This window comes from Enoplosus armatus, chromosome 4, assembly GCF_043641665.1.
Source record: "Enoplosus armatus isolate fEnoArm2 chromosome 4, fEnoArm2.hap1, whole genome shotgun sequence".
In the NCBI taxonomy this organism is placed as follows: domain Eukaryota; kingdom Metazoa; phylum Chordata; class Actinopteri; order Centrarchiformes; family Enoplosidae; genus Enoplosus; species Enoplosus armatus.
In genome coordinates, this window is record NC_092183.1 from 7,429,821 (window position 1) to 7,485,562 (window position 55,742).

The following is a 55,742-nucleotide window of genomic DNA, read 5'->3' on the forward strand; positions in this document are numbered from 1 at the left end:
CATTTAAAAAAAAAAAAAGGCAAATTTGGTATGAGGTATTAACATACAGTGCCTGAAGACAAAAATGAGACAGAACCACAATATAAAAAATGACAATGCTGCCTTTAGAGCTCACATGAATAAAAGCTGTTCAAATACAGAAAACAATTAATTTTATCCAAATATCCACAGGATGTTATTGAATCAATACTTGTTTTCAGCCACATGTGTACATGACGGCTGCCCCTGCGTATCCTGTGTTGCTCTCAGTCGTGAAGTAGCAGTATATCAGGATGTGGGATAAGGTTGGCAGCAGACTCTGTACAGATGACGACAACAATGGCATACATTTTTGAAGAGAAACTTCTGGAGCTTGTCGCCACTGCCACTTTTTCTCCCGTGATATTGACATTAACTTAATAGTAACCTAATAGTTACCTCTCGAGTGTTGCCATTTTTTGTTAACTATGTTTATGTTGTGCCAAATCGGAAGTTCTCAGGGAAGATATTCTGGTGTCAGCCAGGAATGATCCGGTCCTGATTCTTTTTAAGCCTTCAGGTACAGATACAGTACAAAGGCAAGTATGTGAACAATGGCGCTCGTGTTGTAGCCGCTTGTCTGCGTGAATGTGTTGTTAAGAAAAAAAGCCTTGCAGAGGACTAAAAGTATAAAAGAATGTCATCTGGCAACAGCATCCACTCCAGATTCAGTGCACATAGACATTCACTCACTCACAACAACAAAAAGCCACTCAGTAAAAAAAAAGAAAAAAAAAGGAATCTCTGTGCTTGGTTCTGCTTGTTCGTTTTGATCCTCGTCCAGCTAAAAGGTCACAGTCCAAGAAAGTCTGGTTGGTTCCATTCAAATCCATTTTATACAAATCAAAAATTGTACATAGGGGATGGAGACATCGCAGAGTGCCTGGATGGTCGGCGTTGTCGCTTAATGACCGCCGCCCTCTTAGTAGTTGACCTCGTAGACAGTCGCTTTCTTATCTCCGGAGCCCGTCACAATGTACTTATCATCTATGGAGATGTCGCAGCTCAGCACTGAGGACGACTCCTTTGACTGTAAGGGGAATAAAAGATGTGCGAAAATGTAAAAAGTGCGCTCCCCAAGAGGGATGAAGGCCGTGTGTGACAGACAGGTGTTGAACAGAAGACTTGATATGATTTATTTCTCCGTCCAGTATACAATATCTGTAAAACGTAAAGTGCAGCCACACACTTAGATCCCACTGCAACTTTGTCTTGTCTTTTCGAGACTCTGATGAAGGCTTCTTGTTTAAATATTTGTGTCCTTCATTTACAATAATTTCCCAGAACGAGAGCTGAGCGTGTGGCTACATCTTTACTTTTTAAGATTTCTGATTTTACTGTATTCAACACCTCCACACCACCTCCTGGCTATTAGACTATACTGTATTTGGCCTCTCAGCTGCCTGTCATTCATGTTTATCTTCTTGTGGTACACTTACCTGGAATATGCTGGCTCCATATGGGGTTCTCCATGCGTTGAGCAGATTGTCTTTTCCTGTGCTCACAAACCACTTCCCTGCAGAGGATGGCAAACCACATTGGGCCACATCAAGAAAAAACATTTGCCCCAAATTTTAAACATGTTGCAAATACCCAAGTGATTCAGATTTATGGTGGTTCAGTGGTAACTGTATTTATAAGCCCGATCATAGTGAATAATAATGACTCATTGTTTAAGAAAAACTCTAGGATGCAATCTAGGATACATCAAATTTAAGAAACAATGAAGATAAGGTAACTCAGTCACACACTGAGATCTTCAGGTGCAAAAACATTGTTACCAAACAATCAGGTAAAATCCTTGAACAGTGCTGCCATGAACTGAACACCAGCTCCTTATTTTAACCACTGGAGGGCGAATTGATCTAGACATAGTGGGATAAATACGTTACCACCATATAATGTTCAAATACTGACAGTATGGACAGCATTGTTGTATTTCATAGCTAAACCTTTTTTTCTGTCTTTTATAACTAAACAAATCAAACATTTTTATAATGTAGAGATATCTTTAAAACATCCATTGCCCATTAAGTGGAGACAATGTAAACATCGAAAATAATCCCTTTGTTCCTGCACACAATTCACACTGGTGCTCCATGCTAACACTAACTGGAACTATGTTTGCAGATCTTGTCCAGAGGTCTTATCATTATTGGTTTGGATTTTTATGTCTTGTAGATTTGTCCAGCTTGATTTCTGGCTGTATAATGCCTTCCTCTGAAAATCACCTTCATTTACATTATAAATCTTGTAATATCATATTGTGTTTATTGTGTTTTATGTTTGTGTTTATTTTACCAGTCTCCTACACAAACCTGCCACATTTAGTCACATTCCCATATCCTACCATGTAGCACTGTAAACTGCTGCTACGTATTGTTATTTTCTCTTGTGCATAATATCATTCGGCACAGTTACTGCTAAAGCAAGTCTGTTCAATTTATACAGAATTTGATCAACAAGCCAGTTTCTTAATTTCTTAATAGATTTGTTGATTCTTACCACAGTGAGCAAATCTGAGTGAGAGCACACAGCTTTCATGCAGGTGGAGCTGGTACTTGTCAGGTTTGGTGACATGTAGGACCTCCACGTTATTGTTCTCCATCCCCACTGCCAGCCACTCGCCCGTTGGACAGTATCCCAGTGAGAAGATCTGCAACGCAACCCAACAGTTATGGTGGTCATGTCTTTTATACTTTATATAAATATAATACATAATCATCTCTTACATTAGTCTACTCTAGAAATTATTTCTGTTTGTCTGTGGGGGTGGGCACTGATATTAACATATCTATGGATGCTGGCAAAAGTCCACAACGTGCTTTTCTACACCATCATACACATTTCAGTCCTTGACATGCTAATCTGCCGAAACAGATGGCTGTTTCAGCTTCTAAAATCGTATTAAGCAGGCAAGCAATTCTACATCATGACATGAGGTGGGTGAATGATTCAATGGGTCAATTCTCATTTTTTAAAACAAATTATAACAAATCTAAAAGTAAAGAAATACACCTGGTAAAAGCAATATTTTTTTTTTCTTTGCCAAATCACTGGTGTTAAAATTGCTGAAGCTGTGTTTTTTTTTTTTTTTTTTGGGAGGAGGTGGAGGGTTAGAACAGATATTATTGGATAGTATAAGCACTCTATTGGCCATGTCTGCCCTGCCCTCTCTGAGCTCTCTTTAATGCACACTCACCTCCCCCTGTGCACACTGAGATTGTGAAATGGGTCTTTTCAGGAAAAAATTGCAGTAATGGCCTATTATTGCTGCTCTTCTTCTCACCTGAAAAAAACTAAATTCTAGCTGCCAGTGTTATTAGTGTTAAAGGTATTTCAGCACAGGGCAGAAATCCAGAGCTCAGTCTGGCCTTTATCATGGGTTAAATGTTCTGAACTGAGCTTTTAAATTACTGCAATAAAGCAAAGTCAGAGAGTGTAATCACACAAACTGCAAATGGCTGAGACTTGTCCTGAGACGCACAATTTTCAACAATCTGTGCCTTTTTACTTGAACCACCAAATAATAATAATAATACAGCCAAGCAAAATCAAAGCGCTTTGCAACTTATACCTACATACTGCTGGTGGGACTGAGCAAATTCTACACCACTGCTATGCAAACTATAACCCATGCAGACATTTAGCATACATACAGTGGCATCAGCAGTTCATAAGGAAGCTGGTTTATATGTTGGAGCTCGGGAATCAATAGCAAATTATACATTCTAACGTGGTAGTGGTAGGCGTAGTTGCAGCACTAATATAAAGGGTGTGTTTGTGTGTGAATGTGAGTGTCTTGTGTACCTGGGAGGTGAAATCATGCTGCTGCAGCTGCCGTCCCTCTCTCAGGTCCCAGGACCGCACAGTGTTGTCCAGGCCTCCGGTCCACAATTTGGTCCCGTCATTAGAGATGTCTATACAGCTGGCTCCATCAGTGTGGCCCTGGAACTGCCTGCAGAGCACAGAACACAGAGTCAGACAAACCCCCTCTTTACAGTTTCAGTATGTAAGCTCTGTTGCCGAAGTTCGGTTGACATCACTCAATTTCTTAAATGAATGTGTCAAGATGAAGTCAAGATTTGGGGTTACACAGTGAGAGCTATTACTTGTCTTCTCAGCAGACACACACATACCAGTAAGTATATATAATAACACAGCAATATAATTGCAATTTAACAATATATTACTGATTTCAGGCAGTTCAGCCAAAAAGTGTAGGCACTACGTTATACAAGTACACAGAGGACATAACTTGGAATATAATGTGTAAGGAGAGCAAAAACAGAAGCTAAAAAAGGACCCATTCATTACCTAAACATTACGAAACAATATTCACAGTATCAACGATATACATATATTATGTTTAGATAGATTAAGTAACACATAAAGAATTACATTATACATTTCATAATACAGTGAACAAAAACAGCACACAAAAGTGATTCTCGCTTTTTGAAAAATCATCTGCCATTTCAGGGGTTTGTTTTCTTTGAGTTAAAAAGTTAATGACATGAGTACGGTAGACCAATCATCTGTGGACTACCGGACTGGACGGTGGACTGAGAAGTTTGTTAAACTCATGGTCAGATGTTATTGATAGCTATTTTCAGCTTAATTGTATGAGCTTCCAACAACTGGTTTTAAGTTGGCACAACATAATTGTAAATCGTTGGGTTTATCGTCCCGCACTAATAAAAACCCTCACAAACGCCCCTCCCCAGCTCCATACCTAACCAGAGTCTGGTTGTGAAGATCCCAGACGGCTATGTTTCCGTCGGAGCAGCAGGAAAAGCAGACCTTGGAGTCGGGGCTGATGGCCAGAGCGTAACACGCAGGAGCTGATGAAGTTAGTTCAGCCTTTATTCGTGGAGTTGGTGTAGCCAAATCCCAGATTGACAAAGTGCTCGCCTCGCCCCCGACAATGAGAGTCCGCCCATCCGGCAGTAGTCGACAGGACCGGATGTAGTTATCTCTGTTCTGATGTGACAGACGCACAGGAGTACTTTTTTACAGTCATTAAAAAAGTTTCAAAGCATAAAGTAGTTGCTGTAAGCAGTAACTACAGGTAAAACAATGAAAAACATGTTTTCACGTTGCAGCGTATGTGAGGGTCATTGTAGTGCACTCACAAGGCAGTCCAGCTGGGATACAGGGGTCTTGTTGCCCGGGTGACTGATGTCCCACACCTTGACGCAGCCCTTGCCGCCAGTGTAGACATGACGTGTCGGGTTACTGATGGTGACAGCACACACGACCTCCCCGTGGCTCAGAGTATTGATCTGTCGTGCGTGGCGCGGAATGCCAGGGCCGATCAGTGAATCCGGAGGAAAAGGCACAGGCTGCATTTGTCCATCAGCGCTCACATGAAAGGAGTAGGCTCTAGAGGAAAGAAAAAAGGGCCATGTGGAAGTGTGGGGAAAAGGTAAAAGCAAATATGACAAAGAAGAGGAAATAAATGCTGATTTGTTAAATGTGGTTCTCGTAATTGAGAGGAAACATACGGTTTTCCACCAGGAATGCCTGACAGGTTGGGAGGAAGGCCAGGGACTCGTATGTGGTGGTGAGGATCAAACCCCACCTAGAGAATAAGAGAAAGAGAGTTTAGAAACAATTGAGCCACAAACAAATTAAACAAAAACTAGAGCTGTCGCTGTATCTATGTCTCGGTTACTAGAAAAGTTGTGCAAAAGCCAATCTGGTTGCAGGCAGCATGTCTGAGTTTGAATGAATCTTTTAAAACAAGACATTTTGAAACACAAAAGTAAATTTTTTTAGATATCTAACCTATAAATGTTGTTTCAAGAGCATTTAAATGCCACTGTTTCAATGGGAGGCAGTAGGCAAATGAGTAGAAATCTTAAACATTACAAACTGTATGATTTCTTTCTATTTTTCCCTGTTTAAGTCGTCAATGGCAGTTTGTTTGTTTACCAGTCCTTGGCAGGTGAAACTTTAAGTTCATTTTGTACACTGACTATGAGTACGTTGGTATGTATACATGTACAATGTGTGTGTTTGGGTACCACTTGTGTGCGTCCATAAGCTGCCACTGCAGCCGCAGCCACTGCGCTCATCTGTGGAGAAATGTTATGCAGGCCGGTGTAGGCTGCTCCTGCTCCACTCAGCTCTCCATTTATACCCGGGTGGGGAACCATTCCAAATGGACTGGGGTACGAGCAGGGCACGGCCAACGGCGTACGGAGACCAGGAGCTACAACACAAAGCACTGTCTGATACAAGTTTTGACATTTAGAGCGCCCATTTTATCTGTGTTTTTGAGAGGACACGTTTTTGGCTTAAATTTGAATCTCAAATCCTCACACACCCCTGGTAGCGTAGAGACTGATCTTACGTAGCAACTGTGTCTGGTATTTGGCTGAACAGTAATCAAATGTCAAACATTATGATGTTCAATACTAGCTGTAAGTCAGAGGTGTATTTCTGCCTACACTGGATTATGATGACATGGTTTACTTCAGTCAAGCTTCTTACTGATTTATATCCTGATGCATACAGAGAAGGTTTATGTTCTCACCCAGCGTCTCGACTCCTGGCGGTTTACTGGGTGCAGTCCTCAGGATCGGGGTGGAGGTGCTGCTGGGTGTCGGGGCATCAGAGCGGGATGTGGGGGTGCTGGACTTGGACACAGGCGTCGTGGACTTCTCATTCTATAACACAAAAAAGCAAAATAACCTGAATCAGAGAGGGTTCAAACACTAGTTCAACATTGACTTCAGATGTTTTAGAGCTAAAAGACACACACAACCATTTCCAAATGTAATAGCAGAGTGGAAACATTTAAATTATACAGGCACCATTCATGCTTTGACTGAGGTTATGACTCATAAAAATTTATATTCTATAAAAATGTGTTGTTACATGCTTCCTGCACCTGATATAATCCAGGTCTTTCCACCTGGATTTTGCCCTTTATTTACATTTTGCTTCTGGTTTATCATCTTCTGACCAAACCTTCATTATGTTCTATACCTTACTTACAATGATACAATTTTTATGAATGCCTAAAAATAGAAAACTACCCAGAGTAATGAAAAGAAGATCAGAGGGCTATAATTACCCAAATGACTCACCAAATTAATCTCTTTGGATTTGGATGAAGGTGTGCTGCTGGAGGAGGCGATGGAGGAAGGACTCAGTGGAGCATCCTTCTTCAACAGGCGTCGCTTGTCCAATCCGTTCTCCCGAGGTGAGTGGGCAGGACTTCCTCTAGGAGACACTGGATCCTTTGGTGGTTGAGCACAGACAACGACCAGAGTGTAAAATGGATTTATTTCTTCGGATCAGGTAACACAAAAGACACCATGCTGCTAAACTGTGTTGTACCTCATTCGAGACATCCACGACCAAGTTGTCATCGCTCTTCTCTCCATCACTTTCCTGGGTTGGACACATAGAAGACACAAACTATTATAGCATACACTAGTATATGTATAAAGAGTGCATGTGCATTTCATGTGCACAGCATTTTGTTTTATTTTCGACAAAATGGATGGGCTTCAGGGGTTGAAAACTTCTGCTGTATGTTCACTTTCTGAGGTGTTATAGGAAAAAAAGGCATCAACCTAAATTCTCCATTAGTAAAAATACAGATAATCAGTGCTTTTATCACTCAATATCCCATTTATTTAATAGTAATTAAAATAGAAATTACACATACTGTCATAAAAAGGGTAATCATAAAATCAATGATTTAATTAATGCTCTGAGAGAAGACCATAAAGACTATTTTAATCATTCCTCTGGAAGTATTCCTTTTGTATTTTTGCATGTTTTTATTATCAGATAAAGTGGCCAAAGTGGTTCCATTGTGTAGCATCCAGATGGCTCATTTGGCCGAGGTACAAGCCATAAACTACAACATACTGAGTTCAAATCCGAGCTACGACCTTTGCCATGTCAGGTCTCTCACTCACTGTGTTTCTATTGCCAACTGGGAGTTTGAATGTGTGATAACTTCCCATACTGTCTGTCAGACTGCAGATTTTATATTAGCAAGTTGGCACTCCTCTTTTCTCTCTAAAATGGTGAATATTTGAGCCCAGACTCAATTTTGACCAAAAGTGTAGCTAATGTAGTTATGATAGTACAAAAGTCATATGACCACAAAACAGTCAAACAACTTTACATTGTCTTCCCTTCAGAAACAACAACTTTCAATAAAAAATGTACTTATCAAGTCCGAAAAGGTAAAAAGCTATGTTCACTCACATAGCGTGTAGAGGCCAACTCCTTATCGTCTGTCTTCTGTTTCTTGCTGTCGGACGAGTAATCGCTTGAACTCCTGTGCTTCTCTCCCGTCCGAAAACTGGCCGAGGGAGACACAGATGAGCTCTGGAAGAAACAAGAACCATATACTTCAAAAAAATTACCATACATTCACACAACATGAATATATGGGATTTGTGAAATTAAAGAGTGCAGTTAAATATATTGTAACCATCTTTCTATCTTTATGACTTAGGACTTATCTTAAGTTGTTCTTTAAAAGGTTTTCCTAACATAATGCATAAACAAAAATCCATTCACTTCCTTTGTATTGGGGGAAGGCAGACATCTCATAAAACCTGGGCAAATAAAACAAAAACCTAGCCTGATATCGCCATGCGAATTGGTCTGGAACCTCTCAGTTCATTTTAGATTTCCAAGGGCCGTTATCAATGGGCGCAGACCAAAATACCTCTGGAGAACGCCCTACCCCTGTGAATGAGTGTTGCTGTTTTTGCCTTCATTTGAAAATACAAGGTGTTATTAGTCACTCAGGAACAGGAAAGGCCAAAACCGTTTTTAATGGACTTGTTGATCTAGTCAACTTGAAACCTGTCAGAATGGGAGGGGGACCAGACGCATCTGCCAGAGCAAGTAAAACATGAGCTTGCAGACTCGTCTGGTTCCCAGGCTATTCAAACCCATCTGCATGACTACATATCAGAAGAGGTAAGAGAGAAAATGTGTTTTTTTGTATTTTGGGTGAACCAACCCTTTATAACCAAAAGAATAAACTGTATTAAAAACTGTCAATCAAAGGAAATTGGGCGCATGAATTATCTATTTCTATATTTAAAATATCCAATGAGGAACTCTACAGAAATATGGTTTAAATAAGGTTTGAGATGTCTTGGACACGCTACATGTGGATCCCTAAAGTGGGTCTTAGATGACTGAATGCAGTCTGAGAAAAGCCGAACCAAGACAACCTGGCGAAGAACAGTGGAGGCTGAGCTAAGGGAGACGGGACTTTCTATAGACCCTGATAGGTTGAGGAAAATTACTGCCATCTTATACCCAGGACAGGGTGAAAAGCTCCAAGTAAACTACAACTTAAGTGCTACAAATCTTTCAAATGCGTCAAAACTCCTACTTTGAGCTAAATTAGGACAAATCTGTAAATAAGCGAGCAGCCAGACGGCAATGCAAAAAAGTGCAAACACAAAATGACTGCGATCCACTCCGCGGCTGGATTTACACATCACTTTAAAAACTCCTCTGCCTGTCAAAACCATTTCATTTTCACTGTAGCATACAATGCCAAAGCAGTGCTGCATCCTTGACAGTTTGACTACTCCATCATGGCTCGAACCCAAGCAGCATTATTCTGAAATTGGGGGAGGGGGGAGTTGGTCCATTGATGTCTCTCTTTCCTTAATCAAATATGGCATCCTTTAAATACCATTACTGAAGGATTAATCCTCTTTGAGACGCAAAGATCAAAATAAGGTCAACTAAAGATTTCCCCTCTTGCTTCGCCTGTCCCTGCTGATCTCTCTCTCGCTCTCTCTCTCTCTCTCATTGGGAGGCGCTCCTTACCCAGCAGACGACGGACAGAGAAGAAAAATAAAGCAGGACCTTTAACTCGACCTTTCCACTAACTCACGCTTGTAACCTTTCCACTGCCCTTTGCCGTGCTGCAAGTGTTGATGACAAAGATTCTGTGGGGGAGGAGTGACGTCCGGTGTGTGTGTGTGTGTGTGTGTGTGTGTGTGCGTGGTCAGGCAGCACTTGTACCTGTTTACATTTTAGTACTCCGTATGCGCAAACAATGCTGAGATGTCTGTGTGTACAGGTGTGTGTCTCCTCTTGAGTAAGACAGAGCAGTTTGAGCACCTCTCTCTCTCCCACTCTCTCTCTCTCTCTCTTTCCAGACTGATTAGATTAATTAGCCTGCAAATTAGCTCTTTCAAAAACATCAAGGCAAATTAATTTTGCTGCAGAGACAAATGAAGGCTCCGCCGGCAGTACAAGCATTGTGAGTGTGAAGAGCCGCGTGGTGTGGCTGGGTGAAAGCATTCATTTACCAGCACATCATAATTATATTTGCCTCCCATTTCAAATTGATTCTGCAAGTCCTGATAATGATACCTCTAATCTCCACTGTTTGGCTCAATTTTAGGTTTGCAAACAGTTCGGCTCTTTTCTGTCTCTCTAGTAATGAGAGGCCCAGAATGACCAAGCTTCTCTTGTATTTTAATATTGTTAAGTACCGTGAAGTCAAGGCCAGCAATCCTCAAGGTGGATGTTCGGTGCATTCGTCATTATGAATTCATTTTCCACCTTTTTTCTAAACATACAGAACATAATCAACCTTAATGGTTCCCAAAGCGCTATATAAGTGAAGACCATAATCAAGGATGTAGACTTTGTGAAGTGTGACTTTACCTTGAGTGATTATATTTAAGGCCATTGCATTTTCAAAATAAAAGGTGGATCCTCAAGGTGGATGTTTGGGTTGCATTACAGATTAAAAAGAAATTAGAGGGGCATACACTCTGGCTGATTCTAAACCTGTAGACATTACAGATATTTTCATCATCACGATAACATTCTGTACTTTTACTGTGAAGTTGTGTGTAATTATCAGAATCAGAATGAGGTTTATTGCCATGTAGGTTTTCACATAAAAGGAATTTGCCTTGGTATTTCGGTGCATAACAATAAAAATATAAAGAGAAAACGAAAAAATAAAACAAGTACTGCAAAAGTCAAGAATCATGTACAGTGTTTGAAACAAAGATGATGTTTGATGAAATTTTAACGCAATGAGAAGCATTTGGAGACTTAATATAACGTGCAGTGCTTATGGGGCGGGATAAGAGTCGGTGTCAGTGGGGGTCCCGGGCCGGGAAGAAACTGTTCTGTTTGGTCTTGATGGACCGCAGCCTCAAAAAGTTTCTGTCCAGAGTGAGAGGGGTCGGCCATAATCTTTCCTGATCACTGATAGTAATGCTCTCCTTTTTCCGGACCTCCCTGCTCACGATCACATGGTTCACATCTGGAAGCTGCCTGGTCTGATGGGCTTTGAGCAGCTTCACAGGAGCAGTTGGGGGTTGAAGACTTAGCTCAAGGGGACCTCAGTTGTGGTTCTGGGAGAGTTTGAGTTTTAGGCAGTCCAAGGATTGAACTCGTAACTCTCCGGTCACAAGCTCACTTTTCTAACCTTTCGGCTACCACAGCCCCCAAAATGCCTTAAAAACTTTTTATTGAATTGTTGAATGACTCAAAGTGCCATAATGATGTATCACAGCTCAAAGATAACACTGTGACATGTGATACAGTATGGGATATAATATCATGCGATATGACCGAAAGCTCCAGTTTTTTCCACTGCTGTTTCCAAGGTCAGGATCTTTTATGCCAACATGGATGATAAGTGCTTAAAGTTCTCAGAAAGAAATAGAAATGTGAAGATACATTTCCATTTCCACAAGGCAGGACGAAGATATGATTGAAAAGCTCCACAACACCTTCAGAATGGACCTTGTGGTGTCGTGGGTTCTTGAAAGCACGATAATTTATATGCATTCACAGCAAATTCAGCCATTTATACAATATGTTAAATGGACGCAGTACTAACAATGCTGTTACTGTATATTTAATCTTTACTTTGTTGCTCTTACTTCTTCTCTTCCATCTTCCCGGTTTTCTTTTTCTTTCCCTTCACCTACACATCTCCAGTTTTCTTCTTGCCGGCGTGAGTGAGAAAGAGATGTGTACCCTGTATTTTATTCCCTTTGTTTCCTAGTTTCTTTCGCTCTCTAACCCACAAAAACGATGGCTTTGTTCACACCATAAAACTTTTTTTTACTCTGGGTTCAAGTCAGTTGTTCTAATCTATCACCTCTGATCCTTCTGTTGGACTCAATTTGTTTCTTATTCTGCAGCCATCAAAGCATGGAAGGCCAGACTGTGCACTGTATTCAGACTTTTTAAAAAGAGCAACTCAACATTAACAACAGCTGTAAACTAGTTTACTAGTGAAAACGTACATAAAAGAAGTCTGATGGCCACCGCAGCGATCACGCTAACAACAAGCTGCAGTTACTTTCAACAGGTGATTAATTTCAAAGGTCAGTCTAAACCTGAAAGCTGCCTCATTAGGAATTCATTTTCCACCTTTTTTCTAAACATACAGAACATAATCAAGGATATAGAGACTGAAGTGTGAAGCGTTTATCGTTCATCATTGAATTGCAACCACTCCAAACCATGTATCTCCTTTCATCACATAGTGGACTGAAAAGGGAACATTACAAACACACAAAAAAGCAGAAGTCAATGGCATCAACAACAGAACCGACAATTAGCTTCATATTATAAGTGCGCTGCTAGGCTTGAGGAGGTGTAGTCCTTGAACACACCACGACTACATAATTGACTGTCTGTATTGGCAACAAAAAGCATGCAGGCACACATGTAGGTCTACACCCACATACCTTTATCAGTGTGTGAGGTGCTAACACCAAGGACATTAAGGCACAGATGTTCAAGCAATTCACACACACTGTACCCTGTGAACTGTTGCCAAGGCAACTGTAGACCACTGACAAGGGGCTTATTGGTTTCATGAAGTGACTGTAGGCCGTGTGTGTGTGTGTGTGTGTGTGTGTGTGTGTGTGTGTCTGTGTCTGTGTCTGTGTCTGTGTGTGTGTGTGTTCTCACAGGGCACTAATGAAAGGCATTCATCATTCTGGTCCCTCTATCTTTACCAGTGATTTCTGACAACCTCACACACACATCACATGCACACGCAACACACACACACACACACACACACACACACACACACAGAGACACACACACACACACACACACACACACACACACACACACACACACACACACACAAGCGCACTGCTAATCGCTCCCATCATGGTGCCTCCACTCTGTGTGTGTATGTGTGTGGAGGAGGATATACTACATGGGGGGCAGGAGATAACATATTAAACATTCCTCCTGTCTCCACCTACTGCAAAACACCAGAGAACACACACAACCCGCTAAACTCATGCATGTGTGTGTGTGTGTGTGTTTAACTGTGTGTGTGTGTGTGAGCTCAGGCTGCCGGAATAAAGAAATGCTAATCTGCTCATTGAGTATTCAACAAACCAAATGTTTGCCTTGGGAAAAAAGCTCCGCTTAAGGGACTAATTACTACAAGTGCTGGATGTAATGTTGCTCTGATGCCTCTTTTTGCTCCCTCCTTCCTTCACCAGTCAGACATGTGCTTTTTTTTTTTTCTTTGCTTAGCTTGGGGTTTCTTTTTCAACCACTTTTTCTTTCTTCCTCTTTGTCTCCATTTCCACAAATAAGAATGTCTTAGAACATAAAACACACATAATTGTTTTACAGTGAATGTAGAGATACATGAAGAGTGGATCGGAGGACATTTATCTTCTGATTACTAAATACTGTTAATAAGGATGAGATACATTTTATTTTTGAAAATATTTATCAACATTTTTGATAATTTGTGTTAAAATATGAAGCAGTGAATACCAAATATGTTTTATATAAGTATATCATGTATAAATAATATTTAACATCTAAAACTCCTTTAAAGATAGTAACTGTTTTCCATACAATACTGCTCTCTAGTTGTATGTTTTACCTGAAGATGCAGTAGAAAGACGTAGAAGAATGACTGGAAACAACATCAGAATTTCATTACAGTCATTGACACTATGAGTATATGTCAAGAAATTATTACCATAACATATTAATCTAGCATGTTTGGACTCTTAAGGTCATTTTGTGTTCATTTTTCCCTTCATTGTTGACCCAGTTTTGAACTGGGGAGGCAGGTATCATCTTTCAGTCTCACTTCATTCACTTCATGTTCTTTGCATATGATATCAAATATTAGTCTTCAGCCACCAGCAGGTGTGTTAGGAATGAAAATGAATAAAGAAATCTGGTGGGGAATGTTGATGAAGTGGAAATTTCTGGTCTGAAAAATCAGTTATTCAAATTTTTTTTTTCCTTTCATCTGTATTGCTGGGTGTGCCACCTGATAAAGAAAGTTTTATATTATTTAAAAAAAAACTTTATCAAGCTAAATTCAGTGAGAAGAAATGCAACAAAGACTATGCAAAAAATGCATCAGTCTTTAATAGAGAGGACGTACGGAAGGACTTACTTTGACCGAGTCTCTGTCTGAGGAGGCGGAGGGCAAGAGAAGAGAGAAGAAATGACTTATTAATTCAAGTCAAGTCAAATGTACGTACAGAGCATATTTCATACAATGTAAGCTCAATGTGCTTCACACTATGGTGGCTAACAAGGGCAAATGCGCTACAACGGCCCAAAACCTTTCCATTAGGGGAAAGCTTCAGAAATGAAAAACAAAGACAACAAAGGAAACGTGCTGCAAATGAATGAATGCTGTTAATGTATTTGTTTTGGCTTCCTGCAGCACGTTTCTGTTGTTATATTTGTTTTGTGTTAAAGTAAGTGTTTTTGAATTTGCATCGTTTCTGAAGCTGCAGCACGTTTCTCCTGATGGAAATGCTTTGGGCCGTTGTAGCGCATTTGCCCTTGTCAACCACCATATCACACACAACAAGTATGAACAAAATAAAAAATAAAACATGAATACATATTTAAATACATATAAAATATTTTATACAGATTATTCATCCCCTGTCCACCCATCAACATAAACAGGTCATTCTTAAGCTTGCTTTTAAAAGATAACACAGCTGTGGTACATCTTAAATCATCAGGCAGTCAGTTCCAGAGAGTGGGCCCATTATAACTGAATGCACCTTCACCAGATTTACTTGTGATCATGGGTACAGTTAGGAGACCAGTGTCTCATGATCTGAGAGCTCTGGAGGGCTTGTAAGTGAGCAGGTCAGAGATGTATTTAGGAGCTAGACCATTGAGTGATTTGTACAATAATTTGAAATCAATTCTGTATTTTATCGAAAGTCAGGGAAGTGATCTGAGTATAGGAGTAATATGTTCCGTTTTTCTCGTCCCAGTGAGTTCTCTGGCTGCAGCATTTTGAATGATTTGGAGCTGTCCCACAGTCTTTTTGGGAAGTCAAGAAAGGCCTTACAGTAGTCTAGCCTAGAGGATATAAATGCATGAACCCATTTTTCAGCATCTGACTGAGACAAGATGGATTTAACTTTGGAAATAGGTTTAGGTGGTGAAATGCTGTCTTAGTTATAATTGTAATGTGGCTTGTGAAGTTGAGAATACACCTAGAGTTCAGCGAGATCAGTTTGGAGTGGATCTCCTCTAGTGCCTACCTGGTCATCCAGTGTCTAATGTCACTGATACAGTCGACAAGGACATTTATAGGGCTGAGATTATCATGTGAAAGTGAAATGTACAATAGTGGATCATCAGCATAGAATGGTAAGACACACTGTGCTTCTGTATGATGGAACTATATGGCAGCATAAATAGATTGAACAGTAATGGGCCTAGAACTGAGCCTTATGGGACCTTACAACAAATGTTAAAAAATAACCAGTTTTAAAGTTGTCAAGAGACAAACTGTGCTGCCTGTAAGGAACAGGAACAGAGCCAGTTAATGACACGGCCGGATAGGCCAACTGAATTTTCTAGTCTAGTGAGTAAAATGTCATGGTCGATGGTGTCAAGGGCTGTAGTCAGGTTTGACAATACTAAAATGGAAGGCATTTAATGTTTGAGCAACAAGCACAAGTGTACATGTGTAAAGATACACACACACACAAAACAGAGAGGTAATGTAAAACTCACACACACACACACACACATAAACACACATACAGAGAAAGAGAGTGAGAGAGGAATATGGCATTGCCATTGTTATTGGATCTCCTGCTTGTTGATGATATTACCCGAAGAGGTAACATTAATGCCAGCTAAGACTAAAAATGAATTAACGGAGTGTTTTCCTGTTTATTTTAGCAGCTAGCACGTAAGGTGAAATGTTATGATGGGAAACAAAGCACAAATGCATGATTGTACTGGCCACTCTGTCAGAATGGAGAGACCCATCAGTTAAGTCATTCACAGCATGAACACCTTGTTTGCATAAAGAAAGAAGTACTGCAGCAGCTGCGATAAGTATTTAGAAAGTTTGAAGATGGTTATCAAAGCCTGCAAGAGGTCACAAGATGACATTACGCCACATTTGCTACAGTACTCCTTTCTTAGAAGATAAAGAAACTGCCCTTTTCCAATGAAGGGTCTGTTTATATTAGACAAGCTAAACACTACAAGCTGTAGTATGTACATTTAGCCTAAATGTACATACTACGCACACACACGTCCAAAAGGTTGCTGGATTTGTAAATTAAGGGGGTCAAAATGAGACTGCATATGGCAACTACAAGCATTAGAACAAGGAAAGGCATTTAAAAAGACTAGAAAGACAAACCTCTTATTCCCTACATGCAGTACACACCCATTCACAGGAACTCAGAGATGGAATTGGATTGTTATTGATTGTGCTCCTAATGGGGGTAAGTATTACCTGAGTTAGCAGCTGTTAGCTTTACTGCAGATACAGGGCAAGGTTAACTGCTCTACTGCACTGTAAAAACCCTCACAGTCATGCTGCAACAGAGTAATTAAGAACTGGCACACACTGTTTCTATCACGCACACACACACACACACCCCCAGTCTCTGTGTACTGTAATTAAATGCTTGAGCTCAAAGTCAGAATTGGAGGCGTTCTGCGTGTACAAGAGAAAAGAGGCATCATGATGGTTGTGTATTGCTCCTTATTAGGCCAATTAAAATGGCATAATGACAAATCATTTTTTAATTGCTTTAACTGCTGTTCATTCAGAGTGCTAACAATTAAGCATCAGCCAGAGCAAGTGGTGGTATAATTCATAACTCTGACTAAATATTCCAGACATGCAAAATTAGTTTGTGATCATTAACTGAACAACAGATAAAAGCTTCAGTATTTCTGTTTTTTACACACATTGGTGCAATTTGTATGAAATATTGACAAGTTATACTGGTTTGTCTGCAAAATTATATTTTATCCAGATCTATCCCCTTTATCTAGATAAATAATCTGTCAGTGGATGTGAGACAGAAAATGTAAAGATTTACAGCAAATTCTAATAAAGCTCTTTTTTAATATGATGCAAGAATGTGACATGATAGAAAGTTCAAGAATGAAAATGATAAGATAAAATGAAGCGTGATGCAACAATTTGGTAAAGATTTATATATTCTCCTCTCATTTGTTTGCATCATTCCTAGATGTGACTGTAAAGTAGACTTAAAATCAACGTTTGTATTGAATAAAAAAGGAGGAAGAAGTAACCAAACATAAACAAACATTAATGCATGCTAAGTCTTAAAGCAGACATGCAGACGCCAACACCTGCACACACACACATGCAGAACAGGCCTTACCTCTCGGGTGTTCGCTGTTGTTGTTGTCGTGGTGTTTCCTCTCGTCTTTGAGCGGCAGCTGGTGGCTCAGGGCGGAGGACAGAGCCAGCAGGCTGGCTGTACCGGCCCCGGGAGGCAGGGGGGGCTGGAGGCCCGCTGGGTGTGGCGTGAGCGGGATGGGGATGGCGTGGCCGTGGGAGAGGTGCTGAGCCTGGAGCTGCTGCTGCTGAACCACACACAGAAATAATAATTACTGTAATGCTACATTTAGACTTGAAGCACTCTACATGGTAGAAGAGAAACAAGAGGCTGGGATGGAGAAACAGACAAGAAGGAGAACAGATTAGAGGGAGAGACACAATAAGAGCAAAGTAAGGAACATTAGGAGCACCACATGGTACCTGAAACATCAAGAGCCTGATCAGTACTGGATATTAGATGTGATATCAATATTGTAAAGTTCAATAAAAAAAATATATACCAGCATTAAGCAAGTGTGCAGGAGTTTAAAAAAAAAACTAAAAAAAACGATACTCTAACATCTGGCAATCTGTGATGAGATAAAAGTGGCCAATAATACCTGCCATGTAAATCCACTGCCCTAAACCCACCCCCAGTAATCAACAGGTGCTTTTTGTAAATATTGAATTAAAAAAAGAGAGACTCTGTGATAAACAAACATTAAAAAGCCCATTTTTCACATTGTAAATCTCAATAGTTGGCTCCGTTTCCTGACAAAGACTCCAATTTATTGAAATTTGGTGAATGAATAAGGTCAGAAAACCTCACTCATCTTTCTTGTTGTCCATTCACGTCTTTCTCATCCAGCATTAGCAGTTCTTGTTTAGCTCCACCATCATCTTTTTCTATCACCCTCTCTGTATCACTCTGTAACATTTCTCTCTGTTAGATCTGTCTTACACCATCATCTATTACCGTGTGTGTGTGCATGTATGTGTGTGTGTGTGTGTGTGTGTGTGTGCGTGCGTGTGCAATACACCCACTCCTATGATGGCGTTGAGTTCAGCCATGGTGACCTGCTTGGCCCTCTCCACCGCCTGCACCACCTGCTGCTGATGCTGGGAGAGAGACAGAGGCAATCAGAGAAAGTGAGATATCGAAACAGCAACTGAGACAGAGAGAAATGTTAATGTGTCTGTTAGATTCAGACGTCTGGATTTTGAAGAGGGATTATGACGATCATGACCTCTATGGACAAACAGAAGGAACTACAACAACAGTATTACAAATGTCTTCCTCCTACATAATTCTCTGGTGCAAATGAAGATAGTAATAAGAGTGTATCAAAAAAGACACATGTGAATCAGCTACTATCTCACATCTGTTCAGGATTTTTTTTGCTGAAAAATTACAACAAAGTGATGGTTTTTACTGCACACTTTACACAGCCTGACACAAACTTATCAATCAGCAGCGCACTGATCATAAAACCTGACAAACTGTTGTACGTTTCATTAAACCAGCCATAAACGTGCAGTAACAGAGGGAGCTACAGTATCTTACTGTACCTTGAACAAGATGTTTTTTTCCCTCACTTGTTTTGGACAAAAGCATCCACCATCTTATTAAAATCCAAGGCTATGACTAGATCCAGTTTAAATGCCATCAGACCAGAACTTGAGACACCTCTGAGTCATCATTGCTGTTTGCAGTGCCCCTCCTCACAAATATGATACTCACCAGTGTGTTCACTAAAACTCACCGGATAGAAAAAATTAGCTGCTAATTAGGGTGTGCTAGTTGGTCAAGTGTAACTTGCACAGGCCAGCTAATTCCTTCTTTGGGGAGCAGAATTTGAAAATCAAACAGGTGGAGGTCCAAGGGGACAGTTTAAGATCCATGTTTGCTAATGGGTCCAAGACCGTAGCACAAGAGGTCAAACATCCTGATATAAACACCTACAATATCTTATGGAGAAGCCCAGTGTACGATATCCTGCGAGCGTATAGAGTAAATCATTGTGTGCATGTAAATATGTGGGATAGTGAAACATTTTTCATCCATTGGTTTGCATTAACATGTTCATGACACAACAGCTATTACCATAAATTACATCTGTTTTCTGCTCGCACCCCTCAAAATGGTGTAGCTGCAAAAACTTCAACATAGAGAAACGGACATATCTGTAGTGAGAAAGAGACCGATACCCAGAGAGACAGACAGCTAACAGGGCAAAGTCATCCAAAGGGTACAGAGTGAAAGAAAGACAGATCCAGACGGTGAGAGAGAGAGAGCGAGAGAGAGCGCAGCAAGATTCATCCAGGAGCGCAAAGCATCAAAGTAGGGCAGAGATGAAAGAGCTTATCCGGTGTGGAAATGAACCTGACCATCGAGTTCAGCTACACCTCTGCAGACCGACCTGCCTGAACGTGACTCACACACATGAATGTCGGCAAATAGCTTTTATGTCAATAAATCTAATAATTATAAACCTGGGGTGGACACCAGAAATTCAATAACCAACTATTTACTTTGTCATTTCAGCCAAATCAGATGCTTTTTATTCCATCACAGTGCCATTAGAGTTTACCTGTTACCTTAACATAAGATGATACTTGATGCAGACACAAACATCTAAAACACTGCTTTGTTAGCTGCCCAGGTTTATTAAAACACTGTTTCTAAGTGCCTTCAATAGCTGAGGGAAATGAGCACAAATTACTTCAACTTAAATGCAGAAAACTGGTGAACTGAATCACTTAAAGCTTCCATGTTAAGTATTGACTGTCACACTCTGGTGTAAGGGAAAACAAGACTGTACATTTCAAGCCCTCCCAGCAATCATTACGAGAATTTGTATGTAATGTATATAAAATAAGATTTTAATTTGACCGATTCAATAATTGGCAAGTAATTGTCACATTTAAACAGACAAAATTACTAAAATTATTATGTCAATCTCGCTAAATTATGCAGGATTTAAGGCTGGGTTTCTTCAAAAATACTCCACCACAGATACCGAAACACTACCTCATTCACTTCCATTACTTGATGAGTACATGCACTACAAACATCTTTTTTTCTTAATATATATCATATATATTAGAAGAATTATTATGCATTTAGCATAATAACATAGCATTTAAGTCAAGAAATATCTGTTCAAACATAACGTAATACGACAGTTTTTGATACCGTCTCTATATATGAACAATTATATGTATCAGACAAACTTCTGATGTTGGTACAGTAGCTTGACTGATACATCATCCTTTTAGTAACAACAATGCAACTGAAATTTCCAAACCGTGAGAAGGAACAATATCAGAAAATGACAAAAATAAAAATAAAAACAAAAGACCTCTCACAACACATGCAAAACACAGTCGACGTGATTTGCTGCACAATAATAATATGATTGTGTTACTTTTCATGTGCACACCCAGTAAACGAGGCTGTGCATCAAAACAAAGCAGTGAAAGCTGTTTTCTCTCCCTGCCTCCCCTCTCTGCGGGCCTCAGGGCTCTGTAGCAGCACCATAGTCTAATGCCATTATTCCTAATCCACCCTAAACCCTCCTAATCCATGGCTAATCTGGAGGAGAGCTTTGGAGTCCACACTCACTCCTTCCTGCTGTTCCCACCCCTCAACACACACATACACACACACGTGCACACACTTTCACCTCCTCCAGAGTAAGGATTTATCAGCTAAACACGCACACACACAGACACACACACACACACACACACACACACACACACACACACACACACACACACACATACGCCTAAAGACTCCATAATCAACATACTGTATAAAACACACTTCTCACACCCACTACTGTATGTGCACACAATTACTGAGTATTTTATGTGTATGCAGGTGGACAAATATACAAACACATATGCAAAATAAACTCATCTAACAAAAGCATTTTCACACACACACACACACACACACACTCAGCCGCTGGCTCCTGCATATGTTAGTGGGAGACATTTAATAAGTTCGGAGCATATCTGCCTATCCCGAGCAGGGAGGATTAGCCCAGGATAATCTGTGTGTGTGTGTGTGTGTGTGTTTTGCCTCACAATCCACCACACACTTCTCCCCCTTCTATTCCTTCTGTCTGTCTTCCTTCCTCCCTCTCTTTCTCCCTCCCTCTGTCTCTCTCACCCACCTCCTTCTTAACTCACAGTGACAGGCATTTTTTCAAGTCTTACCTCTTGAGAGAGGAAGGGGATGACTTGGGCGCAGATTGCGTTCAGCCGTTTGACGATCTCCGCCTGCAAGACAGAGAGGTGGGCGCAGAAAACACACTCATCAACAGACGAGAAGGTGTCATCCTCTTCACACAACCTACAAAAGCTGACATTGAGTCAATTTAATGTGTGTTAAATTAAAGTAATAGCCCACATTATTTTCACATAATGGCCCATTCATATGAAACAATAGCAATTTGATGTATACTCAGTTGTTGAAAGCGTTTACATTATCTGTTAGAAACCTCGGATCTGGTGGGTTTTTCTTTTGACATACAGGAATTGAGACATTTTACATATAGTATGAGGCACTTAAATGTGGAGTTTCAGACCTTTAGTGGCGCTATGGAGCTGTTATGTGTTATGTGGCTATATGTGAGCCCCCGTTTTGTTTATCTTGTGTACGTGCAATGCGATGCAGAGTCCTACCAGTGCTGTCACACTATTCCACTGATCAACACGTGGCGGTAACACACCAAGATATGCTGTAATGTGCCAACAAAGACAGGGAAGAGGAAGACTGCAAGGTCGTAAACATGGATGTAAACTATGCTGAATTCAAAAATTGGATTTGCAATTGTTTTATGAGGAAGGAAATGCACTTGACGCGTTTGTTAGACCTCAAGGATACACACAATGTGTTTTGGTGAGTAACACTAAATGTAAAGATAACTTTGTTTACAAGACAACTGGCACCTTTGAGTTAAGCACTTTAATCAGAAGAAGAAGAAGAACTGGGAGGATAGTATGAGCAGCAATGTCCATGAAAAGAGCAAAAACCACCAGAAGAATTAGCAGAAAAATGCAAAAAGAGATCAAAGTACCACCCATACTGTGTGATTTAAAGATGATCTTTGGGAAGTGCAGAGCACAGGCACAACAACAATGAGCAGTTAGTGCCAATGTCACCAAAAACAAAACAGAAAAAACAACTGTATGTTGTTGTAATTATGTTTTTAAGAGTTGAGCAGGTGGCTTATTAACAATCTTAAGTTATTACACATACACCAAACATGTGCTTAGATAAATAATTAGTTGTTTAAAGCGGTCAAAAGTGATTTTGTTAACTTACTAAAAAACACTGCTGCATGCTATAAATATCATATACTGTCATTTCTGCCAAGATGCTACAGACTTACTGTGCAAACTGCTGTCTAAACCATTCATGACATATAATAAAAATAAATAAAACATTTTGTTTTTATTCCACACATTCTTCTTCCTTGTCAAAACCTGCCGCCTACATTACCCACAATGCAGCCTGGCCACAGACAGTTCAGTCGGAGAAATATTTACTGTAAAATGTGTTGTTTTGTTTTTTTAATTATTATTGGTCAATATATTATCTGATTTTTGAAACTCACAGACAGCTGAAGGAAGACATAAACCACATGAGAGATTTTTAACGACTTAATCAGCTAAATTAAGAGCCAACTACTGAAAAAGCCATCATGGACTGAGATAATTCATCCAAGTCCAACACAAAAGCAGAAGAAGCTACATGTCTAACCTTGTCGAGCACTTGTTTCATGTATATAACCTTGACAGAGGTGAACTTTGCTCTGGTATCAGTGGTAACAGATGCCCCCAGAGGCCATGAGAGCAAACCTACAGACACACACTGATACGAACCCTTCACACAGAAGCACTAGCACAACTGTAGCAGGATGTTACACATAAACACAACCATGTGCACACACACACACACGCACACACACACACACACAAGCAGACACACACCTTCACAGCCTTCTCTATATTCATCAGATGTTTTTACTGAACCCAAGGGTTGGCTTTTAAAGATTATACAGCTCTCTCTCTCTCTCTCTTCCCACATCAGGTAGGATTTTTTTTTTGAACAGGAAATTGCCTGATCCACTGTCCCAAAGGGAGTGCCAGTAGTGCAACTCAAATCCAGACATAAACAGAGACAAAAGACACAGACTCACACTAAAACACACACTAAATGACTCACAGGGATACACCTTCTTTATTTGTAAGACTAAATACGTACAACTGTATAACAGAAAGTCTTTCCTCAAGACAGGAAGTGACCTGCAAGCTCAAAGGTCGGAGGACTCTGGGGCTCTCCCTCTCTACCCCCGATCTTTCAAACAATTTGACTTCCAAGACTCACAGCAGTATTTTCTTTGGTCATACGAACTCTGTAAGATGTCAAGCAACAGGAAACAGTTTGACTCACCGACTGAAATACCATGAGTGAAGCAAAAACAACAGAATGCTAACAGCACTACAACTACGGATGTTAGCATAGAAGACGTTATCTCCTTAGCCCTAGCCAAACAACAAGATAGCCTGGAGGTAGCTGTCAGTCACACGATTAATAACGCAGTTGAGAGTGTAAAAGAATCTGTTAAAAAGTTTGGTATTTAAAATCGAGTTTAGACTTTTGTCACATAAGAAAAGGAAATGAAGCAAATCCTCATATTTGAGAGGCTGAAAAATCGATTATCAGAATAGTTGCTGATCAATTTTCTGTCAATCGACTAATCGATTAATCAACTAATCATTTCATCTCTACCACCTGAACATTTCTAAGTGCCATAAGTCAAGGGGATCTGACATCAGTTTTAAATAACTGATAGCAATTATCAAGCTTACTGTTGAGTTTTCACTAAATGTAAAACAGGCATTATCTCAAACAGTACTATATAAATAAAGTTTGTTCTTATATATTGTGTCTAATACTTTGGAAGTGTTCAGTGTTAAAGGCCAGCAGTCCAGGGCTGAAAGTTGACGCGTCTGACTTTATCTTTTCTGAGGCAGGAGATCGGCCAAAGAAGCAGCACCAGCTCAGGTGAAGATGCTGCAGAATAGAGCTGTCGCTAGAAAAAGCAGCCATGTTCTCCAAAAATGTGCTTAGCCAGACAACACACAGATGGAAAACCAAACAAAAGGGCAGACGCAAGACTTCAACTAAGTCTTACTCACTCTTCAGACATTACTGTTACAATAATTCCCACAATACTCGAGAGGTTCCACTGAGTACATTGATTCATTTAATGTTCACCCTTGATTATTCACTTACTGACAATGATCTCACTGTGTCAGAAAATACCCTAAAACATCTTTGTCACCCTAGGGCTTATTGAGTGTTGTGCTAGGCTTTTAAGAGAAGACTTCAGAGGCCATGAATGTAAAAAAAAAAAAAAAAAAACAGTATTCTTCAGGATCTCTGAGCACCAACTATCAGCAGAGTTAGGAGCCATTTAGTGTCGAGCAGATGGGGAACTCGATGGAGGATAGCAGTTCAATTTACCTGTGATTAACACAGTGCTGCAGCCGCTCGCACTCCCACAGACAATCTAAAACACTGACATTTTCATTTTATATTTAACGTTTATCCAGGGAAGACTTGCTGTGCACACATGCCCTTTTTCAGCTCGGTTCTGCTTCACATTCATACACACCGGGGAGCTGCCCAGTACATATTAGCCTTGGAGAAACTCTGTATTAGTTGGTTGTGGTTTAAATGCCTTGCTCAAGGGCATGATAGTGATAGGTGGTGAGGGCAAAGGAGGCCATGCTCAGGATTTTATAACTGGGGAATGACTTGATCCTCCACAAGGCTAACATCAACCCTAGCTGCAGCATATGAATGAATAAAAGAACTGCTTCCTCTGGTCTGGCATGAGGAGATGGACGTTCAAGGACACAGTGAATGGATGGCATATAGCTACAGTGGTGACGATCAGGCTGTATGAGATGTTGCCGAATCCGCTTGGACAGGCACCTCCGAAACTAGAACAACATCACCTATCATGGTTTGATTAATTGTTTTTGCAAGTTTGAGCTCTATTTGTATTACTATAGATTTTGAAGTATTTTAGGTGCATTTTGTCATTGTTGACAGTTGAGAGTTTAGAGGAAAAGAGGAGAGAGAGGAATAGGGAATGACATGCAACAAAGGTCTTTGGTCAGACCAAACTGTGGACGTTGCAGTTAGTCAGCACCATAGGCCATTAGGCCATCAGGGCTGACAACCACAGTTGTGTAAAAGTAATGATTTTAAAGCTATTAGATCAGTTGAAAAGATGCAGATAACCACCAACAACTCTACAACCTCCAATTGATTCATTTCGAAGAGGTGACCCTGAGATGTTGGCACACAAATGGAAACAAAAGCACTGGAGCAGAAAAGGAAACGGAGGTGCTTTTCCACGAGGCAACACAACCAATTTCAGCTGACATTTTACTTCAATGGCAGACAATCGTGACTGTTGGCCAGAGTGCAGGGATGTCAGCCTGTTTGGCCAACATGTCTGTTTACACTGAGACCAAAGCTCCTTTTTTTCCCTCAAAAAGCGTCCTGTGGTTCGTGCAAACCTGGAGAATTTGTGTCTGCAGCGAGCAGGCCTCAACTTCGACCTGGACCTGTCACCGTCTTGACAGTGAATAAATAATAAGAAACGACTGGCCAGAGAATTCTCTAAGGTTAGGACTCAAACCAGGTCGATCCATTGAGCTTATTGCGAGATTAGAGGACTCTGTGGTCACATAAAGCCCAGTAACCTCAGAGGCGAGATCACGAGCGCTGAATTTATCTTTGACCCTCCATGTGAGTCGCTGGAGAAAGTTTCCTCCAGTTAAAAAAGAGAAAAATCAGTGAGCAGTAGCTGTACAACATCAAACTTCTTATTCTATGGTTTGCCCCTTGTGATCAGATCAACAACATGCAATAATGTTGTGATCTGCCTGAGCCATTGACCTTCTGACATTTTGAAATGTTGAATCTGAAAAAGGGCTACTGCAGAATTTGCCCCTGAATATGCTTTCATTATTTACCTGAGAGCACCTACTTGGGTTACAGTACTCTCCCTTTTTTTATAACAGGATGGCAAGCTAGTGTTGCACAAAAACACCCCAGCAATAACCACTTATCACCAGAAGATGTTGCCCAAAAGAATGGAGAAAAACTGCTCCAACTCTCCCACTTTAACTCCTAACAACAAAGAAATTAGATCAGGCAGGAGCCCACGAGTCAGATTGGGTCAGATAGGAGATCAAATGTCCATCTCCCCTGTGGAGCTTTGTAAGCACCACATCAGCACCACTTTTCACCACCAGCTAATACACCTAATGGACCCCACCATATAAAGGCTGTATCCCCTTGTGACGGTATGTGTGTGTGTGTGTGTGTGTGTGTGTGTGTGTGTGTGTGAAAGACACAGCTAGATAGGTAGGGAGGGATAGAGAGGCAAAACAAAGGGCGCTATACAGACAGGCTGCAAACAGCTCAAGCTGCAAAGTTAGAGCTTAATGTAAACATTTAGTTTCTAATAGTTTTTAATGTTATGTTGCTCTTGAGTATTTGCACCCTATTAAAGTTTAAAATAAACCCTCTCTTCCTCCAGACAGGTTTTGTAGTGATGATTGTCTTGGTCACTGTTTTGATTGACATGATAAACAAGAGTACACTGACGTATTTACATATTTGAAAACATACATTTCTTTTTTACTTTAAGAGGTGAAACTATGTCTATGCGTGCCCAAATGTCACAATTGCATGTGTCTATAAGTGAAGACCAGGAGGATTTGACTAATCGAAACAAACAACGTACATGCGACCCATGCATGAGCAGGAGATTATCTGAAATTTGTGAGCAACAGTCATATCTGAAACGTGACTTTGCCTCCATTTGTGATCTGTGTGTGTGTGTGTGTGTGTGTGTGTGTGTGTAAGCAAGTTGCTTTTGTGAAACGAGCCCCTGGCACTTTGAAGCATTGTTTGAGGTTTATATAAAATTACTGTTTCCAGTCTTTATGCTAAGCTAAGCTAACCAGCTGCTGGCTGTAGCATTACATTTACTGGACAGATACAGGAGTGGTATCAATCTTCTCGTCTCACTCTCGGCTAGAGAGAGAAGAAGTATTTCCCAAAATGTCTATTCCTTCAGTCATCTCAGGACCGCTCAGAATAATGTTGTGGGGTCCCAACCCCCAGGTTGGGAACCACTAAAATACACTGTCACTGTCACAGTTTTACCCAGAATGCTACTGTTACATAGAAGTGAAATTTAAAGTAAAACCTGAATCTGAAGATTATTAAAATTAAAAAAGGCTTTATATGAAACCAGTAAACCATCAGAAAATATGAAGAAATAATTACTTTGTCATTTAAAATCTTATTTACTGTAATATAAAGCATACATTTGCCAAAAGTCCAAATATTAAAATGCCGGATAAAACATTACGTGACCAAAATCCTCGAAATGAAACAAATTGCTCCCTATCTGCTGCAGTAAAATGACTTGTCAGACCTCATTGCAAACACTGCCAGTCTTCAGTATCAAAACGTCTTATTACTTCCTTCTTTCACCACTTTCTCCACCCTCCTCCTTCCCTTTTTCTCCCCATCCTTCGCTTGCTTTATTTCTCTTTCAGCCTCGCTAATTTGCAATTGATTAGCTGTCCTCTCGCAGCTCTGTCCCATGCTCTACACCCCGCCTCCCCGCCCGTCCTCTCCTCCATCTACGAGTCAATTTCTCTTTAACGAGGGCACCAGAGCCCTTCTGTGTAAATAAAACAGAGAGCAGAGCCAAAAATCAATGGGCTTATTACCCTCAGAAAATGCTAAACAAGCAATATTAGCAATTTGCTTGGTAGCGGAGGCCGACTGCCTTAATGGGACTGAGGCTCGACACCCCCCCACAAACAAAACACCACCACCTCTACCCCCTCTCTTCAATCTTGGCATCCACTCAACGAACCACACACAGCGTATCGTCATATCAAATGGCGTGGATAGGAGACACACATTAACAGCCATGCACGCTTGCCGTACAAGTGCACACAAACACAGCCTGCACATCAAAATCATTTGGTTCCAAAACTCTCTCTCACACACACACACATGCACGCACACACACCCCCCCCCCCCCCACACACACACACACACACAGAAATTAGGGATTCACTCTCCAAAACTGTTTCCTGACAGAAATCACAGAGCCACAGGCCACATCTTACCTCATTTTATTTTTTCTCCCTTTCCCCCAATAAACACACGCACGCACACACGCACACACACACACACACACACACACACAGACAAACAGCAGCAGACAGCAGGATTTATAGTAGAGGCCCTGTATTTCATCAGACAAGTCTGATTAGTGTGCCAGTACAAAGCTGCACGTGTGCAACATTCACACACACACACACACACACACACTAGAACAGAAACCGACACAAAGACCAACACACACGCCCAAGTAAACGTCTACAATATATGAGCACATACATACACACACAATGTGCACAAATCCACAAGTAGTACACACTAAACTAAATAAACAACTACAGTGTGCATACAGACAGTACACACACACACATACTAAGTAAACATGTATCGTATACATACAGGCTGTTATACAGACACCCCACCACACACACACACACATATGTGTGCACACACACGCACACATGCAGAAAACTAAACACACAGTATAGATACACACAGAAAATCATACACACAGCAAGATAAATGCCAAGCCTTTATCACTTCCTCTCATTCTCACAAACACACACACACACACTACACACACCATTTCTCTGGAAATGATTGTGTAGCTGGTTAGCTGTGGCCCATTTAGCCTGGCAGCTGATGTGTGGTTAACGCAGACATTTATGCTAATGACCTTCCGTGTTTAAAAACAGGCAGCAGTAATGTAAAGGCTCGTTAAAGGCCAAATCATTGTTCACTCGAGTCATTTTTTTCTGCCCATTTTCTCGATCAATTAAACTGATGAAATCATTATTCACACATGGAATCACTACTCAGCTTCACCGGGCAACCAAACCGCAGCTTTTTTTACCCTGTAAATATATATCACGTTTCCATTATGAAATGCAACACTTTTAATATATATTCCGGGAGGATTGCCCCAGTTTGTGCCTCTCATGTTGGGGTTAGCATTACATTCAAGTCACAGCTAAGCGTTCACTTTTCCTAAAAATAATTACATGACTATCTTTAAAAAACCCAGGAGGTTATTTACCAAAGTTTACCACTGAAGGTATAAACCAGAATCCTCTAAGACTCTTCTAATCATCTAGATATTCTGTATGTTGCATTTTTAACCCATTTCTCTGGCACGAGAAAAATATTGACACATTATTTTGTGTGAAAATATAAAATATTGGAAAGACACATCAATATATACCTACACTGATTATACCATTTTAATTTTGGTTCACAATGTACAATTAAGCAAGGAGATCTGTCATTTCCATCTACCATCTTTGTTTGGATTAGGAAAGTAGTGGGGTAGTTCGCTGTATGTTAAAACTTATTGATAACATTAACAGAATATTTCTTCATCCAGATGTTTAGAAGAGTCTTTGAGGATTCTGGGAACACTTTCAAAAAAGCGAGTTCAAGTGACCTTTTGGATTTTTAGGGAAATCAGAGGCTCAGCTCTGTAGCTCGAATGTAATGGTGATACATGAAGAGTACAAATTGGCAAGCAATTAGTTGGCCAAAGCGAGGTGATTATAATGAGGTAAAAACAATTTTTTAAACATCAGTCAACACCAGTTTGTATAAAATGTGGGGCCTGGAAAGTCATGGTGGGACATTTTGAAACCTGAGATATTTTTAATCCATCAACTGCAGTTTGGCTTTCCTAGTGATAACCTTGTAGCACTGGCGGTGATAAATAAATTTGCTCCAAATTCACTGGACTTTATATACTACAACTACAACTATCAAAAAATCTATCAACTACAGATTTCAAATTCATTTAAACTAAAACCTCATGTTCATCTTATGTACCATCTGTATTCCTCTGACATCTTCTACACTGCGGTTTGAATCAGTTCTTCTTTTCAACAGTCGCGTAAAAACGTTTCCTACCTGTTTGTGCATCTCGATGTTGAGTCCATATGACATTTCGTAGTACTGAAAAAAACAAAGATCAAAGCAAAGTCAAAAAAGGGATTCTCTGTTCCTCTTTTTGCACACACTAAAAATACTGATGCATTCATGCGCACACACACGTAGTCAATGAGACTCACCATGACATAGTGTCTCTGCATCTCAGTTTTCTCACTGGCCAGTTTCTCACACTCCAATTTCAGACTGTGAGGCAGAAGGAAAACATTATGTTAGTTTATATGTCATAATCAAACACATAGCCACCCACACAGTGTTTCCCTCACTTCAGTGGTCATCACATTGATTTACATTAATTTTCTGGAAACTTATTCTAACCCTAACCACTACTTTCCTAAACCTAACCTTTCCCTAACCTTCAAACAAGTCTTCACCCTAAAATGTAATGATTTACATTATGGGGACCTGTGTTTATGTCCCCAAAAGGAAGGCGAGTCCCCACAATGTGACAGTGTAAACAGATTTATGTCCCCACAACATGAGTACACACACACATAAACAGATGCCACACACCTGTTCTTAAGTTAAAAAAAAACCCTACCAGAAATCAATTATGACTTTAAACTATGATACTCCCTTTACATGTTTAGTCACATGAAACAAATTAACAAAAATGAATTTGGAGATGTCCCTTGCAGAATAATGAGCCTGTAAGTAATGACATCCTGTTACTTTAAATTTGCATTCTAAATTTGAGTGCAACAAAAAAAAGAAAGAAAAAAAAGAAGCTGCTTGGATCACACCAGTTTCAACTGCAGACACAGACACTTACTCAGCAGGTACTGTGCAGTAATTAATGGATCAATAGACGACCACACAAACCTCATCATATATTCTTACAGTGTGAGTGGATGCCCAAACTGCACCATCAACAAAAAAGCAACCATATAATGAGGATCCATTTTACAACTGCAGTCACACAAAAGCTCAGCTCTTTCAAATGTTGTGTGTTACTGGAAAGCCTCCACATATTACTACAACAGGCTTTTGTTCATGTCTTTTATGAGACAATTGGCAGGTATACAATGTTACAGCTAAAGAAAATTACAGAATCAGCTGAAGAATTTTGGCACTACGAGATTCAAACAAGCATTAAGATATGCTTTGATTTGAGTCCAGTTGGTGAACCGTGAAATTGTGGAGTCCTTCAAATGAAGTAAAAAGGTGAAAATCAACAGAGTTGGAGACGCAGGTTTTTACACAATATGAATGTCAATAAGTGACGCTTCTTCAGATATTTAAAATTATATTACATGTGACTGGAGACTGCATAATTACTTTGACAAATGTTTTGAGCTCAAAGAAAGTTTCAGAAGACTTTTTACTTTCTTCTAAATAAAAACAAAAACTCTCCAAAGAAAATCACGATGTATATTCAGCATGTATATCTCACCAACCCTTACTTCACTTTACTCCTTTTTTTTTTACCAAATCAGTGTCTCCCTGCAGATAGGATTTCACATGTATGCAGCAGTTTGATCACAGTATTACACATGCAGCAGACACTATCAACTATCGTTGGCTCGGCTCATTCAGATCCAGGTCTGGCCAGCAAACTGGACCGCTGGTTCATCTCACCAGGTGATTGGGCAATAATTACGAGGTGGCCAGAGGTGGGCGATTATTATGCATTGGTATCGTGCTTATGGTTCTGCCCCCCAAGCAATGTATTTCACACTTCATCATGTCAGCTAAAAAAGTATTTCACACCACTTGAGCTTGCAGAGAGAGACGTGCATACCAAGGTTGATGGGGGTTTACCTGTGGTTAGTCACCAGTGATAGATGGACCTGAAACAAATGTACCAGCAGCTCCGCGGAGGGTCTGAGGAGAATCCTTTCATGGGATCTCCAGATGGATATTTACCTCGAACTTAGACTGTTTTATTTCTCAATCAAATCCTAAACAAAAATCAGCTTCTGTCTTGTATTTCATGTCATTGCATCATGCATTTCCAGAAAAATGTTGGTGTGTTGAAGTGTATGATTCATATATGACTGGTGCAGGTCAATATCACAGAAATGACCCTTTTTCTCACATAATCTGGGGTTTCAGTTTATAATATGGCAAAGAGCTACAACTATTTTCATTATCAATTCATCTACTGATTCTCTTCAGCCTGGCCAGTATAATGGAACAAGATCAAATTTACAATCACTCTTCAGCCCAATGCAGAAAGTTTCATTAGCATTTTTGGCATTTTTGGTTTCCATGCAGCGTTAATGTCATGCTCCATCCGAACTCTCACCTGTGATACTGGGCTTGAAGGAAGTGGAACTCCTCCTTGATCCGGTCGCAGGACTCGGTGACAGTGAACTTTAACGGCTGTCCCGGCTGGTGGGGGACCTCAACCCAAACCAAAACAGCGTATGGGGAAGGGGGGGGGAGAGGAAGAACTGAGCCACCAAAGTTCAGTATCACGACACACTCACACTCACACAGACACACACACAGACACACACACACACACACACACACAGGCAAGACTGTAGATGACAATAGGCCTCTGTGATACGGATGGCCTTTTGGTTTCACTCAGTCTCCTTACACGTTAACCCACGCACACTCACAGACACACACATGCAGCTGCAGCAGTTTGACAATGAGCGCAATTGTCCGTGCGAGCGCGCAGTGGCACGGAAACTTGATCTAAACTGATTACGCATCAGGCGCGCGGCTGTTAATCTGCGCTGTTTTGACATACTGCCTTGGCTCATTCTGCTCTCTACTTACCGGATGCCGTGCCGGGGGGTACATCTTGCTCAAATCTCGAATCATTAAAAATGTATTGCAAAGTTCATCCACATAAACACGAAAACAAAATGCGTGAGCACGGATCTTTCCCCGTGCGTAAAAGGTCAGTCAGTGGCCGTTTTGCGGGCTATGTGCAGGTTCCGTGAAGAGTGGAAACATCCTCGGACTTTTGGCTGGCCGTCATTCTGTTGCACAGTATTTCAAAAGTCCATTCAGTGGGATCTCAAAAGCAGGAGTTGCCTCAGTCTTCTCCAAAATCTCCGGAGCGTTATTCTATGCGCACGAAGCTTAATATTCTGCCTCTGAACTAACAACGAAAGCTCTATTTTCTCTGAATTTCCCTACAAAGCATCGACTTCTGGCACATCATGACCCTGCTTGTCCGCGACTGAGCTCCTCCACGGCGTCCCGTCGTCACGCATTTATCAGTTAATTTCCTACAGCCTCCGTCAATGTTCACATCCTCTCACAGCACCGGCGGAGCGACCACCTCTCCGACTGTAGCAGCCTGTCCCTGCGAAGCCAAATTTAGAAAGCAACCAGTCGCACGAGCGCAATTACATATTCACAACAATTATAAGAGCCCGTACCGTGACGTCGGGACGTGTAGTTTAATTCATTTCAGTCGATAATAAGCACTACAGATGTGCGTCTGCTGTAAAGAACTACAACTTCCCGGCTCCTCCGCGAAGCCCCCGAAGCCAATGGCGTGTGGTCTGAAGGAGGAGCGGCCATTAAAGGCGACCAATAGCGACAGCCGAGTGCGCACACTGAGCTCCAACCTCCTGCCAATCATCCACATGTTGTCCAATCACCTCCAACAGGAGGAGATTCATGCAGACTCCCCACGTGGGGCCTCGATCTGGTACTAAAAGATGTCACAGGGATTAATCTGGAAACTATCTGTTGACTTATGTGTTTTTTTTTAATAGACACTTCGAGGCAGAAGCGAACATATGGCCCTTAGGTGTCTCATGTTTTTCCTGCTTTTTAATTGAATCGCCTATTAAAACAGTCTGCTGTTGTGTCCACAGATTGCACTTACAGCCCTGCAATTAAATTCTCATTGAGCTCCCCTGTAGGTACCTCTGCCTCCTTGTATAGGATGTAAATCATATAGGGGTTGACAGAATACTGTAAACACTTAATGAACTTCAATTTGAATTACTATTACTGCTACAGAGGTGGGTTGTGCTCATTAGCACTTTCTCAACCCCCTTTATTCTGTCTTGAGGACATGTTAAAACATATCCTCAAGTTTTTTTTTAGATTGTTCCCCTTGCCATGAAGACTTTCACTATTGTTTAACTGATGCACCTGCAATTTGAATAAAAGTAGAAATACCACAGTTACAAGTATACGTCCTGCATTCAAAAGTACAAAAGTATTGGCATCAAAATATACTTGAAGAGTACCAAATTCTCTCATCATGTTGAATGGCACATTTCAGAATAATGTTATATTATTTATAATTATAATTATTGATGCATTAATTTGGACACCATCATATTTGTTTATTGTATTTTGTATTAATAATCCGAATCTGATAAGTAAATGTGGTGGAGTAAAAAAATCAGTCTATCAGAGTAGAAGTATAAAGTAGCAGAAAATGGAAATAACCAAGTATAAATACATCAAAATTGTACTTAAGTACAGTGAGAGTGACCCAAAACAGTAAAGCAGGTTCAGGCGATGATTCTCCGTAGGTTCATCACTACAAGAGACCCCTTTCACACGTTGTCACATTGTTTTAATCAATTGTTATCATTGTGTACGATGTTATTATAAAGATATTTATTATTGCCACTTTAAGTCATGTACAATTACTGACGTGACATTTTTTGCATTATTTGTATACCCCATACAAGTGCTCCTATCCAATTAAGACTATTATGACTAGGACCCAATACCTCTCTCTCTCCCTCTCGCAGACATACACACACCCATTCAGCGTGAGGGAATGAGTGCATACAATATGCCTACATTTGCCGCTGTGAGTAGATGTTCAGTGTGGGTAGATGAAATACACTGTTGCTGGGTCAGCAGCTCGCCTAACCACTGCGTTCAGTCATTTAGCTGCACTAACTGACTGTGTCGACAATCTTAATCATCTTATGCTGCATTACACTTCATGTTTGTTCTCTCTGAATTTGTTATCACCTCTTATAGCTGCATTTAGGATCAGATCTTTCATAATATGTGTGCCTTAAAGCTAAAACATGATGAAAGAGGTGGTCTGTCATTGTTATATATTACTTATTTTATTTTGTCTTGCTCACACACACACACACACACACACACACAGGCGTACCAATGGTTATCCACAATATGACACCACATCAATCCTCCCTCCTCCAGTCAGTCCGTCTGCCTCTGTCTCTCTGTCTTTCCTGTTGTCTCTGCTTCTCCCTCATACATACACAGGATTGTGCACACATACACACCACCTCAGCCATTCAAATACACATCTCTATCTACCACACATACAAACTAATATCTCAGGTAAGCACAGGGCCTAAAGTGACCTGCTGTCGTGGTGCGTGAATCCACTAAGGCTCAGAAAAGGTAATATCGTGCCCTCCCTCTTTCCCCTCCAAGGGTTGAGCCGTGATGTGGGCGAGCAAGGGAGGTGCAGAGGTGAGGGAGGGGGGCAGGTGAGGAGGAATAAACAGATTTATTTGCCTGCGCCCCTCTCTGATTATTTTGCCCCTGCCTTTTGTTCCAGACCTTATGAAACCCAAATGTCAAGTGAGGCGAGGGCCTCATATCAAGCCCTGTCAATCACATCCCTCTGCGCACCTGAAGCCCTGACGCCGGATTATTGGCTTCAACACAAGGGCTGCCTTTGCTGCCAGCCACGATGCCTCAGACGATTCGACTGTCAAGTTGTTTTTTTCTAAAGAGGAACTTCATTTGGCAGCTGATGCGCGGGAGATTGCACAGGAGCGGATTTTGAGATGGTAGATGGGTAGCAAGCAGGATGTGTGTGTGTATGGGGGGGGGGCAGAGTGGCTTATCGAGGGAGGGGGGATTAAGGGGGGCGGGGGGGGGGGGGGTGCTCAATGCAGTGGTCCCGACTGGCTATCTGCAACTGTACATATGTCTCTTAATCTCGCTGCAGCTCTCTCTTTTCAGTCCTCCCTGCTTTCACTCTCACACATATACACAAATATGCATACATCACTTCCTACACTATCTGCTTGTCTCTAATATTGTACTCCCTCACTATTACTAACTTTGACATCATGCACTCACACATACACACTCACACACACACAGCCCACTGCACTGGTCCTAGCATTTACTCTCTGTGAGGCTTTAAAATAGTAACCTCCTCCACCAATTTAGCATTGCACTCCTGTAACATTGTGGGACACACAATGGACAGTTTTTAATAAAAAGGATAAATAAATAATTGATGCAGCAAAACTACAATTTTTGTCATTTTATATTCCGAGCATTCTCCTTCCTTGTCAAAAGCTGGCAACTACATTACCCGCAATGCAACACGATGATTCAGGTGTGTTATGCTAGTAGCGGCTAATGTAGCCTCAAACAGAGCTACAGAGGTCAGGTAAGCTTGCTTCTTTCTAACTCCACACCCCCAGATTTTTTTCATTATCAAAATGATGCTGACTCAAGCGACATCACTTAAGGCAACTTGTCAGATTTTGCGCAGCTCTTTTGGAGCCACAAGAGGCTAAATACACCTTTTTTTGACATATGCAGTAGTGCTACCCAAGACCTGGTGTAGTTTCCCTTTAACTGCACCACATGTCCAAAAAAAGCTAAGTGCATTGTTTTATAAAGTGTGCCACAGCAGATTTGAATGGTGCAGAGGGTGCATTTCAGCTTGAGAGAGAGTTTATAACAAAAGGATATAACAGTATCACCAAAGTCACATTCATTGCTGTAAACTCCCTTAATGCATAACAGCAGCACCAACTAAAGAGGTGGGCTAAACATATTATGTGCCTCCACAGACTTAGTTGTAACTAAGGTTACAGTAAACTTGCTGCTAACAGCCACTTAATGTTCCACAAGACACTTGGAGGTCTGTGGAAATTCTCATTGGAAAACGCAGGCTAAAAAAGACCTGCAGCAGCATGCTAATTAGCTCCAATTTGAAACAGGATTCTTCTCATGAGCGCATAGAGTCAACTTTATCACCAGACGAGAATGTCAATATTGGATGATTCTGCAAAATCCCAGATTACCTTCAGTTCTTAAAATTCTAGCTTTCTGCAATATCTATTCATAGCAGATACGAGATTAGGGAAAGGTCATACGGTTAATAAACAGGACACAAACTCTCCTCTCCTGCATGAAAGTTGGGTGAGGTGCACACGCATCACTCACCCCGACCACCACACCCTTACTGTCCATCGTCCTGCATTGGCACTGAACATTGGCATGGGACCTAAATCGATAGACGTAATTCTGAGGGACACTGGGCTGACACAGTACAGGTAGACTTTTTCGCACAGTAAGATGACCTATTATGTTAGCTTGTATTGGCATTTTCACAAATTAATGGCTCAAATCTCCATGTCATTAGGCTAGATAAATTACAAAATTTAAATTATTAAAAGCCTGTTAAAAACCAGGTTTTGATTTCAGCCCATTCTTCCCAGAGTCCCAGTTCAGAGGTGTCTGCCATATTGTCTTTTTTGATATTACTTGATTGGGGGAAAGCAAATTATTTTCCTGCGTTGCACTTTACTTCACATTTATTTCTCACAAGCTTGCTATGTTATTCAATTTTCTTCCTGTTCCCGTCACTACCTGATCATTACAAACTGCATCTTATCCATTATGATAACTATGCAGTGGTATTTAACAGCCCTTCCACTGTTTTACATATATTCACACTCTCCTTCACAAGCATAAATAACCTACTCTTTGCATTCATTCTATCACCTGAGATGTTATTACTTGGTTGATCAAACGCATCTCCATCTCACAAGTTTTAAATGTCACTTCCATCCCAACATGCCAATTATACTTCGAAGCACTTTCAATATCCACGGAATAAAATTCACAGACACCACACCAGGGTAAGACACGGCAAGTTTATTTTAAGAAATATAGCATAAGATACGGATAGAAACCCCTTCAGAAGAAGTTAGAAAGATAAAAACAGATAAATAAATCTCACACATTTACAACTGACTTCAAGATGTGGACGCTCTCCTCGCTGTGACAATGATCCTCCAGGCTTATGCTCTTATCCCACAGGTCAGCAGAGTTACCGAGGTATATTTACTATAAGACAAGCACACTGGTATTGTCCTTTCACCACCACACCATCCTCTGGGTATATAGAATAATAATATAGCACCTGTCTGTCATTGTCCGTGTATATATGTGTGTGTGTGTGTGTGTGTGTGTGTGTGTTAGGGGTACAGTGTCTAACTAATCATACTTCAGTCAGCACTAACCACTGGTTGGTGTTCTTAAATCTCCTGTCCTTACAGCAAGCTGCGTCTAAATCCCCCATGCTCGCCCCTTTAACACGTCATTAATCCCCGGCGGCCGCCCCTTTGAACAGGGAGCTTGTGCGAAGGGATAACCAGGCCTCCTCAGACACAGAGACAGAGAGGCGGAGGCAGTGCTGGATTTACTCCGCTACCAGCAGGTTAATCCTGCCTCCACACTGAGTGAGCGAGGGGAGGCGGTGTGTGTGTGTGTGTGTGTGTGAGGAAGTGTGTGTCTTTATTGGAGACAGTTAAGGATCGGCTCCATCACGGTAACGACTCTGGGGGAACATCAGCATCTGGTGCTCAAAGTCATCCAGTCCCCCAAAAGGAACATACAGATTGCTGCCATTTCTTTATTAGATTACAAATGGATGGATGCAAGTGTTTGTGCTGATAAAAACCAAAATAGCACGGAGCGACCAGATGACAAACAGACCGAGACGCTGAAAGCAGAAAAAGGGAGACAGGCCTAGATGAAGAACAATTAATTACCAGGGAAGTGGTGACATCAAGAACGGCTGGAAAAAAAAAAAAGAAATCCTGAGGGCCTAAATAATGCAGCAAGCTAATCAGAGCTACAACATCCCAAAACGTACATGACACTAGTTTATGGCAGACATTTTAGAAGAAGATATCATGGGTAACACTTTATTTTATGTGCCCCTGATATTCATAAGCAGTATATACACATTTAATAAATGCTTTACAACACACTATAGTCTAGTTATGAGCAGATATAAGGACATGTTATTAAGAATTGTATATTGTCATTCATTAGGTGTCTGTACACCAGCCTCAAGTACATTAATAAACACTTATATCTGCTTACAACTGCATTATATATGTGTTACAAACTATTTAGTAAAAGGAGGCAACAAAGAGGCAGCTAACTTTTCTTTTCAATATAAAAAGGCCTTTGTCTGCTGTGCAGAGGAGTCTCAGATAGGCAGTTGGACTTTTAACATTCTGCCTCCTCTTCAGTCTAAAAGACTAATCAGCCACTCTGCAGGGCTCTGGCTGCTAACCAGGACTAATTCTGCCTCCTGCTGGCTGGTGACACACACTGGGACAGCCATGATTGGCTGTTTAGCACCAGGGGGTACACCTCTGATTGTCTGCTTAGCATATTTTCTCCCCTCACACTGATGGCACATACTCGCTCTTATCCTCATTGCACGGCATAATGCAAAGGAAACAGGGGGAAATTGTAGATTTCTGTGTCTTTCTGCAAGTGTGCGTGTGTGTGTGTGTGTGTGTGTGTGTGTTTTACATCTCATGCCTCAAGAGTGTGTTTGGAAAAACAAAAAGCCAAATTTATCACCAAGCCAAACCTCCCTCCTCCCCTTTCCTCTCCCCTTTATTGTTCCCCCTCCTTTTTTTTTTGTCTTCTTCATTTCCACCGCGGCACAGATCAGATAGAATGTCACCTCTACAAACTGCCGTGAGCTAATTAGCTGTTAGCCATGTTTGTGTTCTTGACTGATGACAGGATCATTTACTCTGGTCTCCAGCTGGCTCTGTTTGTTGGAGCCATCTCATTAGCATGGCAAATTAGTCCCACTCAGTCAGGGTTCGTCCTGGCCCAATGAGAAGTGATTGGAATGCAAATCAATCAAGAGGGCGGGGAAATGGAAATCACTAAATTGTGGTGAAGAGGGGAGGATGAGAAAATTGTGTAAACTTTTAATTTAGAGATAAAAATATCAAGTCGGCTAGTTTGTTGGAAATTAGAGACAAAAGGGGGAAAAGGTCAAGATTGAGTCAATTTGGGATGGCTTTGTTACTAGTAGAAAGTGAGGGGTATCAGCTGCCTTCGCCTGGCAATGCCTTGCACTGTTTCATGTGATTGTTAGTCTGAGGAAATTGTAAATGTAAATTGTAGGAACATACCAAAGCCTAGATTTAATCAAGAGCAGCCATTCATCAAATCAGTGCCAGGCCAACCAGGTACAGTATTTCTCTGAATTAAATCAAATGAACCAGTCCTGGAAAAAAAAATCTATCTATCAATAAATAAACAAGGTTCAGCATATTAACAAGCAGCATTGCCTGGCAAAGGAACCTTGTTTGTCATCATTGCTTCGTAATTCTGCTAAGTGAGCCGTTAATACATTCTCGGCGTAAAACAATCTCTTTAATTTAATATTCTGTCATCAGGTTTTTCTCCTCATCAGCAGGAAGTTATTGATCATGCTCAGAGCTGCTTTCGCAACAAGACAGCTGCATTTTCTCTACGCGTCAGGTGCATTCACATTTCACATTCACCTGCTCATATAGCCGTGATTTATTATTTGATTGAAGTGGAGGAAAGTTTGCGAAAAGCATATAGCACATGTAGGAACCTACACAGTGTAGTTTTTTTAGTTTTTTGTCCAGCACAGAACAATAGATGACAGAGCCACTGGGGTTTTCTAGGTACATTTATGTTGTTAGAGGTGCAGGAGGTCTCTGTCTCGCTCTCTCTTTTCTGTGTGTGTTTTACTCCTTCAAGTCAATCTCTGTGAAGCTGCCGCTATCTCCAGTTTCATTTGTCGACAGGTCTGGCAGCAGGGAGGGAGGGAGGGAGGAGGAGGTGGGGAGAAGGACGGAGGTGGAGAGAAGGAGGGGGAGCAGTAATGTAAGAAAATTGGAGGATTAGACGGCGAGCCCTCTTCCTGTCTGCTGCAACTCCCCCCTCCTCCTCCTCCTCCTCCTCCTCTTCCTCTTTCTCATGCTTCCATCCAACCCTCAGACTATAATAACATAGCCTGACATACTGATGACCCCCCCCCCCCCTCCCCCCTCCTCCCTTATCCCTAACAGATCTGTCATACCTCCTCTTTCTCCCTGGCTTCGTTTCCCTCCTCTTTTCGCAGATCTGAAACCTGGACTTTCTCCCTCTTACCTCATCTTTCTCAGTTAAAAGCAGGATTACGCTCTATTTGTGTCTCTCTCAGCCATGTTTCTCACTGTCATTCTCAAATGCCTTGCTCACCTCCTGCCATCATCAGCTTCTCTAATCTTTACCTGATCCATGCTATAAAGGACATGCTAGCAGGATCTCTAGATCTAAGTTTGGGGCCGATTTTCGTTGTGTATTTGGAAGTGAGTAACGGAGCGTAGAGATGTGGCGCTGACACGACACAAGGCAAAAAGGTAGTAGTAGTGGTGGTGGTGGCGGAGGGGGAATGTGAGCAATGAGCGAGAATTTCAGAGTGTACATGGAGGGGTCTGAAAGGGCCTAAATGGATCTGCGATTGGACTCTCTGAGGTCGTCATCAGCCCAGATTGGAGGCCATTAGGGCCTATTTAAAAGAATTACTTTCAGGATGCAATCAAAAACCCTGATAGGTAATCAATGGCAACTAGATCAGGGCACAAAGGCAGTCCATGTGTCTCAATCAGCCACCATTCAGCAGGACAGGGAGATCAGTACTGGCCAGAAACTGCAGTCACTTTTTTGGAGTGCATGCATGCACACACACGCTGCACAGAATATACAATCACAAATACCTGAGACACATGTAGGCATGCATGCACACAAATACACACTGTTATAAAAGTGTACAATCACTGGGACGATACTATGCAATGCCAGAAAATACATGCGCGCGCACACACACACACACACACATACACACACGACAGTAAGTTGATCTGCAGATGGCCATGTTACTCTGACCTGCTCCCAGAAAGTGATTCATCAGGAGGCACATAATGCCTCCAACACCACCCCCTGAGCTTTAAAAGAAGAATTACATAAAGGAGAGAGATGGACAGAGCGATGGAGGAGGAAAGAGAGAAAGAGGGAGCAAGAAGATGAGTAGGGAGGACAGAGGAGGGGGGAATAACGGGAGAATAGGTAAGAGCAAAGGAAGGGAGGAGGTTGATTTATTAGACCTTCTAGTTAACTGAGCCCACTGCACAGGCTCATGCTGCACACACGCACACACACAAACACACCTGCAGCATCCTGCGAGAGTGATGAGTGGGGAGAGGTTGGTAATGCTGCTCAATGATGCGTATGGCGTTTAGTTCAGTCTGAGTGCGCTCGTTTTCTCCAGCCATGCAGACTCACAATATGCCCCGGCAGGTGGACAAAGAGAGAGAGACAGAGGGAGAAAGAGAGAGAGAGAGAGAGAGAGAGAGAGAGAGAGAGAGAGAGAGAGAGAGAGAGAGAGGCCACAAATTGGGTCAATATGCCTGGTTCATAAACAGAGCAGAACCCTCACAGCAGCCCGGCACGCTGAGGGGCAAAATTAGCACCCACATCTGAGCTGGAGGGACTTCAGGGTGCACGCAAAAATGCACACATGCATATGCAAACAGACACAGACGCTCAAGAATGTGCAATAACTCGATTTATTAGGTTATATACGCCAGCACATATAAATGCAGAAACACATATACCAATAGGAACAATAATAGTCCTGACATGATAAAACACCATCAAGAAGGGGATATGAAACACACTGCGCTCCCTGCAATAAGATTACAGGCTATCAGCCCTCAGTAGATTTGCCAGCGGGAGTCCCCAGTATAATAAAATCAGATTAAAGGACAATCATATTTATTTCTAGTATATACAATATATCAAGGTTGCTCAGTAGCTCTTATTGTGATAGGCTGTGAAAAGGCGAGCCTCTGTGTACTCTCCTTCTTCTAAGTTGACGTTAGGCTGTGTTTAATGAGCTTCAGGTGTCAAGGAGTCGGGAAATGTAACAGGATATGTTGGCGAGGCTTATTGATTTATTGTTTTTCAAAGAAGTTTTTGTACTTTTGTTATTGCCTGGCTGTCACCGGTAATGTCATTTCAGAATCATTTCAGGTGAATAAAAGTTGAGGGACAGTGTGTAAATGTGAGCGTGTGATTGCTCTGCCACTGGATAAAATATTAGAAAATAAGATGACTTGGAGAGGTTAATATGACTTCTGACACATAAACTGATCTCCTGCTCTGGGAATAGGAAAAGGTACGTGAACATATGCAAAGATTTTAATTTATAGGGCAAAGGGGTGAAAAATGCACCTAACCTAATTACTAATAACTACTCATTTGACTTCCATTATTTCCTCCAATAAAACCACCTCTACTAGTTCTATTGCTACTGCTACTGCTGCTGCTACAAACAACACACAAGTATGGAGGATAACAAATCATACCATAAAACAACTTTTATAAAGAAATAAATCATCACACAAGAGCCAAAAGTGAGAAACCTAACTGATTTAGCAGGCATGCTTTTATAAGTTGTTTACAGTTATACTGCATGTGTAAATGTTACTGAGTGAAATGGCTTTTGGCCCAGATGCTCTACAGTAGGTGGTCAAACAGTCCGTGCAGGTGTCCTTCCTCATTAATTAAAACCGCAGAAGGTTACCAAACCAAAGTAAGCTACATTGGCAGGAGGTGTACACAAACCAAATGGATTGTTTACTTAAATGTCAGCTCACAGCCTGGCAGTGGTTCTCTTTATGTATGTATTGTAAAAACATACCTGTAAAACATTTAAATAAATGTATTAACCATTAAGAAAGTCAATAAAATCAGTGACTGATTATCATGATACTGATAAGTAATCTTGCTAAGAAAACGTTTGTTTAAATGCAAGATATATATACAGTAACTTTTCTTAAAGCTGCTACAATCAATATTTTTAAATTAACAATGGATCAAATGGCTGTGTAATGAGAAAAGGGTTGAAAAAGGTGTTTCAGCATCCTTTAGCTAATACTGTTTTTTTACGGTCCGCAAATTTACAGTTTTTGGTTCACTCTCACCGTCACTTGTCAAGGTCAATTTTCGCTGCAGCTGTTTTCAGCAGAAAAGCTTTATATAAAGCCACTATTCACTACCTGCCTGGCACAAAACATCACATAAATAAAGTTAGCGACTAACTGGTGAACATAGTGGAGGATTTAGCAGTTAATGAGACAGATATTTAAAACCAAAACAGAGCTAAAAGAGAGTGAATATTGCACTCACATTCAATTGAAAGTCTAAATTACAACACATGAAAGAAACATTCTTAATTAATGTCTAAAATCTAGTACGTACATAAATATTTGCCTTTAGTTTACATGCTTCATGATGCTTCTATACAGTATATCAGAAGTAAAGCTCTCCCTGCAGCCAGAAGAATAGGCTGTATGTATGCAGTGTTAGCTCATCACTCTCGTTCTGCACTGCAGGGTTTGAGGTCACTTTGCACCATAGCATGCACTTCATTTGGTACCTGTCTCTTGACCGAGAAGCTCTTTTCCCTTCATACTTTTGCATCCACTCAACAGAGGCTCCGTGCACTCTGCCCCCAGCCAGCTTTGTGCTTATGCAACCAGCTGTTTGTCTGCTTTGCTCATCCTGTCCAGGGAAAGCAACTGTCTAAACAGTGCTTGTATCATTGGATCATAGAGGTTGTTATCAGAGCCTGATAATACAAAGAAGGTTAAATAGATTTGACTGATTCCACCGGAGGTAGGGCTGCTTCTTGTGCAATGTTTAAAATTGTTAAAAGACGTCATCTCTGTAGTGGCCGCAGTATCCTTCAACATCTTTGTCAAATGTTACTGACTGGATAAAGGACCCCAGCTTGGCTAATAGAGTGCTTTCTGTGAAACCATAATTTTCTACAGACAACACAACTATCAAGAATGATTCAACAAAAATGTGAGTTAGCGAGAACTTCTGGAAGTCCAGGGTCGTCACATTCAGAGCTTGAATTAACACTCGCTAGCCCACCAAACACAGTCAAAATGTGATGCAGTCTGTAACATTGTTAGGTTACTTGGCAATTTAGAGGGCGCTGAACAAATTCTAAGACACATCTTTCAATGTTCACATGTATCAATGTACCTATCTCTTCACAATGGAGTTTGTGACAGAAGAAAAAGTTATTAAAGCTGCTTTTATTTATTTTTATTTTTGGCCACTTAGCAGAACAAGCTGAAAACATAATTTACATATTAGCACCATATAAAGTTGGTTAGAAAACTATTTAATATTTTTCACACATCTAGCAGGTGCAGAGTTTAGCAGTCATGTTTCTGACCACCTGGTGAATTTAAGTCTTTTAAGTTTTTTAGCTCTCTCCACCAACTCTTAAGGGAAATGTCTTGCCGTTTAGCTGCTAAATGCTCACCAGCAAGTCGCTAACTGTGACTGCTGCTGTTTGGTGCTAGGCAGGCAGCATACGGTGGGTTTTTAGAGGAAACAGCTGCAGAAAAGAGCTGAAAGATGCTAAAATGCTCTGTAGATCTGAGGGGAACTGCAGAGAGGGTTATCTGTGGGTTCAACACTACAAGTGACCCCTTTCACTGCATTTGATCCATTGTTGATATAAAAAATATTGATTAGAGCAGCTTTAAGTAATCTGTTGTGACCAAGGCTTAAAGTTGCTGCACCCTCAGTTGAAGACTTCATGCTTATTAACAATTACAAAGACACATCTTATTTTCTTACTCAACTCAAGTAGGCTACCTAATATCCATTTTCCAAACATTCAAAAGCAAAAAGGTAATTCATCTCTAACTATACAAACTCTATCCAAGCTTGCATTAATATTTGTAGTCCATCTATTTAAGCTCAGGGAAATTGCAACTGTGCCTAATCATTTTCAAATAACAGCCTAAAATGTAGAACTGGGAGACTCAGACTTTTCAGTGGTGCACTCGCCCACACAACTAGATGTCCCTTTCCTCTACCTAAATGCCACACAATTATGAGTGGCTCCAGGTTTGGCAGGCCAAGATGGTTGGGGGTTGTTGAGGAGTGAGATTGCATGCGTGAGTGCATAAGCGTGTGTGTGTGTTTGTGCATGTGTACATTGTGTGAACAGAGAAGTCATCTTATTTACCCACCTTGGTGTTAGGGGTGGCCATCGCCCGCCCAGCTAAATGCCATGCAAATGCTGCCGCTGCCGTCAAGCTGCCAATCACGGTGGTGTTGGCATTCACAGCATGCCGCCGGAGCATTTACAGCGTCTGTGATCTTTACTAAATGAGAAATAACCCTAGCCTGTCCAAGCTGGCCGCGACGTTTAAACAACGCTATCCACCAAATTCCCTTTGGAAAAATGCTGTGAAGTGAAGACATCGTATTGTGTCAGAGGAATGATAAAGAAAACAAAGGGGGTGGAGGGGAGGTGGGTGGATGTGTGGGTGGTAAGGGAGGTGTCTTACTCCCATAGTACAGCCTCATTATGATGATGTGATTTGCTGGAATGGCAGCAGCGGCTCTCGTCACTAATACCAGCTCCCCTGAGCCACGAAACAGCGCTTTATTAAACTTTATGAAAGGCTTAGCTGTCCAATTTATGAGCCTGCCTGCTGAGGACATGAGCGTGCAGAGACAGAGGAAACACAGCAGCACTACATCAGATGAGATTACACAGAACAAAAAGTTTTACCCCTGACAGCACTTTTTCTCCCACTTTATTCAGAAATGCAAACACAAGACATTGTGTTATATTGTTCTTACAAGAAGTGAAGGAACTGGATCAGCTTGCTAACTAAAAGATGTTCCAACCATCATGTGGAAACAAGCAAACAAAATTCAAGCGTCAATTAAAGCATTTTAATATGCTTTTATAGAAGTAGAGTCAAGACGAAATAACATTAATGTGTCATTATGATTTGCAGGACTACATTATATAATTTGTTTAATCCAGTGAGGGTGATATATTGTGTGTTGAAAACAGGTTTTAAAAATAAACTACACTATTTAAGACATGCAAATTTATAGATAATTAGTAGCAAATTATAAAATATAGAACAGGTTGTAAAACTACACAGCCAACAATTAAGAGAAAGTAAATTCAAGGTCACATTTTGTTTAAATTGAAAACAAGATAGAAGGTCGGTGTGTAGGGACATAACCATTCAGTGCTTTGTAAGTTATCAGTTAGCAAGGATCCTAAAATCAAGGATATGACCAATCTTTGCTCCTATTGAAAGTCTCATTGCAACACAAAGAAGCTTTGCAGGTTACGCATGAAAACCAGAAATTATGGTAGTCAAAATGTAAGGAGATAACAGCATGAAGCAACTGCAAGGAAGTTTCATTTTGTGTTGACTTTGGCGGCCCCTGTGCACAAAAGTGGTAGTGTTTCGCCACCAAAGATCCTGATCTGGCTAGCGTGTGCATTCATTTTGGAAGCGAGTGAAAGGAAGACGCAACACAACCCTTGCGTTAGACTCTGTATGTCTACTTTGCAACAACAATTACCTAGTACCTACCACTAACCCGAAACTAGCCAAGCTAACGTTACCTAAAGTCAGTCTTGGCAAACAAAACCTGCGACACATACTGAAAGGGCAAAGCCTGGTCATAAATAGGTTTACTCACTTCAGTGGTCTCGCCTCGCAACTTCATACAAACTACTGTCGATTGCCTGGTGCATGTGGGTCACAATGCTAAGAACCACAGAAACCTTTGCCGTGCTCGCTTTGCCTTGACACATGCAGCTAACGTTAGCTACATCAACTAACGTCAGCCAAAGCGTTAGCTAGGTTTGTTTTAACCACCAACGTAAATTAATATATTGATGTAAAACCACGTCTCGTAATGTATTCCATAAATAAAATAGACATATTACACACCTGTCTAGGTGGAAGAGGACCAATTCAGGATCGTTTTTCAATCCTTTAACATGACATGGAGCTTGGATGAGAAACCTAATGGGTAAACAAGTATGAGTTTGTAGTTCCATAAAGCACAACGTGGCCATTGTATTTCCATTTGAATTTTATTGCTCAAGAGCTATTTTATCAGATATACAGTTTCAATTTGAATTTGCTCTGGAACATTTTTAGTTTCCTAGAATTTAGTACTCATCATACCTTATGTTTAAAGCTGTTCGGCAGTGGAGGACAGCAGCATTTTATTTAAAGATGATTTCAAAGCTTTGTTCTCAAAAAAGCAGATGATCACACCATTATTATAAGAAATAAAGGCTGCCACTATTCCTACTACTCTGATGAATGATGTATCTGGGATTGCAGAATCATCTGATATCAATGTTATATTTGACAAGTGGATTGATAGTTAACTGTACTGATGATGAATTTGAGAACCCGTCCTGATATTCGGCACTATGGCTGCACAGATTACTTGTGACAGTCATGATTATACACAGAAACAATGCCCACAGAGCTGAGTGCACCTTGCTCAATCCACTCCTGGTGGCAAAAAAGGCCTCATTAACTCCTGTGTCTTTGCTGACATTCTGTTATCACACACTGACAGACACACACAGATAAACATGTGCATTAAATATTCACTAAAGTGTTTATTTTGGCAGAAAGACAGCCAGGCAAACACACACATGTGCACACACTAGCACACACATGAACACAGATCCCCAGGCAGCAATTAGTCCTTCCCCATAAGAGTTCCCTCCCTCATCTCACTTAGCTGTAGGTGCAAATTAAATTTGTCTTAATGCACTGACACTGGTCTCTCATCATAACATGAATATGTCAGGGTCACACACAGGGAAAGACACGCGCATTCACTCACAGCAGGATTTTTTATTTCATGCTGTGAAACGTAGAATCTCAAGAGGTGAGCTGCAGAGTTTTAATTTGGTTTCTGTGTGTTGAGAGCTGACAAACAGTGACAGATTAATCACACAACTGAGTTTATAGGGAAGCTACAATCTGTAAAGGGGAAATTGAATTTTTAGATCCATTTAGACACCCTGTTAATAGTTACAGGACATATCTTAATCTAAAGTAGCACAATGTAAATGTCTCTTCAAGATGAAAGCAACTGATAAAATCTAGAAAAATGCGGTAACCCCCCCCCCCATTTACAGTGTAATTGTGTTGTATGAATTTGGCACCAATAAGATACTTACTTCCTACTTGAATGTCAGCACAGAGGGAGAAAACAAGACAATGGGGAACAAGGGAGTAACACCAATAAGTATTTTATTGGTACCTGATTCATGAAACTGTGTTACCAAAAAGGATGAGGTTCATTGCCAAGTATTAATTGAAAGATGAGATTGAAGATTTTATGTGCGATATGAGATATGTGAGGAGTCTTTGGTGATTAGACCCCACCGTGGCATCAGATTGGGTCTATTCCATTTGAGTTAAGGATGGAGGTAAAGGATTTAGAGAAACCTGGTTACCACAGGTATATGTCTGTTAGGGAAACACAATTATTTGGCCACGTAAACCCTCAGGCCAGGTGCTCTCTAGACGTAATTTCATTGGAGGACATCTCACTTTAACCAGGTGTGCATTTGCATGACAAAGCCCAGGACAGGAAACGTTTCTCTGCACCGTGACAGCAAGGAAAATGTGGGGTTTAAGAGTAATCAGAGTAAAATAAATGCAAAACATAAATGCATTACCTGATTTCTTGCTTTACCACAACCTGATTTATCACAGTCATCTGGTTTGTAAATGTAACTCAGCAAAACCCTTAAAAAACAAATGTGCAGTGATTCCATGCCATGACTTTACCACATGAATAAGTTAAGAACACTTGTACCGCAGCGGCGCTGAATGAATGAGTGTCAGCGGTGGCAAAATGACAATGTAACACTCAAATCAATGGCACTCTGCTGCTAATGAATGACAAGGCTAATTGCGGGAACGGCTTGTTGCTCTTTGGTTTAGATAAATACTCCGACAAGTGAAGTGCTTTAATTATCCCCAGTGTGTTTGTGCCTGAGCGCCGTCGCCACCGCTTCACTCGAGATGCCTGCCGAATGAGACAAGCTAATTAAGAGTGATTTCCCCGCTCCCCACTCATTAATAACACAACAGCAATTAAGAGGAGCTAGCAGAACATGGTGCATTTGGTGCTAACAAGATTAGCCTCATGGAGCAATGAGTTTACGAGACAGACAGACACACACGCACACACAGAAAGGGAAAGGTAAAGCTGGGAAAGAGATTCAATTAAGAGAGTAGGAAGGAGAGAGATAGTGTGGATGTAAAGAATCAAAAAGAGAGCGAAGAGAAATTAGACTAAAATGAGACAAGGGGAGGAAAGGAGGCAGAGAAAAGACGTAGTAGTAAGGAAAAGGCAAATTTAGATAAATGAGGAAGAGAAGCACGAGGAAGGTGCAGAGAAGGAGGAAGAAAGGGACAGAAGACAGTTAAAGTAGGGAGAAATTGTGTGCTTCAAACAGAACCTTTTTTTCCCATTTTCCTGCATGAATCATCAGAGTGGCCTTTAAATGGGCTGTTGCATAAAGGACATTTAGTTTCATGAGCTCACTGAATAATAACAGAGGCAGGGAAGAGACTGTGCACCTCTGAGCATGACAGCGTTTAATTACCAACAATACTTGAGCCTGTGTGAGAGAGATTATAGAGGTAATAAATAAATTCAGAATGTAAAAAAAAAAAAAAATGCAGTATGTAGGTTATGTTTACACGCCAGTTTATTTCATGTAGGTACAAGAATCAACACATGAAATTAGATCACCAGTACAGTGAGTCACATGTTTGTGGTTTGCTATAAAAAGAAGGCCGAGAGGCTTCAAGCGGTTCCTTTACTACTGAATTAAGTAATTGGATAAGCTAAATTGGGGGTCCTGAGTGATTTGGAGCAGAATACAATTGTTGATGTTTGGCAGTTGAACTGAATCTCTCCAGCCATGCTAACGTCTCTGTGAGCTAAATGTTAACGTCACCATGCTAACATGTTCTCAGTGACAATGCTGAAATGCTGATGTTTAGCAGGTAGAATGATAACCACCATCTTAATTTAGTTAGTTTAGCCTGTTAGGCATGCTAAAATTTTCTAATTACCACTAAAGACAAAGTACAGATGAGTACAGATGAGGCTGATGGAAATGTAGGTCATGAACCAACACTGGACAATTTTAAATTGTGACCTAATGGTGGTGCTAGATGAAATGTTAAGCGATCACCAAAGTTATTACAACTCATCCAGAGTGGAACATGAATGTCTGTGCCTAAATTCATGGCAGTTCATCCAATAGTTGTTAGTTGATGTTTCACTCAAAACAAACTATTAGTCAACCTCATGGCGGTGCTAGAGGAGAAGTCAGGGTATCATCGAAGTCGTTGGGATTCATCCTCTGGACACCATAAAAGTCTGTACAAACTTTCATGGTAATCCATCCAATAGTTGGTTGAAATACAGTATTTAAGTCCGTACCAAAGTGGTGAACTAATGAAGCGACCGACATTGCCATGTTGCTAGAGTGGCTAAAGGAAAATTCCACTCACCCCTAGCAAACTGGTTTAATTTGCCCAGGTTTTGGACAAAATTTATTTTTTAATGCCCATGGCATCAAAAATACAATTCCATTCACGTCCATTGTATCTGAATGGTGGCAGAAGCATCTCAAAACTTCTGCAAATAAAACCAAATGCAAAAATATTTCTTTTGGTGAACTCAGCCTTCAGTTTCACCAAAACTGCTGCTGCTGTCTAAAATCATGATGGCAATATTTATCTATCTGTGCATGTTGCTTGTGATTTTAAACTATGCACTTTGTAATTAAAGCATAAATCTATGTTTTGTGCCTGCGCTGACCTTGTTATGGCACTGCTCATTTACAATGTGCAGACAGTCTCAGGCACAAGTGTCTTTCCTCTGTGTTGCTTCTTTTCGGCAGTTGTACTGGCATAAGTAATAATGACAAACTGAAACAAAACAATCTGGTGTGTTCAGAAATAATAAGCCTCGCAACAAAAGGTTCAAAACAAAGGACCATCCTGGGTTTTTATGCTGTCCATGACCACTACAAGCAAGTTTATTGTGCTCTTGGTACTGGAAGAGCTTGTTTTGATCAGGTTAAAGCTGCATTAATTCACATTTTTACATTAAAGAATGTGTTAAATTACAAGGTGTAAAGAGAAAGTGGAGCTCATAGAGACAAACCTACAGAGTCATCTCAGCTTTAGAAGGCATTTTAGTGTCTTACAGCTCATTGTTTTGGTTTTCTGGCCTGCAACTTTACTCTTTTGATTCACTCTCATTGCTTTAATCAGCATTGTTTTCAGCAGCAGATAGACACAGTTAGCAACTAGCTGGTGAACATAGAGAAGCATTTAGTACAGCCAGATTAAGGGGCGGATATTTCCCTCAAGAGTTGGTTCAAACCTAAACAGAGCTAGATGGAGACTGAATATTGGACTTACATTCACCAAGTGGGCACTAACATGACTCCAAATAAGTGTTTATGTTGCTTTGTGTCTGCTAGATGTGTAAATGGACAACTGTTTGTGAACACATTCACAGTCAATGTTAAGTTTAAAGCCAAAAACATCAACATGCAGCTTTAAGGATCGATCCACTTGGGAGTTATTTAAAAATGTAACAGAAATATATACATTTTGGATTGATCTGTACCAGCCATCACGTGTATAGGGTACACTTAATCCACATGAACCATTTCATTTTCTACTTAAACTTTGCATTTTCCTGTGGAGCTACTGTATGCAGCAGTATGGCAAAACAGTTTTGAGGGTTTACTAAATGCTCTATAATGCACACTGAGCAGTCCCAGGGAAAAGGAATAAACTAGTTCAAGGATAAAGTCATAATTTAGTGTTCTCCTTTGAGCAGACAGTCTATACAGTATCTATAGAAAACAGATTCTGAGGAATGCAAACTGTGTGTGTGTGTGTTTTGTGTGTTTCTGAAATAGACTGTATAAAGGATGTCAGTCACAGCAACTTTTCATGCTGCAAGCATGGAGCTCTTGACAAGAGACTCAATCAGCAGCACTAAAGCCTGCCTCTGCCTCCTCTGCCTCTGCCACCCTACTTTTGTGTCGACTAATCTCCACTGTAGGATGTAGAGGAGCCATTTGATATTGTCTTCCCCGGTGTTTTTCATTATCACCGTCTTACTGCAGCCTGCCGGTGGCATTACCGCGACATTAGTGGGCTTGACAGGATGAGAATCACCACACAATCCTGTCACAACCTCCCATCTCTGCTGTAACCCTACTCACATTTCAAAGCCCCTCTGCCTCTTCTTATCTTTCACTTGCTTTTTTTCTGCTTTGAGGTGGATCTGCAGCAGGGTCATGGACAATATTTTGGGGGGAAATTTCTTAGAGGTTAGGCAGTTTGTCAGAATCCAAATTGCATTTAGAGACTAGAGTCTAAATAACTTGTCATTGTACACCTGATAGAGAAACAAGAGCAAAACATCCATTGGAAAGACTGAAAATACAATGCATAAGTACCATTTTCTCATATCTCCTTCACAAATATAGATGAGTTGTTGAAATGAGCTTAATTTAACTGTGCACAGTCCATTGCACAGCCACAAGCACAAACAGCAAGGTTTGTTCAACACAGTCATGCACTTGCAAACAAGCACAAATTGTTGACAGGCTTGTTCCAATTAATGCAGGCCTGCTATCGATTATAGCGCCTTCCAGTGGATGTTGTAGCCTGCATATTTCTTTTTAATGGACTGTACAAGTTCTACAGCTTCATCACCTCTAATGAGACGATCTTAAATCTGTGCTTGTCAGAGGGATGGAGTTTTTTCTTCCCATCCCTTCTTGCATTTATATCTCCTGATTTGTTCCATTTTTTGTTGGGCTTTTGGGGTTTAAAGGTTTCTTGGCTTTGCAGTAAGAGACCTGTCCCGTTTTTAATTCCCGAAACACATTTCATGTTATAGAAACAGATATATTGAGAGGAAAGACCTCACACTAATCCCTGTGCATCATTTACTGGACCTCACTTGCCTCAGGCAACAGTGGATCTTATTGTATTTCAGCCTGAACTGGAGGTCCCCACCCAACCATATGGACTGAGATTTATCACTGGAGGCTTGCATAACAGTATCCCAGGTTTCTCTTTCTAAGCTAAATCAGCATATTTCTTTTAACCTCTGGATCCGCATGGTTGCTAGAATATTTATTCGCTTACAACTCAGTCGTTTCTATTCTGTTAATTCTCATCTGAGCACAGTCTTAGCCACGTTAGCACTATGGCTCTATGGGTGGCAGTGTTGGTCTGTCATTCCACCACCTTGGTTCAGGGTGAAATATCAGAACAACTATTGGATGAAATTGTGATCCCCCGACTGTTCCTCTGGCACCACTATGAGGTTAGCATTTGTGGCTCTCAGTGAAACGTATCCACAACTCTTGGGTGGATTTCCATGAATTCTTGTACAGAAATTCATGTTCCCCTCAGGATTAATGGACAGACTGACTTTTCATCTACATTGTTTATGACTAGAAACTTGCAAAACTAATGACCTTCCTATCGGCCTCAGCTGTACTTTGTGTTTAGTGCTGAATAGTAAATGTTAGCATGTTAATAAACTACGGTAAGGTGATACATATGGTAAACATTTTTCCTGCTAAACATCAACATGTTAATATTATTTGTGAGCATGTTAGCATGCTGATGTTAGCATTCAGCCCAAAGCACCACTGTGTCTAAGTTCAGCTTCACAGAGCCGCTAACAGAATCCAAAACTGACGACTACACCTTGACCCAAACACAGAATCGAACCATGTGCATCATCACAATAGATTTCCTCTTCCTATGTTCTGAGGTACCATGGCCATGAAGTGTGCCAGGAGAGGTTAGATAAACTAGGAGCTGAGCTAGAAACACACAGGGAATAAGCTAAAATAGACCGCCTGTAGAGACACAGTTGCTGAATATGTGGAGAGCCTCAGGTCTTGGTACACTGAAGATGAGCCACCAAGTCAAGCTACAGTAAAGATGGAAGTAAAGGGGC

The 55,742-nt window shown here is 40.9% G+C and overlaps 1 protein-coding gene across 14 annotated transcripts; it reads right to left on the bottom strand.

The window, feature by feature from the left end:
* Positions 1-940: 940 nt before the first annotated feature.
* LOC139284572 (transducin-like enhancer protein 4) lies at positions 941-33,596 on the bottom strand. Of its 14 annotated transcripts, none has more exons than XM_070904890.1 (20): positions 33,552-33,596; positions 33,067-33,164; positions 30,941-31,004; positions 30,780-30,824; positions 21,863-21,925; positions 18,680-18,754; positions 17,697-17,898; positions 14,456-14,472; positions 8,254-8,376; positions 7,369-7,422; positions 7,116-7,268; positions 6,560-6,692; positions 6,048-6,235; positions 5,526-5,602; positions 5,154-5,403; positions 4,754-5,001; positions 3,829-3,976; positions 2,524-2,674; positions 1,458-1,534; positions 941-1,048 (listed from the first exon to the last, which is right to left on the bottom strand). In XM_070904890.1, the coding sequence occupies exons 1-20, from the start codon at positions 33,594-33,596 to the stop codon at positions 941-943; spliced, it is 2,319 nt and encodes a 772-aa protein (XP_070760991.1). The 14 variants fall into 14 exon arrangements, with proteins under 14 accessions (XP_070760991.1, XP_070760992.1, XP_070760989.1 ...); XM_070904891.1 differs by lacking the exon at positions 14,456-14,472 and adding an exon at positions 11,923-11,929 and having other exon boundaries at positions 8,254-8,374; positions 17,697-17,901; XM_070904888.1 differs by having other exon boundaries at positions 17,697-17,901.
* Between the last annotated feature and the right edge of the window lie 22,146 nt (positions 33,597-55,742).

Excerpts from the sequence above, each read along its gene's own strand:
- LOC139284572 (XM_070904887.1), bottom strand. The coding sequence starts at position 33,596 with ATGATTCGAGATTTGAGCAAGATGTACCCCCCGGCACGGCATCCG. Across the intron at positions 8,377-17,691 it reads GCGAACACCCGAGAGGTAAG|AGCTCATCTGTGTCTCCCTC; the intron begins GCCTGTTCTGCA and ends TGTTTCTTCCAG. Across the intron at positions 7,423-8,253 it reads AGTTGGCCTCTACACGCTAT|GAAAGTGATGGAGAGAAGAG; the intron begins GTGAGTGAACAT and ends TGTCCAACCCAG.